Source organism: Coptis chinensis, chromosome 4, assembly GCF_015680905.1.
Source record: "Coptis chinensis isolate HL-2020 chromosome 4, ASM1568090v1, whole genome shotgun sequence".
NCBI lineage: Eukaryota > Viridiplantae > Streptophyta > Magnoliopsida > Ranunculales > Ranunculaceae > Coptis > Coptis chinensis.
In genome coordinates, this window is record NC_141459.1 from 45,442,079 (window position 1) to 45,503,026 (window position 60,948).

The 60,948-nt window shown below is 35.9% G+C and overlaps 1 protein-coding gene and 2 long non-coding RNA genes across 3 annotated transcripts; 2 read left to right on the plus strand and 1 right to left on the minus strand.

The window, feature by feature from the left end:
• Window positions 1–25,324: 25,324 nt before the first annotated feature.
• LOC147503675 (uncharacterized) lies at window positions 25,325–28,804 on the plus strand. The gene is made up of 4 exons (XR_015220233.1): window positions 25,325–25,541; window positions 26,135–26,208; window positions 26,686–26,787; window positions 27,264–28,804. It is a non-coding gene; the product is annotated as an uncharacterized LOC147503675 (long non-coding RNA).
• Window positions 28,805–41,046: 12,242 nt separating this feature from the next.
• Window positions 41,047–42,143, minus strand: LOC147503676 (uncharacterized). Its single transcript, XM_086604928.1, has 2 exons — window positions 41,781–42,143; window positions 41,047–41,679 (listed from the first exon to the last, which is right to left on the minus strand). Exons 1-2 carry the CDS (start codon window positions 42,141–42,143, stop codon window positions 41,047–41,049), a joined length of 996 nt encoding a protein of 331 aa, XP_086461054.1.
• Window positions 42,144–55,801: 13,658 nt separating this feature from the next.
• Window positions 55,802–57,305, plus strand: LOC147503677 (uncharacterized). Its single transcript, XR_015220234.1, has 2 exons — window positions 55,802–56,159; window positions 57,003–57,305. It is a non-coding gene; the product is annotated as an uncharacterized LOC147503677 (long non-coding RNA).
• The last annotated feature ends 3,643 nt before the right edge of the window (window positions 57,306–60,948 follow it).

Genomic DNA, 60,948 nt, shown 5'->3' on the forward strand with positions numbered 1-60,948 from the left:
CATGGTAAGATGAAATCTCGATAAAATAGGTATATTCTATCCTAAATTCAACCTAAAAGATACTAGGGTTGTTTTAGAATCAAGAATATGAGTTGTTTCCGTTTTTGGGTTTGGAAATTTTAGTATTTCCAGAAACTGCCGTAAAAACTTTTTGGCAACTTCCCGATCCATTTTAGCAACTTAAAACCTATATAAACTTCATTCATTCTACACTCACAACCCATAATACACCTAACTTCCATCACTCACCTTTCAATCCCACGTTTCGTCTCATTTTTCACGAATCAGCACCTCGGAGCGCACCTGCTCCCCAGAGGAGCGCATCCGTGCCCTACACATTTGTCAAAAATTTGTACAGAGCGCACCCGCACCCAAGGTGAGTGCGACTCGCGCTCAAACACTGGAACTCCAAAATCATCGAGGCGCACCCGCCCAAGTGGAAGCGCTTCAGCATACGACCTCCGTCCGTACACAAAATTTCCAGTTTTCTACGGGTTGTTCCCGGATCATTTGCAGCTGTTCCAGAGCATCGTTTTGAGATGACATCTCCTACAATAATACCGGAACAGTCTTTCGAAGATTTGTTCCAAAGCACAACTTATGGTGCTTGGTTTTGTGGCGATCACATCGTGAAATTTGAAACCGCTTATGGTAAGACCTGCTTGAACTTTATTCTCCAACACTAGCATCTTATTTTAACGATAACTGCATTTTCTTTGAGAGACCAGATGGAGAACAAGTGTTCTCCATCAACATTGATGATGAACCAATGGAAATTACCAGGTTCTTGCTAGCATTTGTTCTTGGACTTGCTATGCCCGCTGAAATACAAGACCCATGGTGCTATTGGGTAGATAATATGTATGTCTACACTTATGAGTTTTTGCATGAGTCGTATGGGGCAGGCATTTTCCGTATCGAGGACCAAGGGGACTATAACGTCGCTTTTGGTAGCCTGTCCATGAAAATAGGAACTGTTATGTTTTGGATCATGCTAAACATTTTAGGGGAATGGCGTTTTTCTTCTATGAATGATGCCACTTGCAGGGTCTTCCTTGCTTTAGCCACGGGACGTATGTGTCATGACCTTCCCAGAACCTTGATGTCTAGTTTAGCTCGAGCCCATAGCATGAGGTATAAGTACCTTCTTATGCCTGTTCTAATTTCCCGTATTATGCTATGTTTCTTTCCTGTTTTTTGTACACGCGTTTCACGGATTGGATTCGGCGGTAACCGCATGCGACCCACTAATAGTATTATTCGATCTTTCCGTGCAATGACTTGGCAAGGGTGGAGGATACAACCTCATCAGGTTGCACCCTACACCCCATCAGACCAAGTGGCGCTTAATAGGTTAGCAATAATAGATGATAAATGGCGGAAAGCCTGGCAAATTATCATCGCATGGCAGGACGCGAAGGAACCTCACTTCTTTATAGAAGAAGATGAGGAGGAGGATGATGAATAAAGCGGGAGATAAGGTAAGTTTTAATTTTACTTAGTGTCTGCTTATGTCCCAAACAATTTGATTCTTGTTAACCCCATAATGGGTGGAACTCTTATAGAGTTCAAGGTCGGTTTTTATTTCCTATATTAGTGCGTTCTAACCTTGTTTTGCAGATGTTCCCCGATTTTCACGCGTTTCAATGGTATTTTTCCTACCCTCTTTATTTAAATGCTTTGAGGACAAAGCATGCTTCTTGTTTGGGGGGGGGGGGCATAGAAACACGTGTAATTAAGGCATCGGTTAGGATATAGATAGGTATAATATACACTTGTTTTCTAGTTAAAATTTCAAAATTTCAAAAATATAAATAAATAAGTTCATGCTATACACGTAGGAATATTAGTATTGTTTTCCTTCTCTATGCTCTTAATAATCTAGAAGTCTCACGTAGCTTTTGCATTAGAATAATTTTAAAACTTAGGTTAATATGTAGGTAATAATCTTTGCATCTATCTATAAATATATTACATGAGTATCGATGATTGTTAGCAGTAAGTTTCTGAAATCTAGGCTAGAGTACTTATTTTACAAATCCTGTGAGAATATAGCCTAAAGCCTTATATGAGCGAAACATTTGAGAAATGACACAAGAGAGAAGTAAAATCCGGATAGAGAAATCACACGTCCACTTGCTTGATCACTAAACCATATCCTAAGCGAGAATTTAGGCCCTCTTTGGATCGATATAGCCAGAAATTCAAACCTATGAATTATTTTCCGCTAGTCGCCCCTCTGAGCCTTTCTTTAGCCTTTCATAAACCACAAATCCTTTACCCTGTTATAAAAACAAAACAAAATAAAAAAAAAAATCAACCTACCCAATCTAGAATAAGTTTGAGAATAGAATGAGGAAGAAAGAAGAAGAGAAAAACCTGTGTAAACAAAAGTTAGTTAATTGCTTCAAAAAATAAAGAAAAGAAGTTTCCATCCAAAGAAAAGAAAAATAAAAATAGAAATAAAATAAAAACTCCAAAAAAATAGAATAAAAGGAGTCAAAAGCCAAAGAAAAAGAAAAAAATATGGCTAAGGATGGAAACAAAGTGTAGAAGCAAAAGTAAATAACAAGGTTTTCTCTAGTTACATAGTATGAAAACTCTATTATCTCAGACTTGTCCTTTTGAATATCCATTTCTTTCCTCCTTAAACCATCTCCTAATCCCATGACACCTAATAAAGACCTCTAGCTCAATTAGGAATAGGTTAGTGTGATAGTAAAGTGGCAGATGTGTTTGATCGACTCCGGCTTCCTTGTTGTCATTGAGATTGTAAGTTAAAGTGTGCCCACTTAATCACCTGGAGTATGCTTAAACTTGAGTGGAAAAATCGAGTGTTGTATCTTGACTATTATTGTGAGAACCTACTTAAGGGCGCTATTCCGAAGTTTCAAAACTTGAACATGCTAGGCATTTCATAGTATTACTCATTGTATATATGTTTATTGTAGATGATTGATTATTATGCATATATTAGCTTAGGTTTTCGACTTGATTACTCTATATGCATTGCTAGTGAGAGGTATAGTTAATTTAGAGCATGAATAAGGAAACAATAGTTTTATTTCTTAGTGGATTTGTAGTATAGATGAAGTTTGTGAGTACCTTCACTAGAAAACTCTCATGAGGCTATAACTTCGTCCACTAGGGAATTCCTAGTGGTTTAAGGTCTTGTTGCATATATGGTCAATGCAATCACACTCAAATGAAAACGAGTAGATAGAACTCCATTTTTTGTCACTTATTCTAATTTCTCATCTTTGCTTGAGGACAAGCAAAATGCTGTTTGGGGGTGGTTTGATAAGAGCCCAAAACTGTAGTTTTAACCCTGTAACAGTCATACTTTTAGACTAATTATGTGAGTAATAATTAAGAGTTAACACTGATTACGTGTTTTTATGCATTTCAGGCTTTAAAGTCCATTATGTGCATAAATGTGTCACTTTAGTGAGATGAAGGAGCAAAGGTTGATTACTAAGGAGTTCCATGATTAAAGGCCAAGATTCAAGAAGACAAAGCCTTTCTAAAGCCCGGTCAAAAGCTGAAAAATCGACGCGGGCAGAAACAACACTCAAAGTCAGCAGAACTTTCGAAGGCCGTATCTTTGGACTCAGACCTCGGAATTGGGCCTACCTTATGTCAAAACGACCGGCTCGGAAAGAGATTTCCAATGGTCTAAGCGTTCACCCAATCAGAGGAGCAGAAGTGGACGAAAAGTCCGTTGAAGCCACCTGTAGCTGAAGATGCCAATTGGGTTTTGGGCCTAATTCTCTGGCCCAAAACATGGCTCCAAGCCCATTCACGATTTTTGGATCTAAAAGTATAAAAACAAGAGCTTGACTCTTTGTTAAATGTAGATAGTTAGACCTAGATTAGTTAGTCTCCATTAATTAGTTTGAGAATTCCAATTAGTTAATTAATTAGTTTTTCATATCTTGTTTTAGATCTAGTTTCATATTTAATTACTTTAGAACAAGTAGATTATTAATTTAGTATTTGAATAATTGTTTTATTATTCATTAGATTAATAAAATAGTGTTCTTGGTAATCTAGTTCATTTTCCATTTACTTATTTAGTTCAATTCTTAGATTCAATTGTTTGTCATTATTAGTTAAATTCAATTATTGCATGAGTAGTTTTGAATTGAGTTTAAACAAGCAAAGTTCAAATCTTTATATCATGTCTTATTTGAATTCCATTGGGAATGATAGCGTGATGATTCTCGGCTAACCCTCCATTTGAGGGGGTTGAGAAGCCTTGATGAAAGCTTGATTCCGATTATCGTAGAGTCGTCGTAATTTTCCTTCCACTCTAGAAATGATTAGTTCTCCATGAGAATGGGAGTAATCGTTCACATGCTAGTTATGAATTGGTAGAAATGCCATGTGTAATTAGGGATTAGGAGTAACCAGATTGTTCTGCGAAGCAGTTCAATTCGGATTACGATGATTCGTCGTTAGTAGGATTAAGTCGAGTTAAGGTGGAATCAATCCCCCTCTAACTCCTTATCATAGAATCGACGTAGCATTCCCATAGTTGTTCTAATAGTCGACTAGTTGCATCTTTTGCGTAGTTGCATCGTAGTCTAGTTGCCATTTCATAAATCTCTCATTAGACTTTAAAGTTAAGATTACTTATACGTAGAGAACACAGCATGCGGAAGGACTAGGAGTGGAACGAATCATCTACTCCACTATATCTCATAGGATTGAGAGTAGAAATCTTTGATAAATATAGGCACGTATTAAGTTTTAGTTTACTTACGTTTTGAGTTTTATCGTTCATTTCGTAGGTAAACTATCATTTTTATGTTTTATCACTACTCCAAATGGCTCGAGTTCTAAAAATTGTTTCGGAGCAAAATTTTGAACCCATCTTCAATTTCGATCTATTTGAAGTGCACTTCAAGGCTAAGATTAGAAGAAGAGGATGGGAGTCTTTGATTTTGTTGGAAGGTGTGAGTTATTCTCTCTCTCTCTCTCTCTCTCTCTCTCTCTCTCTCTCTCTCTCTCTCTCTCTCTCTCTCATTTTATAACCACATGTAGGGAGGGGATGATGACCACATCATGGTTGTCAAGGATGGTCGCACGCTCAAGCTCATTAAGGAGGTGGTGAGTGAGGTTTTGGAGATTCCTCTAAAAGTTTATGTTCAGACGGAACAGTCCCTAGATAACAAGACTATCGACATGATGATGGCATAAACGCTTCTCAAGGGGTAAAAAACCCCAAGTCACAAATCAAGCGTGTTTTCAGTTATTTCTTGAAGGAATCGGTTAAGCGATATCTTAGTGGACAGCCTAGAACTTGTTAGGCTCAACCAAGCCTTCTGACATCGGTAAGGTGATGCTCCACATCCTGTGGATTTTTCAGGAGCAGAAGAACATCTTCTGCATCATCACCTTCGTTTGGGAACAACTCTGTAAACCTAGGAGGTCCACCACCCATCTACCAGTGTTGGTCACCAGGATCATGTAACATTAAGCGTTCGATGCTACAAACATTTTAGTGGAGGTAAGAGATGCTACCACAGGTCCTATCTATGCCCACTGCGTCCAGAAATTTTGGCATCCACCTGCCGCCAGAGCCACAGAGCAAGCATAACCTACTGAGCAAGTGAACTACTTCGCTGAAGGTGCCACTTGATAGTTCACTCACCCATGGATGGAATTCACTCCCTCCATGGAAGCCAGAGGATTCTGCACCAGCACATCCACCAGCTCAGGCAAACACAGGGAGTCATTATAGAGGCACAACAGACCCGCAGAGAGGAGCAGCAGACTTTCCAGCAGGAGTAGCGATGGTTTCTGCATAGTGTCACTAGAACACTACAGAGCATTAGAGACGCACTCCTGCATAGTGATAGACACCCTAGGACCCGACGTCAAGGATAAGGATCTTCTCGACGTCATGATGAGTCACGCACGAATTCTAGCTAGGAAGTTCCCTAGTGTCCGTATATCACTACACCATAACAACATATTTGTGATGCATACTTTTTTTCATTTGTGACAGCAGGTGGGCATCAGGAACGTTGTGATAGCTATTTAGCATCACTAATTGATAAAAATCGTCAGAAAAAATCAATTAATTACTTGAATTTTTTCCCAATATATACTAAAAAGCTTTGTGACGGCATCTAGGCGTTTTAAAGGATGCACGTGCTAGGTTGTGCATCGAGTGTTATAAATCTCTCTCCTAAATCAGTTCCAAGTTTTATCGACCTCTTCTCTTCTGTCAAGCTTGCCTCTTTTCTCCATCACCATTTTCAACCTGAGAATACCAACACAGCTGCAGGCCCTAGCCTCCACCAGCAAGTAATTCTCTTTCTCTCTCAACAGTGTTACGAGCTATGCAATTTGTTTACAAATTCGCACAGATCTGAATTCTACAGAGAGTTTCAATTCGTCTATTCTATAAGTTTATGCTTTCCTTGTAATATCTTCATTTGTTGGTCAAGTTTATTCTATTTTCAAAATTAATTTAGTTTGCTTTTAATTTATGTATTTGGGTATTATGTATTTATGTATTTGAGAAAACGTTGTGATTTTTTCGTGATTTGGGTATTTCCTTTTTCTGGTATGCACGCTCATCTTTCTAAACTATCAAACTTAGATTTGTTAGAAGCTTTTTAGTCATTGGGATTTGAGTGGTAAGACTAGACCAAGTCTCCTCACCATTTTCTTCTCTCGAATCACATTATTGCTTTAATTTGTATGTGAGAAGTACAAGATAACGAGATATTGACAGTATTGAGAGTGATAAAAATATGTGGAACTTGTTTAGTTTTTGTTTTCATAATACAACTGTTCTAAATATATTAAATTATACATCTAAAATTGGGTGCCTTATGTGTAATACTAGTCTATTTTGCTAATAGGAATTAAACTGCAGGAGCCATTTTGGCAACATTTGTATGTTATTAAAATAAGACTAGCCAAATTGGCGCATTCTGGCCAAATAGGTATTTTTGTTATTCTTATGCCATTCTTGCTACAACGTGTTTTTTCTCGTGCGCGTTTTATAATTGTATATGCTCATTGTTTGATTTTTTTTTTCATACTAGATTTATATTAGGTATGGTGGTCTATTGTCCAATGTTACTTTTGGATCTCGACAGAGGTTGGGTTATGAATTTGATATTGCTGCTTTAAATGGGGGTGTGAAGACATGATTTTAATCAATATCTTGTATTACTTGACCTTACTATTTGGAAGCATCTTTATCCATGTATTGTTATTAGAAAAAGAAGCTCCTGTGCAATCGAGACTTTTGGGTGCTCATTATTGTCGTGGGCAAATATCGTCAGGCCAATATTTCAACCCATAATATCATAACTAACTCAAAATGTCTGTGGTTAGTGTTCATATGTTGCAGGTTCAAGCGGGAAAAAGAGGAGGAAAAATATAATGGACACGTGTCAAGAAGTGATTGGGCAAGATTACAACTGGAGCACTATATAAAGACTGGAAAGAGAAAGAAATAATTCATTCGGTTCATTCCATAAAAACTTGTAAAACCAGAGTGATAGAGAGAGAGTTTGAGCAGCTTTGTAACCACCATTACTGATGAATACAAAAGCTTAAGTTTTACTTCTTTTTTATTCTCAATTCAATCCAAACCATTTCAATTCATAACTGATCTTAGAAGAAGAACTTTATCACTACATTGGCGCCGTCTAAGATTCAAAGACAAGAAAAGATGTTTCTTTTCTTTTTCTTTGAAGATCGAATCCATTGGTAGACGTTTGAGATAAAGAAGAATTGGTTGTGTTCAAGGAAATTCTGTAAGATTAGTGAAATGTTCAATGAAGTGTTAATTTTCTTGTCAAGATGCCTCCAAAGCGTGCTACAGCAAGTAAAACAATGATGATTAATGAAGGAGGTACCTCTCAAGCAACATCCAAGAATGAGGAACGCAAAACAAGGCAATCGGTAAGTAGATTGGTGAAAGAAGTAGAAGAGATACATGAAGAAGAGGTGTCTTTAAAAGCCTTGTTGAGAAAGTTTGAAGAATTGGAAAAGCATAACAAAGTTTTAATGGCTAAAAACAAAGCTGTGAGAGAAGAGAATGAGAAGCGTGCAGTAGAAGATATGTAAGAGAAAGATGGCAAGGAGTTGAGTTCAGGCATTCTAGTGGTGAGGAAAAGCCATATCGAGGAAGTGAGAAAAAGCCACCTCGAAGAGGTGCAATCAGTAGCAAAATCGACACCAAAGGTGGTGCAAGTGGAAGAGGTAAAAGCACCAATCATGAAGGAAATGGTGCAGGAGATTATGCATATGCAATTTAGGGACCAGCTCCTGGAAAAGGTATCAGCTTCGATTCGTAAATTGGCAGATGATGTAAGTAGAAACCCGTTGAAAAAGGAAGTAGAGAGGGTGCCATTACCTCCAAAATTCAAGAATCCAAAGTTCACCCAGTATGATGGGACCACTGACCCAATGGACCATCTCTTCAGCTATCAACACCAGTTCTCGATATATCACGGCATGGAGTATTGGGATTCCATGCTATGTAGGTCATTCTCTTCAAGCCTTAAAGGAAAAGCACTGAAGTGGTTCTATACAATACCTGAGGGGACCATTTCACATTTTCATGAAATCGAAGAAAGATTCCTCACCAACTATGGTCATCAGAGGGTGAAGCCAAAACAGGTGTCGGTCCTATTCCAGTTGAAACAAGGAAAGAAGGAGTCTTTGAAAGATTTCTTGGCCAGATTCAAGGCCGAAACTCCATCGGTCGAGAGGCTTGACGAGTCTGAAATGACAGTCGTCATGGCTTTCCAAACAGGTGTGATACCTGGATCATATATGCACAAATATCTCTTACGAAAAGAAATTAAAAGTTTACAAGAGTTATATGACAAAGCTGACAGAAATATTAGAGTGGAAGAACGGATAAATGCAACCACGGTGCAAACCGTATTGCAAGTGTCAGAGACAGGAAATAGGGACAAAGATAATGGAGATCGACACGAGAGTCGAGACTCCTCGAGGTTAGATAACAAAAGAACTCAGGAGCATTATATAAATCGGGATAATCAACCACAACAAAGAAGGAAATATGAGAGGACACTGAAAGAAGAGCTAGATCCTAGTAATTTTATCACCATCAGTACCACACTGGAAGATATATTATGGAGGATTGCGAAAGAAGATTTCGTGACATGGCCAAAATACCCTCTCAAGGAGATGAAGGGCATGCCTTATTGTCAATTCCATAAGATTGAGAACCATGAGACAAACAGATGCTTGCAGTTATTAAAAGAAATTGATAGGCTGATGAAAAATGGGAAGTTACGAGAGTTCAGGGCTGATGTCAGACCCGCAGAAACTGCAACCACCATACACGAGAAACCCCTTAGAGTAATAAATATGATCTACAAAGGGGAAATACCACAGAAGAAAATCTTGAGAGATAAAATAAGAAAGATTTCAACGGTGAAAGAAGTGCTCGAGGTCAACGATGAGCCTATTCCAGGAGCATTATGTTCGTACCAGATGACCTGTCTAAGGTGATGTTGCCACATGATAACGCATTATTAATCACTTTGCGTATCTCTAGTTATGATGTGCAAAAGATACTCATAGATTGTGGTAGTTTTGTGAATTTTTTATTCTGGAAAGTGTTCACAGGCATCGGTCTCTATGAGACTCATCTAAAGCCACCACAATTTAGTTTGTTTAGGTTTAATGGAAGCTCTATCAAGCCTGTTTGAGAGATAAAATTACTAGTTCGAGCGGGACCTCAAACAGTGATGACGAAGTTCGTGGTCATAAAATATCACTCCGATCATAATGCAATACTTGGTAGAAAGTGGATACACGATATTCGTGCTGTCCCAAGTACATTCTACCAGGTAATCAGATTTCTCACAGTGTATGGCTTGCACGAAATGAGGGGGGATCAATCGGAGTAAGAAAAGTGTAATTTCGTCACTGTAAAGGGGATGATGAAAGTAAAAAACAATGACACTAGGGGCATCTTGGTAAGCTCCAAGTAGCAGTTACAACAAGCTTTACCTGCCGACACCGATATGCAGATACATGAGCAGATAAAGTTCACCCAAGAGTTAAAGCAAAATGAAGAACCAATCAAGGGAAAGAAAAACAATCAAGGCGGTGGAAAAAATTGATATTAGTACAGGAGAAAGGGAGCGTCATACGTTTATTGGCACAGAAATGTCTGGGACCATAAGAGATGAATTGATAATATTCTTGAAAGAGAATCAGGATGTTTTTGTGTGGTCAATGTCAAACCTTACCAATATCGACCCAGCTATTTGTTCACACAAGCTGAATATGGATGAAAATGCAACTCCGGTCCATCAAAAGCATCAAAAGGTTAGACCAATGTACGAAGAAGCGGTGCAAGCCGAAATATGAAAGATGCTAAATAATAAAATAGTTAGAGAAGTGGATCATTCTCAATGGGTGGCGAACATAGTCGTAGTGCCCAAGAAGGATGGTAGAGTTCGAATTTGCGTCGACTTTACAAATGTAAGTAAGAAATGTCCCAAAGATCATTATCCGATGCCAAGGATAGATGAGTTGGTTGATCGAACAGCTGGTTTCGAATTAATTAGTTTCTACGATGGATATTCAGGATATTTTCATATTCTAATGGCTATTATAGATCAACTCAAAATGGCATTCGTCGTTAATAGAGGTATATACTATTTCATTAGAATGCCATTTGGGTTGAAAAATGCTGGAGCCACTTATCAAAGGCTAGTGGAGAAAATGTTTAAAAAGCTCATCAAACGAATTGTCGAGGTGTATATCGACGATATGGTTCTAAAGCCCATGAAAGCTGAAGATCATATGAAGGGCCTCGATACTGTATTTCGAATATTGCAAGAATTTAACATGAAGCTTAACCCATAGAAGTGTACTTTCGGGGTCAGTTCTAGCAAATTCTTGTGGTACATTGTTACCAAGCGAGGCATCGACGCTAATCCAGATCAGATACGAGCACTTCAGCAGATGTCATCACCAACAACTAGAAAGCAAATACAAAGGTTGACTGGAAGAATAGCTACTCTCAACAGATTCATCTCCAGAACTTCTGATCGTTGTAAGCCTCTTTTCAAGTTACTTAAAAAAAATACTAAATTCTGTTGGAATGAAGAATGTGAAGAAGTATTTTCAGAGTTAAAGAAATATCTGTAAGAAATGCCAATGCTTACAAAACCAGATGAGGGAGAAAGTTTGCTTCTCTATTTAGTAGTATCTGAATTTGCTATAAGTTTGGTGTTGGTGAAAGTTGAAAATGGTGTTGAAAGACCGGTTTATTTTCAAAGCAAAACAATGCTCGAGGCAAAGACACGATATTCGACACTGGAGAAATACGCTCTAGCACTTTTATTCTCATCTCAGAGGCTGAAGTCGTATTTTCAATCACTCTATGATCATTTTGATGAATCTCCCATTAAAGCAGACTCTGGCGAAAACTACTAAGTCATGAAGGATGTCGAAATGGTCAGTACTAATAAACGAATTTAGAGTCGAATATTGAAACCGGGTATCAAAAAAGAGTCAGGTGCTGGCCGACTTCTTGGCTGATTTTCCATGTGAGGATGCTAGTTAGGGCATGGAAGAGGAGAAGTTCTTAACATTGCAAGAGCCCAAGGATATTATCGATACAAATGATCCATGGGCTGGAACAAATGGTTGGAAACTATTTGTCGATGGATCATTTGGGAGTAAGGGATGTGGCATTGGTGTTGTATTGGTTACACCAAAAAATCAAAGGCTCGAAACAGCAGTGACATTAAGATTCCATACATCGAACAACGAGGCTGAGTATGAAGCTTTAATTGCTAGACTCGAGATGGCCAAATCTCTCAAAGTGAAAGAATTATCAATTTTTAGCGACTCAATGTTGGTAGTCAGCTAGATTAATAGAGGATATTCAGCAAAATGTGATTACATGGTGGATTACTTGAGTTTTATAAAAACTAAGTTGAGAAACTTTAATAAAATAAGGTTGCAACACCTCAATAGAAATGAAAACATGCATGTAGACACCCTAGCTTATGTGGTAGGGATGTTAGAAAACACGGAGGGTCACACTTTGCACATCGATATCCAAGAGAGGCAAGCATCAATGTCGACGAACCAGAGGTTATGGAAATTGACACACTAGGGGCGTCATGGATGGAAGCATATATATCATACTTATTTGAGGGTAAAGTACCTGAGGATAAAAATGAGGCCAGAAAGATCAAATCTGAAGCACAAAGATATGTATTGATTGATAATGAGGTATATCAAAAGAATCCTAGATATCCGCATTTGAAATGTATATCACCTGAGGATGCGCATTTAATCATTGTATAACTCCAAGAAGGAGAATGTGGAAACCACTCAACTGGAATATCATTGGCAAATACAACAATGAGGCAAGGATATTTTTGGCCTCAGATGCAAAGAGATTGTCTTCATTATGCTAAACAATGTATACAATGCCACATACATGGAAAGGTTATACACGTTCCAGCTGAGGAGTTGCACTGTGTGTCGAATACATGGCCCTTAGCGCTATGGGGCATGGATATTGTCGGTCCTCTAGCACCTGGAATAGGTAAAAGATGATTCATGCTCGCGGTCACAGACTATTTCACCGAGTGGGTAGAGGTCATAGCCTTATAGCACATAAAAGAGCAAGATGTGATAAATTTTCTTTTCAAAAAAGTAATATGTCGATACGGATTGCCATATGCCATTATATCAGATAACGGGCCACAGTTCGAGGGAGGAAAAGTAAAAGCTTTCTTGGAATCATACAAGGTAAAGCATTTCACATCTGCGCCATGTTATTCTCAGGGTAACGGGCAAGCAGAAGAAACAAATAAAACCATTATGGATAATATCAAGAAAAAGCTGGAAGACAAGAAAGGTCTCTGGATGGATGAACTAAACAATGTTCTATGGGCTTATAGAATGACACCTCGAACTGCCATGGTGGTATCAACATCCAGAACCAAATTCTTAACGAATGGCCAAAATAATGAAGTAATGGCAGCAGAATTCATCATTCTCGAGGAAACAAGAGATCAAGCAGGATTAACACTCGACACATACCATAAGCAGCTCAGAAAAGCTTTCAACAAGAAAGTGGGAGAAAAAGACATTTTTAAGAAGGTGATTTGGTCTTGAAAATGGTTACTTAAGTAACTAAAGAGAAAGGTGCTAGTAAACTAGCAGCAAGCTGGGATGGGCCTTACATCATTCACAAAGTGGGAATAAATGGAGCTTACTACTTAAAAACGGCTGAAGGTGTAATATTAACAAAGCCTTAAAATGTAAGCAATTTGAAAGCATTTTATTAATAAAGAATATTCTAAGTATCATGATGTATTTTTCGAAGTTATGCATTCAATAAAGAGATTGATATTTCCAAAAGCAATATCTATACAAATATCGCAAATCCTCATATCTCTAGAATTATATGTTGATAACAGGTCAAACAAAAAATCCTGGTGATCTGTAGATCCTCATCTCGATACTAGGTCAAACAAAAATCCTGATGATCTGTAGATCCTCATCTCGATACCAGGTCAAACAAAAACCCTAGTGATCTGTAGATCATTATCTTGATACCAGGTCAAAAAAATCCAGTTCTTGGCAGCAATGTCGAGTTTAGGTCAAAAAATCCCGTTCTTGGAAGCAATGTTGAGTTCGGGTAAAAAAATCCAGTTCTTAGCAACAATGTCGAGTTTGGGTAAAAAAATCCAGTTCTTGGCAGCAATGTCGAGTTCGGGTAAAAAAATCCTGGTATTGGCAGAAATGTCGATATTAGGTCAAGATTGTGATGAAAATCCTGGTATTGGCAGAAATGTTGATATCAGGTCAAGATCGTGATGAAAATCCTGGTATATATGGTATCGTATGCTCGATACCATGTCAAAGAACAAGGAGGCAGATGCCTAAAGTATATAACAATAAGGGATATTTTCTTTTTTATTTTTCGGTTCCAAATATGTCAGGGGAATAGTATCAAATTTCTATTTTGTTCTTTTTAAATAATTACAAATGCTATTTGATAGAGTTGCACCGAATTTTTTTTTAAGCAAAAGTAGTGCGATAATAATTCATTAAAATATTAAGAAAACATTAATCTTCATCTTCACCATCATCTTCATCTTCATCTTCATCTTCATCCTCATCATCACCATCAACACCATCATCTTCATCATCACCATAAGTCGAAGACCCATCATTACCTTTTTCATAGCAATATGGGTCTCGAAGCCATTCATCTTCATATTCTTCTTCTTCGTCTTCTTCTATTTCTTTTTCTTTTTCTTCTTCTTCTCCTTGCTCTTCTTCATCATCTGAATACTCGGTGGTAGGACAGTCTGACCAATGAGGCCACTCTAGGAGCACCATGAAAACAGCAAGAACAGTAAGGAAGTATGAAACGAGAGACTTTTTTTTTAGGTTTGTTGTTTTCAGTAAAAAGGATTACAAAAGATGGTTTAGAATCATGCAGGTGAAGGTCTTTTTATAATAGTAAAAAAATTATAAAAACGATGAAACTTAATGGTGATTAGCAAGAAAATGAGGAAAGTTAATGGTGATTAGCAAGAAAACGAGGAAAATTAATGAAAAAGTAACTCTTGGTTATTTGTGCAAGGGACAGTTTAAGGTTTAAATGATAATTCACTAAAGTTTAATGGCGTGATTTAGTTCAATGCATGTTGGGGTTTGAGCCAGTTGGTTGAATTTATTTATTGTTGGTAATAATGAGTTTTTTATATTAAGTAAATGTTACAAGTTTCATTACCAAATTTGTCTTCAAGAGAGGTTACGAGTTTGAATCCTGGCATTCGTACCAGGTCAAAGGAAAAATATTAATGATCTGTAGATCCTCATCTCGATACCAGGTCAAAAATTATGGTTTAAAGACAACAGTATCTATAGAGCTATATCGATGTCGAAGATATGATAGCAATCGATACTACTTTTAATTTTAGTGGGATCGAAAATATAATTTTCTTTTCAAAATCTTACTAAGTATCAATTGATACTGCTTTTAATTGGAGTGGTATCGAAAATCTAATTTTCTTGTCAAAACCTTAATAAGTATCATGAAAACAGCAAGAACAGTAAGGAAGTATGAAATGAGAGACATTTTTTTTTTAAGGTTTGTTATTTTTAGTAAGAGATTTACAATAGATGGTTTAGAATCATGCAGGTGATGGTCGTTTTATAGTAGTAAAAAATTATAAAAATGGGGAAACTTAATGGTGATTAGCAAGAAAACGAGGAAAGTTAATAGTGATTAGCAAGAAAACGAGGAAAATTAATGAAAAAGTAATTCTTGGTTATTTGTGCGCGGGACGGTTTAAGGTTTAAATGATAATTCACTAAAGTTTAATGACCTAATTTAATTCAGTGCATGTTGGGGTTTGAGCCATCTGGTTGAATTTATTTATTATTGGTAATAATGAGTTTTTATATTGAATAAATGTTACAAGTTTCATTACCAAATTTGTCTTTAAGAGAGGTTACGAGTTCGAATCCTGGTATCGGTACCAAGTCAAAGAAAAACTCCTAGTGATCTATAGATCCTCATCTCAATACCAGGTAAAAAATTATCCTCATCTTGATCTTCATATGTAGATCCTCATCTCGATGTCAAAGATATGATAACAATCGATACTACTCTTAATTGGAGTGGTATCGAAAATATAATTTTCTTTTCAAAACCTTAATAAGTATCGATCGATACTGCTTTTAATTGGAGTGGTATCGACAATATAATTTTCTTTTCAAAATCTTATTAAGTATCAATCGATACTGCTTTTAATTGAAGTGGTATTGAAAATATATTTTTCTTTTCAAATTCTTACTAAGTATCAATTGATACTACTCTTAATTGGAGTGGTATCGAAAATATAATGATTTTCTTTTCAAAACCTTAATAAGTATCAATTGATACTGCTTTTATTTGGAGTGGTATCGAAAATATAATTTTCTTTTCAAAATCTTATTAAGTATCAATCGATAATGCTTTTAATTGGAGTGGTATCGAAAATATAATTTTCTTGTCAAAACCTTAATAAGTATCAATCGATACTGCTTTTAATTGGAATGGTATCAAAAATCTAATTTTCTTGTCAAGCCTTAATTAGTATCAATCGATACTGCTTTTAATTGGAGTGGTATCGAAAATATAATTTTCTTTTCAAAATCTTATTAAGTATCAAAATATACTACTTTTAATTGGAGTGGTATCGAAAATATAATTTTCTCTTCAAAGGCTTACTAAGTATCAATCGATACTGCTTTTAATTGGAGTGGTATCGAAATTAAATCTAATTTTCTCTTCAAAATCTTACTAAGTATCAATTGATACTGCTATTAATTGGAGTAGTATCGAAAATCTAATTTTCTTTTCACAATCTTTGTAAGTATCAATCGATACTGCTTTTTATTGGAGTCGTATCGAAAGTCTAATTTTATTTCCATATTTTTACTAAGTATCAAAAGCTATTAACAGATATATTACAAATATAAGCAAACGACAAGAAGCAAGAAGATCTATTTTTTTCATAATTCAAAGGGAGTCTAATAGAATGAGGCAAAGTAGATCGACTGATCATTGTATCAATATTACAAATTGGAACAAATCATAAAGAAACAATTAGCTCGGCATGGAGTCTGTGGTTTGATCTAGAACATTGCATCTGGCCTCGAGATCTAAGTCAACATCAGCAAGCATATCGATTCCCTTTAGAGTGGAGGGATCAAGGCACAATGAGTCAAGAATGAGAGGTAGGGTAGCCACAATCTCGATGGGATTAAGTGTGTCCACATCATCATCATTGGTGTTTTTCTCAGTCTTGGTAGCTTCAGTATCAGCCTCGACAACTTCCTTGTCATTATTGATGGCAGCTTCAGAAGGAATATCATTCTCATCATCAGAATTAAGGTTATATTGACCGATAACATCTGCAGGAATGTATTGTTTGAAACTCTTCATAGTAGAGACACAATAATTCATAGTTTCATCAGCGTTAACCAGGTCGAGATCAGCCTTGGTTATTTTGGCCACGAGGTCAGCTTTTTCTTTCTCAAAATTAGTTCCTTCTTCCTCGAGTTTCGCTTCCATCTCTGCATAAGAGCATTTCAATCCATCAATCAATGGGGTAGTCTCATCAACAAAAGTCTTCAGATTGGCATTAGCATTTAGCAGTTTGTCGAGCTATTTCAGAAGCACTTAGTTTTGTTATGGTGAGAGCATGTTTCCTTTTTTCTTCTTTAGAAGAGTGTTGAAGTTGTTCTTTGTCCATCTTCATTTTCTCACTGTTTTCCCTGAGAAGACGAAGGGAAGTCATGTCGTTCTCAAACTGACTGATAGCAGCAACTTTAGCCTGAAATCAAGAGTACAGCAGATGGAGGCATTATAAATAATGGTCAAACAATTATAAGAGTAAGGCCAAAGATATATACTTAATTTTTCGAGCGAAGAACACAAAATTTGAAAGCATTCAGTAATTGGAATTTCAGCCATCCCTGATCGATCTTGAGGAAGAATCGTGTTTAGAATGAGAGCTTCTCCAAGTCCAGGTGTCGGAGGCTCAAAAAATAGAGAAGAAGATTTTAGAACCCTTTTCTTATTGCGGAGGATAAAATCGGCCACAAAAACTTCATAGGATGAAGGAGCATGAACAATTGATGGAGCAGTGGTATGAATAGTGGCTGGAACAACTAATGATTTCAATGGCACAAAAGCAGGTGCAGTAGAAGTGGTAGTTTTCGTAGTTTTAGATACCTTCGTAGTTAGTAACACTTCAGTGGTACAAGGTTCTTTTCTTTTCTTTTGATGAGGGCCAGTATCGACATGTTTTTCTTTGGAAGGAGTGGGAGCCTGGGAGGAGCTACCTCCTGTTGATTTTTTCAAGTTCAGAAACTTGCTAGTTGATTTATCTGTGTACAATAAGCAATGGTGATCAAACACATCTTGCAAAAGTGGATAATTATAGAAGTCTAGAACTTCTTGTTTCATTTTGGGAAAAAGATCTTTAGTCATAATAAAACCATTAATTATATAATCAAAATAACATCGAGGAGTGATATCAGGAAATTCAGAAGAATCAAAAGTTTTTCTAAATCCTTTTTCATAAGAACAAGGCCATAATGAACATAGAGCAGCTTGGGAAGGTACAACAGTTTGGGGAGGTGAAGGATCTTGACCTCTAAGCACATTACTCTTTAAGGTATATAAAGGAGCAACATAATTGTCGACATCTATCTTGTAAGATGACATTCGTGACTGGATTTCCATATTTATCAGCACCAATTCTAGTAGTTATTTCTTCATCAGTGCCTTTCAAAAGCTCCATTACTCTAGTAGACTCTCCACGACCTCTCGAAGTGGCAGGCCTTAGTACTAAAACAATGGCACAAGTGTAGGCCAATCAGATAAAAGGTTCGAGATGGAGTGTCGAAAACGTTTTAGAGATGGGGTCATAGGTAACATACCTCTAAGATTAAAAACACGATGTACCAAGGAAGGAACAACGATAGATGCAGATGCCTCCTATTGCCTAGATATGATAAGAGAATAGAGTGGCCATCTAAAGCCATTTTCTCGATTCACTCTTATGATGCCCTGTCGGTTACTTCGTTTCTTGGGATAAAAATAGCCACTAGGCTCAGTTGAACCATTTTTGGATTTTTCAGTACGTTCGATAACGGTATAATGGGTCTGAATTTCGATAAGCCGTATTTTATGGGATCTCCGCATATCGGGTTCAAGGTGCGCATTATAATAGTTACAAATGTACATCAATCTCCAAAAATTTCTCGTGCCTTGGCCAGGAGAGATGGTCAAATGGTTCAATACCTCTCGATCGAGGTCAGTCAAAGGGAGTCGTAAACCAGTAGCTAGTTGCCTAATAGTGATGATGATTGACTAGACATCACCACTTTGGCATTTGGTACCTTTCCTACATCTAGCATAGTGTTGAAGAGTGACAGTATCGGGTATTTGATATGCAGCTCTAACTACTACTAAGTTGGGTCTTTTTGGGCAGTAAGGATTCAAACCACCACTCCATATGCTGTTATCCTCCATAATTTCACGCTCTGATTCCGAGGTCACAGTCTCGAAAGGATGGCATGCTAGGCCATCAACAAGATACGTTGGGCGCTATGCTGGTTCATCAGTTTCAGTCCTTTGTGATGTTGAGGCTGAGGAAGAAGAGTTGGTTCTATCTTCAGACTCGATACCTTCATTCGACATGTCGGTATCACTAGAAACAATAAATTTTTTATTAGAATTATATTCTTCACCGATAGTACTATCACTATACTTTGTACAATTGTATAGTATATTATTTATTATACACATACGTATCAGGGTTCGTGGTGACAGGGACGAGGTTCGAGGTGATGGTGTTTGTCTCAAAAGCATATGTTCTTGACATCAAAGCCAAGATCGTTTCGAGATAGTTCGCCTAATATTAACACAAGTTTTTTTCCTAGCCATACTGAAACAGATCAAAATATATAATTCAGAAATCTATTTAGTATAGTGGTGGTACAGATAAAACGTTCAAGTTCAAACCCTAACCCTAACCCTAGACTTCTTAATTTGAGAAGAGGAACAGACGCGAAGTTAGGTATGAAAAAATAGAAATAAAAGTAGTTTAATAATTTTGCATAACTAACCTATTCAATTTGCAAGAACTTTCAGGTTCTTTAAGAATCCGTCAGCGAATAAGAACAAACCAAAGCTTTTGGAAGATTTGCTTAATGGCGGTGGGGTTTTGGATGTTTAAGTTTTGCAAATAATTTAAGAGAGAGAAAGGGACAACGAGTTTTTATACTTGTGATATGGGCCCAATTTTTTCCTTCCCAAACAGTAACCGTTTGAGTTTTTGAATTTCAATTTTGAAAATCTGATTTTTTTTTGCGGTCGATTCTCGAAACATTCAAATTTTCGAGGTTTGAAATTTGAAAATTTTCTAGAGGGGGCGATGTCATGGGCAAATATCATCAGGCCGATATTTCAGCCTGTAATATTAGAACTAACTCGAAATGTCTGTGGTTAGTGTTCATATGTTGCAGGTTCAAGAGGGAAAAAGAGGAGGAAGAAGAGAATGGACACGTGTCAAGAATTGATTGGGCAAGATTACAACTGGAGCACTATATAAAGACTGGAAAGAGAAAGAAAGGATTCATTCGGTTCATCCCATAAAAACTTGTAAAACCATATCAATAGAGAGAGAGTTTGAGCGACTTTGTAACTGCCATTACTGATGAATATAAGGTTAAGTTTTACTTCTTTTTTTTTCTCAATTCAATCCAAACCACTTCAATCCGTAACTAATCTTAGAAGAAGAACTTGATCACTACAATTATTATGGACCACGTATGGGTATCTGGTTTGGTCTCACCCATAGTTTGGTTTATGGTATAGGCAAAATCCGTGAGAAAGAAGTTGAGGTTGATGATGTATGGACTCATGCACTCTATGTTGGAGCAGCTACTGGTTGCACTTTTATTGGGTTGCGTCCTCTTATGGCTGCTGTGAATGCAGCTAAGTATGGAGTTGTTAACTTGGGTATACGGTCACTTGTTGCCCGATTTGAAAAGGAACGAGAAACTACCTCTAAATCACACTGAAGGTATGTACTATAAATTGATAAGTAACATATACATTTAAGTGTTTATGGATTGTTGTGTATATTATTAGTAAGAGTCATGTATATCTGCTATATAGCTATAGATAATAGTGACCTAGTTCACAATTTAGTTGGATTGTACCAAATTGGTGTTGTCTTAAGATTAAGGGATTGTTTACTAATTAATTATGGAGCAAAAACTATGAAAAGCCAAAAGCCATAACTGGAAGTCTGGAACTGTCTTCACTTATAGTCATCTAAATAAGGTTCGGGTATTCAATGAACAACTTGGCTTTACCTACTATTGGTAAATTATGTGCTATAGATGTTTACTAAATAGATATATTTTCCTTTAACTCCTAAGTCTAAGCAATATGATCTACACAAATTTCCATTTTGGCCACAAAGAATAACTTAGTTGCTCCCAATCAAAAGGCATCAAAGAATACTAGCTTTTACTTCCAGGCTTAGTGGGAAGTGTCAAAGATGTTTTTCTGAATATTTCTAAAAATCTTATTGATATAAAATAGTAGGTATATATACAAGAATACATAAGATCTCCAAGATCCACATATCTAGGAGAAGATAATACTCTTACTAAGATTACAAGATGCTTGTTAATCCTAATTAAGGTAACAAATATTCCAACACCCTCCCTCAAGTTGGTGCGTGGATATCACACATGCCCAACTTGACAAGAGAGTCAATAAACGCCTTGCTAGCCACTGCTTTAGTAAGGACATCTGCTAGTTGGTCTTCAGACTTTACAAATGGAAAAGTAATAATTCCAGCTTCAAGTTTCTCTTTGATAAAATGTCTATCAATCTCCACATGCTTCATCTGATCATGTTGAACAAGATTATGAGCTATCTATATAGCTGACGTATTGTCACAATACAGATTCATTTCCACTTTTGGTATAACACCCAAGTCCGTCAACAAGTTTCTCAACCACAGCAACTCAAATACCCCATATGACATACTTCTATATTCAGCTTCTGCACTTGATCTTGATACTAATGGTTGTTTTTTACTCCTCCAAGTCACAAGGTTTCCACCTACAAAAGTGAAGTATCCTAAGGTAGACCTTCTGTTGTCGGTTGAACCTGCCCAATCTACATCAATGTAGCCTTCTACTTTTAGGTGATCATGTTTCGAGAACAATAAGCCTTTACCCAGAGCGGATTTCAAATATCTCGATATGTACTTTACAGCATCCATATGAGGTTTACGTGGGTCATGCATGAATTAACTCTCGACACTAACTACATACTAATATCTGGCCTGGTATACGATAAATAGATCAGTTTTCCTACAAGCTTCTGATATCTCCCCTTATCGGTTGGAGTTGCATTCAAACACAGAAACAGCTTGTGGTTCTGCTCAATGGGAGTATCAACTGTCTTACATCCGAGCATTCCCGTCTCAGATAATAAATCAAGAATGTGTTTCCGCTGGGATAAGAAAATATCATTCTTTGATCAGGCTACCTCAATCCCAAGGATTTATTTAAGGTCTCCGAGCTGTTTCATTTCAAATTCAAAAGCCAGATACTGTTGTAAGCTAGAAATCTCCTCATGATCATCACCTGTCACCACCATATCATCAACATAGATAATCAAAGCAGTGATTTTACCTCTTCTGTGTTTTAAAAACAAAGTGTGATCTGAGTTGCTTTGTTTGTAGCCGAACTTCTTCATAGACTTGGTGAACGAACCTGCCAAACCAAGCTCTTAGGGACTGTTTTAACCCATACAATGCCTTCTTTAGTTTACAGACCATTGTTGTATCTGAGTATTCTGGTATACTTGAGAGAGGATCCATATATACTTCTTCAGTAAGATATCCATGCAAGAAAGCATTTTTAACATCAAACTGAAGAAGAGGACAATCTTTATTAGCTGCTAATGACAAAAGTACTCTCATAGTATTGAGTGTAGCAACCGATGCAAAAGTTTCTTGATAATCAACACCATAAGATTATGTATACCCTTTTGCAACCAGTCGAGCTTTGTATCTCTCAATAGCCTCATCTGCTTTAAGCTTGACTATAAATACCCATTTGCACCCCACTGTCTTCTTTCCCTTTGGTAAGATTACAAGTTCCCAAGTGGCATTCTTTTACAATGCTGCCATTTCTTCTACCATAACTTTGGTCCATCTAGAATCTGCTAAGGCTTCCTGCATTTTACTAGGAATAGAGACAGATGATAACTGGAATACATAAGATGCATATGACTTAGACAACTTGTGAGATGACACATGGTTGCTTATAGGATATTTCACTTTATCTTTAGGATCAGGTTCATATTGAATTGGTGGTTGGCCACGGTTAGATCGAGGTGGAAGATGATATTGAACTAGTTCAGAATTAAGACTAGGTAGATTGGCATCATGAATATTAGAATCACCAACATTATGAGTATTGGAATCATCAATAATAGAGTCGGGTGATATCTCTAATGGGTCTTCTGGAGAAGATTGGATTAGTAGATCCGTTATAGGAGGTAATACTATCATGGAATTGATCTTCACATCCTTCACTTGAGTACTCAGTGGAGGTTCCATCGACTTCTTCTATTGAGTTTTTATCACTAGGTGATTGTGGTCTAGATAAATCAAAGACCATTATATCATCATGATTCTCTATTTCATTTCTATTCTCCCCCTGAAGTGAAGAATCAGTGATCTCCGTATAAAAAATGTCGTGTTCATGGAAAATGACATCCATTGAGACAAAAAAAAAATTTAGAAGATGGATGATAACACGTATAACCCTTCGGAGTTGATCCATACCCAGCAAAGACACACTTCAACGCACGTGGATCAAGTTTGGTGCGTTGTTGTGTATGTAAGTGACATACACCACACACCCGAAGATATAGGGTGCTAAATGAACAATGGGCGGAAGCGTACAGTGATCAGAAAGCACATCTAAGGGTCTCCGAAATCGGATAACACTAGAAGGTGTACGATTCATCAAGTAAACAGCAGAGGTCAAAGCTTCGCCCCATAAGTGAGATGGGACATGACCACCAATTAATAAAGACCAAGTGACCTCTAAAAGATGTCTGTTTTTTCGTTCTGCAACCCCATTTTGCTCAGGGGAATAAGAGCAAGAGGTTTGATGCAGAATACCAGCCGAATGCATAAAGCCAGTCAATTCCTTTTTGAAATACTCACCCCCATTATCAGAGTGAACAGCCTTTACAGAGATTCCAAATTGTGTGAGCACCATTTGATGGAAAAGGGGAAAAACTGTACAGACATCACTTTTATGTTTCAAAAAATATACATAGGTCATCCGAGTGCAGTCATCGACAAAAGTAATAAACCATTTCATCCTGTTATGTGTAGGACGTGGGGCAAGACCCCAAACATCTTAATGAACTAAAGAAAAAGGAGCATCAGCTCTATTATCACTTGAAAAGAAAACAGTACGATGGCTTTTCGCCATTACATAGGTTTCACAAGAAAAACCATAAAGACTACAACCATTAAATAAAGATGGAAATAATCTCCTAAGATAACCAAATGAAGGATGTCCTAGTCATCTATGCTAAAGCCAAATCTTGCCTTTATTTTTATTAACCTTATCATCACTCACAACATGAGCTTGGACTCCTTGATTAGACCGTTGAAAACCATCCTCCAGATAGTACAATCATCCACTTTGTTTACCACTGCCAATCCTCTCCTTGGTAAGGGTGTTCTGAAAAATACAGTGAGTAGGAAAGAACAAGGCAACACAATTATGATATTTGGTTAATTAGCTAATAGAGAGAAGGTTACATGCAGTTTATTGATGGAACAAATAAAACATCATGAATAGATAAAGAAGGGGACAGAGGTACAGTGCCAACACCAACAACTGGAGATGACACACCATTAGCATTAGTAATGACTGATTTGGAACAACTAGAGGAGAAATGGTTAAATTTATAGTGATAGCAAGTCATATGATCATTAGCACCCATGTCAATTATCCAATCACTATTTCCAGTAAAAGCAATAAGAGCAAAGTTAGATATACCTGACTGGGCAACAAATCCGGCAGCAGTAACTAAGTGACTCTTTGAGTTAGAAGACATGACAGCGGAATCGTTATTGGAATGCACAACAACAGGATCATTATTGGTAGGTAAGTCTATCATTATGATATAGAACATAAACAATAAACTAGATCAATAGACAAGAGCGATAAGGAAGAAGAGGGTAATAAATACAATCTGATATAGTGTAACAGATTGTATTATATGACCAGAAAAAAAAAAAAACACCAAAAAAAAAGCTCCGATTCGTATAGTAATGGGGTAATGAAAAGGAAATCGGAGTTAGCTCTTGATACCAGGTCAAAGATGTTTTTCTGAATATTTCTAAAAATCTTATTGATATAAAACAGTAGGTATATATACAAGAATACAGAAGATCTCCAAGATTCACATATCTAGGAGAAGATAATACTCTTATTAAGATTACAAGATACTTGCTAATACTAACTAAGGTAACAAATATTCCAACAGGAAGGACACACCTTTTGGATGTAAGGTGGACCGTTCAATTATATTATCTAATTAAAATATTGGAAATTTTTAGTGGAACTTGAGGTTAAGCATACTTAACTGAATACGTGTGGTAAGTTGGACATGTCCTTGGTAGGTGTATCAATCTTTGTTATCCACATTATTGGATTTCTAGTAACTTTAGTTCTCATTGCTGAAACTTTGTGAGTGTACCCTTCCTTTTTTTATATTTATTATGATCATATTCATTGTTTAAGTCAAGAATTTTAGCTTAGTAATGAAGCATTATACAAAGCTTTGTTGAAGATCGCTACAAGAGTCCCAAGGTCAGAGCAATGCTTCAAGCTATTCAAAGTGGGTTTGTCGAGAGGGTCTTCAAGTTAGTTTATATGCTACACCTTTGCATTTCTCATTTTAATTTTTGAATCATAGTTTAATGTATGTAAACATCTTAATTGTATACTAGATTCAGGGGATCGTTATTTGCTTAAACTTCAATAGTTCTGATAAAATTTATAAGTGTTTTAGTGTTTTTATATTGGAATTGGATGCATATATTATGCCTGATCTAGGGTAACATCATCTTTAGAAGCAAACTTAACTACGGTCATGCATCTAACACTACACCATGTGTGGTACACCACCCAACCCCCCGGCGCCTCGAGAACAATACTTAGGCCTTATACATCCTGTAAGATACACCATGTGTGTACCCACCCCACCACCCCTTCTCCTTGCGGGAAAAAATAAAAATAAAATGTCAAAAGTAATATAAATGTTGTCATCCTTTTTGTCTATTTAACTGTTAAAGTCTCAATCATACATCCACTTGCAACATTGTATAGTTCGTAGGAACAACTTGTATGTGGCTTTTGGTTTTGACAATTATTTTTAGAATAACTGTTGACACTTGCAATATATGCATTCCTAGGCTTGGTATCTTTTTGTTAAATATTATTTGTCCTTTTGTAGTTACAAGTGGAATTCTTATTGTTTGAGGTATGCCTTTCACTATGCAAAGTGGGTTTGTCGAGCGAGTCTTCAAGGTATTTTATATGATGCACCTTTACATTAATTCATCTTTTATTTTTTGAATGTCAATTTAAATTGTGTGAACATCTTAATTGTAACCTATATTTTTTTTTAATAAAAAATGTACTTTCTTTTGTCCTTTCTTTTTAAAATTGTGTGAACATCTTAATTGTATCCTAAAAATTGTTCCTGGCTTGTCATTTCCGGCATACACTTTAAGTGCTTGTACTTTTCCATAAATGCAAACCCTAGGGTTCAAGAAGTAGTTTTAGAATGATTGATAGATTTAGGGTTAAGAAAGTAATTTTAGAATGATTGATAGATCTAGGGAGTTGGATCTATTGTGTTTAACTTTTCATTTCCTTTTTCATTTATGCTCTTGTTTAAGTATCATTTGAATGATGCACTGCTTCTTTATTGTTGAATAAGATAATTTATGTTAAGTGCTAACTTTTTATTCACTAGACTTTTAATTAATATTTATTGGACAGGATAGTCTTTGCTTACTTTATATGGAAATATATGTTGTAAATGCAAGGCATACGAGATACGCATGGTCTGTGGTGCATACTTGCTCCTTTGAAATGCACGTGGTAAGTTATACCAACTAAGCACATGAGTTCTCTTTGTTGCTCTTTCTTTCTCGATTGTGCAAATGTTGGGATGTGTTCTTTTATTATTGGGTCAATAACATACTAGCTAGCCAAATATTTTAAAATGTTAGCATAACCAGATTGTGAATACCGTAGTGAGGTATTCTTTTTCTTTTTTGGTAAGGTACAAATGTACAATACATATTCACACATTCAATGTCTAAACTTACTTTTTATGTTAAGACATTCAATGTGTTGAGAAGCATAAGTAAGAACCTTATGTTTACCATGCTACCTTTGTAGTTGTTTACCATACTACCTTATTCTACTTGTTGGGAAGTGTTGTTGGACTATAATATTATTTTATTTTGGAATGTTCAACTCTCTAGCTATAATCCCCAGATAAGTAAAGCTAACTTGAACAACTGTTTTACCATTTTTAGTTGATTAATAAAGTTTTCTTCTTTCTTTGTTAGGAATAAATACAGCTAAAAATATGCAACGTACTTAGGCCCTATTAACACTTGTATTAACATAGAATTTATTTTCACAAACGTATCAATGTACTATGTTTGATTTCACAAAAATAGCAATCTATTAGCATCCGTTAGTTAAGTGATGATGTGTCCATTTATTTTCATTTTTGTTTTTTTTTGTATTTTCCACCCGGCATAATATTAGGATGTGATGTGGCGAAAATAATACACCTAATATAATGGGTGAGATTGATAACTCTTAAGGCCCAAAAAGAATAAGGACCCAGCCCTTAAAAATAATAGAACCCAACCCATGAAACAAAAGATTAACCAGGCCCAACAATCTAACCCAAATTCTTATATTAAGCAACCACCGAGTGTACATGATTACCCTCGCCCTCATCTTCTTCCCCAACTATCGAACCAGCAAACCCTAAAATGAAAAACTCTAATTTTAGGGCCGATTGGTGGTACCAACCCCGTCACAAGAACTCATCACAGAGATAATTTCAAGATTCCCCTCAAAATCACTTAATATAATCGCAATGTGTAGGTGTTGTAGTTCATCTGATATACACCGTTCTCAAACAGTTGAAGCTTCTATAGTAACGTGGCTGATGAGGGCAGACAAGCAAAAAGTCTTTATACTCTGAAGTAAGGTAGCAAAGAATCAGATGAAGAAACTTCATCTTGATATAAGCTGATGTGGACCCTTGCTAATTCTCTTACATATCAAAGATCCAAATTTTGCAGCCACATACAGTATAACAAAAATTTGGTGCAAAAGACTGTCCTGATCGTGATCATGACGACTAAAAGGTGAGCAATATATGAGACTATTCTAGAATAGGATTTGAAACATTCTTTCATTCCCAAGAATATAAGTTATGATCATTTACTTGTTTGTATTCTTTCCCAAATAATTCAATTCCATGTTGAGAAACGGTATAAGAATTTTTTTTGGTAAATGGGTCTATATGTAAATGGGTTCGAAAATGGGTGAAAGAAATGATGAAAACGGGTTATATGGGTCGGGTGAGGTGGTAGAATCTGAGGTGGTATGTCGAGTGGAAAATACAAATAAAACGAAATTGAAAAAAAGGAACACGTCATCACTTAACTGACGGATGCTAACAGATTGTTATTTTTGTGAAATTGGGCATAGTACATTGATACGTTTGTGAAAAAAAATTCCATGTTGATACAAGTGTTAATAGGACCTAAATACATTGCATATTTCTATATTTAAGCCTTCTTTGTGAAAGACAAATTTAGAGTTGGCAAGTTCTTTTCACTTGGTGGGAGCTTCGAAGGTGCTTCATTTCTGCTAGATCGTGGATACTTCCGAAGAAGATATACCTTGTAGTTGTATATTATTGCATTTTAAAATTGATAAGTGTGAAAGTTATTTGATAATAATTTTGAGAGATATAGAGTAAATCATGAGTGTTCATCATGTGTATTTTGTAGACTATTTTTGAAATGTGAAATGGATTATTTGACAATGCAATAGTAAAAATTTTGGTGTTGATACTTGTGTATTTTGTGGATTAATTGCATTGCTTTTTAAATAAGTTGTCTATTGGACAGTTCTTCAGGGTACAAGACTGTAAAATGATTGCTCATATAACAAAATAATTATTATTATTTTTTAAAACACGAAATTATTATTTTTTAAAACACTAAAACATGTTTACTGACGCCATAATGTCGTCACAAATCCTTGTGACGCCAAAACGCCGTAGCAAATTTGTGACGCCAAAATGCCGTCACAAATGTGAAAACGCCATCACAAAAATTTGTGACGCCACAATGACATCACAAAAAAAGTGATGCCACAATGTCGTCACAAATGTGAAAACGCCATCACAAATTTGTGAGCCAAAATGCCGTCACAAAAATAACTTACGCAAAGCGTCACAGAAAAGCTGTTATGGTGTAGTTGGACCTTTTTTCCTTTTATTATATTTTCTGTTGTTTTATTATTATTATTATTTTTATGATGTTAGTATAATATTCTATATATATATATATATATAATATTATATAGAAAAAGGAAAAAATTTGGCATGATATATTTGTATTACCTTATACTCATATGCCAAATTCCATAAGAAAAACAAATAAACAAGCATATATATATATGCTTGTTTATTTGTTTTTCTTATGGAATTTGGCATATGAGTATATATGCTTGTTTATTTGTTTTTCTTATGGAATTTGGCATATGAGTATAAGGTAATACAAATATATCATGCCAAAATTTTTTATTTTTCTTTCATGCATTTCATAAGTTTTTAAAAATACAAAAACCCAAAAAATTCATAGTAGAATAATTATCTCTAGTACAATAAACTATGTATTTCTCGTTCTATATCAAATAACCCACGCCCCAAACTTATTTGGGGGTGATATATTTTCATCATGAAGAACATAATACAGGTGTATTGCAATTTATGCTCATGTTTCTATGGTAATCTCTTTCCTTATCTCTTCATACTTGGATAACAAAGTATATTTCTATTTGGGGATGGTATAGTAACATTTTGCAAAAACTAGACATTTTCTATAGTAGATATAATAGTATATTTCTTTCTTCTTGAAAAGAATTTTCAAAAAAAGACCAAAACTATTTTTCTGTTTAGTATTAAAAAGTCTTGTTTCCTTTTTCCATGATGAATAAAAAGTTTAGAAGTCTCATTATAGCAATAGAGTAAGGATTCGTTCTTCGAACTTAGACTAATATACGTACAATAGTTTCTACATCTTTTCATGAATGGCATGCATAAGTATTTGATTGTATATAGCAATGAGTATCCAAGACCAAGGTTAGAACAATTAAGTTCCATATCATGTGAGAATCTAGCCAAAAGCCTCATCTGAATGATTATTGAGTGATCACACAAAGGATGTCTAGATAGAAAGACCACACGTCCACTTGCTTGATCACCATGCCATATCTTAGGAGAGAATTTAGGCCCTTTTTGACCGATATAGCCAAATAAACATTAAAAACCAAAAAAGATACTTTTTCCTCTATTCACCCCTTTTGAGCTTTCACCATTTTCTAAAAGCCTTTTTATTCTTCGCCATAAACTCTTGACCCATTACAACACACAATAAAAAGCTTACCCAGCTGACGAGTTGAGAATTGGATGGATATCAGAAAAAGAGAAGAGAAAACCTTGTACAAAAACAGATCATTTAGTTGCTTCAAAAAGAAAATAAAGGAAAGAAAAGAAAGACCCATCAAAAACCAAAACTCCAACAAATCAAAGGAGTCAAAAATTGAATCTCCCAAAAATTCAAAATAAAAAAGAAGACGATATCATAAACAAAAGCAAAAAAAAAAAAAAAAAAGCAAATTTAGAACTCCTGAAAAATTCAAAATCATATGGAGTCACAAAGCCAAAGGGCTAATGAATCACAATTCGGAAGCAAATAACAAAACGAGGTTCTTCTCTAGTTACAAGTATCTTGAATACCCAATTTCTCAACTTATCAGATTTTTGTTTTTCCCTTCCTTTTTCTTTCTAAATCATCACCCTAGCCCCGTAACTCCTAATAAAAGACATCTAGCTCAATTAGGAATACGATAGTATGATAGTAAGTGGCAAGTGTGATCAATCGACCTCGGTTTCCTTAAAACTTCATTCGTGTATGTGAGGAATATAAATGCCCGCTGCATTTGAGAGAACGAAACTTGAGTGAATCTATCGGAGAGTTTGTGTTTTAACACATCCCTGTGAGAACCTACCTTAAGGACGCTCTCCAAAAGTTTCGGAAACAACTCTGCTTTTACATTTCATTGCTCATGTTTTGCACATTTATCTTTAAATGATTAAATTACTATACATATGTTATTCTAAGTTCAAAGGAGCTTGTCCTTATTCCCCGCTAATGAGATGTATATAGACTTCTGAGAATAAATAAGAAAACAAGACCCTTGTACTAGATAGAAGAAGTTTGTAAGTACCTTCACTAGAAAACTCTCACGATGCTTAAAGCTTGTCCACTAGGAGATTCCTAGTGGTTTAAGCCCTTGTTGCATATGGTCAATGCAATCGCACTCCGCAAAATGTGATTAGTATAATTAATAATAAATCACTCATTTGTGAGCTTAGTTTTTCTCTCATCTTTGCTTGAGGACAAGCAAAATGCTATTTTGGGGTGGTGATCAGCTCTTAAATGTGTGTTTTATTACCCTTACATTACTGCATTACAGCCCTTCTTATGCATAATGAAAAGACAACTCGGAGCTTTTATTGCCTTTTTCAGGTTACAGAGCAATTCAAACCACTTATCATAAAAGTTGTGTCTTAACACTAAAAGGAGCCTTATTTGCGTTTATTATGAATACTCGAAGCTGCTATGAAAAAGTCAAAGTCAAAGGCAAAGGCAAAGGTCAAGGACTCCAAACTAGAGAGCTGAAAGTCAAGTCCTTAACTCAGAAAACCAGAGATAGATATCCTTGACACAAAAGAAGGCTTTCTCTATAACCTATCTTGATCAAGAAGAAAAGCAAAAAGCAAAAGCAAAAGCATAAAGTAAACTTGGTGAGGTGTCTCAAATGTAATGGGAGAGGGAAAATCAGACTTTTGTAAAAGTAGGGTATAAGAACCAAAAGTTAGGGAGAGAGAATGCACCTTGACTTATTCTAGTATCATGTAGGCAGTAGTGTAGGATTTATTTTTCAATTTATTTACATTCAAGTATTGTCTTTACTTTTTGTTCTTCAATTCAATCTTTCTTTCATTTCAAGTTTATGTTTGTGTTATTCAATATTTCTTTCATTTCAAGTTTATGTTTGTGTTATTCAATCAAGTTTTTCAAGCAACTAGTCTTTTCTAAATGTTCATACAGCTAGAGTTAGTCAACAAGTCCTAAACAAAGAAGTCTACCTTCCATCCTTCCAAAACTCCCTTTCATCCAAGTTCTAAACAAACTAGTTAAGGTGAACCTCACTCAACTTTTTGAACTCATCACAACTACCACAACATCACTAGTCAATCACCTAACTTTATTCACAAATGTGACTCCCGCTTACACATCATTACATTGAGGGCTACCTTTTCTATTTTTCAATTTCATTATCCATTGCATATCATACACATATGTTGGAATGGGCGCAAACATACACTCCATCTAGACGATCATCTATTCGCATGTATACTCTTACTACACCTAGTCACATCTATGCAACAACGACTATGATTCCTGTATCGACTCGTGACAAGTACTTGACATCATAGTACAAAATATCAGGATATAGCAAAATATCGACCTCTGATTTATGGATATGTATCGGGGATTTATCCCCCTATGTGGGGATATATTACATTGGGGCATCTACAAATATAGTGGATATATCGAGATATATCGACAAATAACGCAAAATATTGCCTGACTCTGTGTGGGTATTGCTAATTGCAAATATCGTAGATATATCATGATATATCAACAAATATTGCAAAAAATATCCACAAAATCATCTATATTTACTTTGAATGTGGTCATACTTTTAATATGAACAACTCTCTAATGCTCAAAAACACTAACTAACTTATTTGTACAATGGTTGTAACGCCTCGGGATTAAAGAAATATTACAAAGCGTTAATAGGACTACGTTCAATTTTAATTAATTAAAATCAATGATAAATCATCATTTTTTTTTTATAAAATCCGGCAGAGTCTCCTTTCTATTTTCGACATTTAAAACGGGTAAATCCTATTATAACCTGAAAATCAAAATAATACAATTCTCATTGATTCAACATTTCTAAGATATGTATATATATGCTCCACTACTCCACTTTAACAACAAAATACATATTTTATATATATATATATATATATATATAGGGTCAGGCTACATTAACATCTTATTTTGACATTCACAACTTACACAATGAACTAAGGGCTAATTTTTGTTAGAGAAGATCTTCCTACCATAGATAGAATCTCCACAAAATATCAAGACATTTGAATATGTCTAACCTTGTCAAAAGTTATGTTTAAGTTTGATATTTATCTAACGATCCACAATTTTAACAGTATTTTTAATAAAGCTAGACATATCCAATTGAGACGAATTTTTGTGGAGATTCTATCCATGATAGGAAGATCTTCTCTACCAAAAATCAACCCTTGGTTCATTGTGTAAATCGTGAATGTCAAAATAAGGTGTTAAAATAAGATGTCAACATAACCTAACCTTAAATAAGTACAAAATCTAAAACACCCACAACTTCACCAACAAAATGATTTAAACCCTAATATTTTGTGCATATGATCTACTAACCATAAAGAACATCTCTGCAAAATTCAACTCGTTTGACATTTTTAACATTGGCAAAAGATGATTGCAAAAACTAGACATTTCTGGACTATTAGATATATTTTCAAAAGTGGACAACAATTTTTATCTAAGTTAGAGGATATCAAACAAGTTGAATTTTTTGTAGAGATGTTCTTTATGGTAAATAGATCAAATGCACAAAAGATTAGGTTTTAAATCATTTTGTAGATGAAGTTGTGGGTGTTTTAGATTTGGTACTTATTTAAGGTCCTTTTAAGAAACCTATATATATATATATATATATATATATATATATATATATATATATATATATATATATATATATATATATATATATATAATATTAAAACTCCCACAAGGGGTATTTTTTGAGCTCTATTAAAATTCCACGCCATCTCCTATTAAAACGGAAATTTCTATCCTATTTGTAAAACGGGAATTCCTCTTCTATTATAACGAGAATTCTTATCCTATTAAAACAAATTCTAATACTTCTAATTAAAGCAGGAATCCTTCTCCTATTAAAACAAAATCTCTTTTCCAATTGAAAAAACGGGTTTTTAAAACTTAATTAAAACTTAATTTAAAACAATTTGTTTAAAAATTAAAATAGGTTAGCGACTAAAACGGTAGTCAACGGGTTAGAAAAAAATCTAAATGTTTTCAAAAGAGCCGGTGCATATGCACAGGCCTACAAGCTAGTATATATATCTCAATTAGTAGAGTACACCATAATTAACATGAGCTTTTAAATTGGACCATCCTTTTTTCTACCACTAAATACCCTTAATAAAATATTCAAACAAATTATTCAATGTCTTTAAAAAAAACTATTTGGTCATTTCAATTTTTACTACCGTTTATACCCTTAACTTAACATAAGAAAAAGAGGGTGTTTCTGTAAATTCAAGTCGAAAACCAAATGCACGCAATAAATGAATTATACGCCTATATTAATTATTCATAAATTAGGCTTTAATTACCATAAATACACTCTGCTCCTTTCCCCTTCTGTCTCCCCTCTTTTGGTAAACAATAACTTCTTTCCTTTCATCTTCTTTTTCTTTCTCCTCATCTTTTCTTCTCGACTCAAAAATCTCTAGACACTCTTCTCTTTCTTCTTTCACTGTTAGTGCAAGTGCAGAGAAGAAGAAAGTACTTATTATTAGTACTAACAGTGGTGGGCATGTTGTTATTGGGTTTTACTTTGCTAAATATCTTTTGAGTTCTGGTCATGAAGTTACTGTGTTGCAGGAGCGAGGATGACTCTCACACCTCGAATGTAGTGTAAGTAAGATTAGAAAATAAAAGTTTTGCATCCTCTCGCTTCCAAAGTTTCAAAACTCTTCAGTTCTCTAAAGTCCCAACCACCTCTCTGAGTCTTCCTAAAATTTCGTTTCTTCACCAAAGCATCAACCAAGAAGAAATCTGAGAAATTTAAGCTCTATCAAGTTAATTGAATGATTTAATCCATTGTTTTCTCTATCTTCCTCCGTTGGCAAGAGGTGACTACTCCGTTTCCTCTCGCTCAGGTTCTTTCCATTCATTCTCTCCTTATTATGTTCATCTTCCTTATTCGACTTCACAATACAAATTGTTAAAAATAGTTTATGTTAGGACTTGGGAAGGAAGCAACGATTAGTGTTTCAATTTTTATCAATTAATTTTACTGAAATTTATACATTCTTCTATTTCTCCTTTCCTAATTCTATTACACCTTTTAACCATTCATGTCTATAAGGCAATGTGTGATTTCTACTGTTCTAGATAATTATAGGAAAGTTAGTTAACTCCAAGGAAGCTATTTGTGTTGTAGTATAGTTTATTATTTTACAAGTTAAGCAAATTTGCTTATGATTTTGGTCAATTTATTCTTTCTAATTTGTTGAAATGAAATGCCTGAAATGTTGTAGAAAAGCCTGCGGAATTATTAGTTTCTTTCTGTTATGCCAAGTTATACTCTGTTAAAGTCTGGTAGAATGTCAAAGCTATCTCCACTGTTAGTTCATTTGTATCGAAATACCAAATATGTGAATAGAGATTGTACATGTTTTTGTCCTTTCAGAATTTGTTGTGGTGGTGTAGTGCATAGTGGAGCCTGTATCTTTATTCAATATTTTCTTTTGGGTGCATATATGATGTTCACTGTTGAAATATATTTCTTCTTCAAAGTAAATCTATATATAATTTTAGTTTTAATCCCTGATCTCTATGACTTGGGTTGATTCGTAATTTTGGGATATTTTCATCTTCAATGTGAACTTGATTTTTTTTCCATTAACATATAGGTTTTGTCTTCAAATATCACAATTTTGCAAGTAACTTGATGGAAGCTTGGCAAAGAGTTGTAAGGTTCTCATGGGATACAGGTTAGTCTTGACACTTCTCTTAGAGTTCTTTTCCTTGCCAATTTGTTTCCCAGTTGATTTTTCTTTTCATTGATGTACTCATATCCAAGTCGACTTTCTGATTTGGGGTATTCCATCATTGTTAAAAACTATTAGGTTTTTTTATATTGATGTATTCATATCCAAGCCAGCTTCTGATTAGGGGTGTTCCCTCATTGCTAAATCTAATTCCACTTTGCCAATGCAATCTAATCGCTAGAATGTTTAGTTTTACCCATTGTGATCAACAGGTGTTCTCCTGTCAAAAAATTGCCTTGCAGTCAACTTTACAAAAAGAGTTCAGACCCTTTGACTGTTTATACTTTTAATGGGACTTCTAATATGAGATGTTGAAAAAAAAATGATACAAAAGCTGGTATTTTAAGAAAGAAGAACAATCCATTTACGATGTTGATACGGTTCGGGTAAGATAAAGGATGCCATGGTTTTTTATTCAAATAATAATGGCTCCATGATGTACCTACCGTCTATCATATGTGGAGGGACAGTTTCCAAAGAAGAACCAAGAAGATAGAGACTATAACACATAAGTAGCTTCTTCAAGGTCAGCCACATCAGAAACACTCTATCCTATTCTTAATGTTGCTGAGCCGTCTGACAGATCCCGTGCTTCCAGAGAATGTGCTAGCGGCGTGAGCTTCACTGATTATGGTAATTCGTTGTCAAGATTGAGTACATAATGATATGATAGGTGGCACCCTGATGGTGATGGCAAAGTAGATGTGACGCAAACGTCAATTCAACGTTCAGATAAAAATAATCAGCAGCGAGTCGGGGAGATATTTCAAAATAATTTTGTAGATAAAACCAAAGAGTCCGCAATAACGCTATTGGTAATCATGATCGTAGAGATTTCAGTCATGACAGATTTACAGACAGCAGATTGATTGTGATGGATCCCAAAGATAAAAGCTCATCACTTGATTCTGGCCGGAGTAGGCCTGAGCTAATGCTTGATGATGTAGCTGAACTGGAAATACCATGGGAGCACCTTTATATTGGTGAAAGGATTGGTCTAGGTAATGGCTTCTACTGCACTATAGTTTGTTGTTTGTGTATACGTTGTGCATTCCTTTCCTCTGGCTATTCTTTGTCAATCTAATATAGTTCTCTACATTGATTATAGTGATCGAATTTCTCTATTTTCACTTTTAGAACTATTAAGTTCTCTCCATCTTAATTGTTGGGGTTCCTGGTGGGGTAGCTGGTGGAGACTGTGGAGTAGTTACTTATTGTTAAATGCATTTTTTTAATATTATCTTGCTTGACTATAGTTCTGCTTTTGGTGGAATGGGCTCATATGGAGAAGTGTACCATGCTGATTGGAATGGCATATATGGTGAGTCACTCTCACACACACATACACATACACATACACATACACATACACATACACATACACACACATGTCTCCTCAGACATAGTCTACGTACCACAGACATATGTATAACCATCATCTATTTTTTAGGTTTGATAAGAATGCAATAAGCACCCCTATGAACATTTATATTTCCCTATTTTATCGTTCAAATGAAAATTACATTAGTCAAATATCATTATAATATGGTGCATACTTGAGACTGGGTGCCCAAGAATCGATCTTGTGAAGACACCCAACTAGATCAGCACTTCATAGCCCTATCATAATTTTATCATCCCGCCTTGGACATTGTTATCCCTATATCCCCACCTGGGAAGAGCTTAATATTCAATTGCTTAATGTTGAAGTCTCAGTTTATAGTATTAAGGTTCTGTTTCCTAGCCCGATGAAAGTTAACACCCTAATAGAGTCGTGCTATCTCTTTACTTTTATGTGCTACAACGGTAGTTGTATCTGTCGTTTATTATGATAACCACAATACTTGTTGAGGGAGAATAACAGGAGATGATGTAGTATTTGGTTATTTAGGAGCTACATACAAAGACTACCTATTATCTATGGTTTTGTTGTGTAGGTCATTATATCCTGCTTTTGGCTCTGTTGACTCATATGCCCGTTTTATACTTACAAGTGTAAGGGAGATTAATCATCCCTCATCATTTAAGGCCACTCATTCTTTTCTAATTACTGTTGCACCATATTATCCTTGGGATGAAAGAAGATTATGTTGTTTATGTCATGGCCATAGAATTAAATTTCAGAGAACTCTTGAAAATTTCATGAAAATTTCATTTTTGGCAGGCAAAGAAAGTTTTAGTGCCCTGAAAATTTATATATTAATCATACAATTTAGAATGTTTTTCTTTTTCCGAAAACCTAGACAACTTTTTTTCAACATTCCTAGAAACTTTGATCGAAACCGAAATTAGTTCCTTGGTCACAACTTTTCCTCATCTTTTGCTGTTTAGTGTTATAAGTTATGACTAAGATGTCTTGGTGAGATGAGTCGAAAAGAACAAAGAAAAAGAAAAAAAAAATAATGGGCTTACAGTTTTTCTTGGATCTAGAATTCCTTTCTATGTATTAGTATTTTGTACAGTCTTGAATAGTATTGATTTGTTCATTTGTGTTTTTTTTTCTTTGTTGTTTGGTGTTGAACCTTAGGAAGTGGCTGTGAAAAAGTTCTTAGATCAGGACTTTTATGGGGATGCGCTGGACGAGTTCAAAAGTGAAGTAAGTGATAAGTTGACTCTCAATGTGTTCTTTAAAGCATAATTTCTATTCATGACCATATGTACTTGTCTTTCCAATTTACAACATTCTAAAGTAGTCCGGTGTTCACAATTGCCACAATCGCATAATACGCAGATTGCGCCATCCGAATGTTGTCTTTTTTGTAAGAGACCTTTTCTTTGACGAGATCCTTGTTGGGTGGAAGCACCATGGTCAGAGTCTTGAGTTGCATGATCAAACCTATCCTCTTTAGTAAAGTATACTCCTCTATTATCATGGCACTGTGAGGAACCACCAGTTTCTTGTTGAGACCCAACAACAGTGCATCCACCCCTACCACTTGGTGGGCGCTATGAGGACCCACCCCTTGATTAATGTGAGGATCCACCCCTTGACTGCTGCATTGAGGACCCACCCCTTAACTGTTGTGACCTTGGTGTTGTCACCCGCTGTGACCCAACACCACCACCAATGGAAACTCTAAGTTGTTGTGACTGAACCCCATCATTACCATCAAAACCTGGAGGACCACCACCACCTACTCGACTCGGACCACTGCCATCTCCATGACCACCACCACCTCCTCGACTTGGACCACTGGCACGAACCTGAGCATGATCATCATCAAAACCAGGAGGACTACCACCACCTTCTCGACTCGGACCACTACCATCTCCACAACCACCACCACCTCCTCGACTTGGACTACTGGCACGAACCTGAGCATGATCATCATGAAAACCAGGAGGACCACCACCACCTACTCGACTCGGACCACTACCATCTCCACGACCCCACCACCACCTCCTCGACTTGGACCACTATCACAAACTTGAGCATGATCATCATTATCGCTATCGTTATCGTCATCAACAACATTGTAAGCATTATCGTGCTCCCCATCACTAGGCATTCTCCATGTATCAGGATCATAATATGTTTCACCATCAAGTTGAGTGTCATTAGGAGATTGAGCTGCTTCAAAGTTATCCTTAGGATTGGGATCCAAAACAGGTTCCTAATTTCCATCTATTGGCACACCAGGTTGCTCTGCAATGTATGAATTAGGACGACCGTATTCATCTAATAATGCCTCGAGGGTTCTCTCTCTATCATTGATCCAATAAAAATAGGACAGTCTGAGTCATTATTAACTGGGTACAATGATGTGAGGTCCAAGATCTTCTTTTCTTCTTCGAATTGGTTTTTTAGTTAGACATGCTTGCTTTTCAGTAGAAAGTTGTAGTGAACAAAGACTTGATCCTCCAGTGACTCGATTCTCAAGTTACAATGTTTCACTGAGTGTACGAATCCAAAGGTGCTCCAATTCCTCTCACATCCAGATGATGAGGTAGTTTGTGAGAGGATCCGTATAGCTAACGTTTTCAAGTGGTCGACATAACCATCTTCAACATTCATCCACCAATCAGCTACGTCAATGACAAACAATGTAGACCATATTATATAATTTTGTATGGACTAAAACTAAAATAAGTCAGTTACAAGTTTGTAGTGAGTTAACAATGAAACTAACATGGCATGACTTTGGCTCTTCCATATACAAGAATTGGCGCAGAGAATACCCCATAAGCCTCTCAATAAACTTTACATTCATTTAAGCAAGCCAATTGATCTGATAGGTTTGGGACCAATTGGTTAATGACTGTCTGCATTGATGAGAGGAACTCCCCATTGTATGCAATATTTTCACTATCAAGGCCGTAAATTACGGTAGGATTAAGGTAGTGTGCTACAAGCAAATTTGATACATATTAGCTTACAACAGTTATGGTACAATTAAATAAACCTCAACATAACAAAAATATTACCAGCTTTGTGTAATGGGTGTCCCAATTGGTTGTTCCACCTCTTCTTAATGATTTCAACAATCCACTCAGGCGAGCGAATCTTCCTCCAAACTTGCTTAATTGTTATTTCTACCCATCTGTGTAAAAATGGCATAGTCAGTTTATCATCCTTATCCACCTTCTGCAATAAAACCACAATGGGTTCTAATACAACTACAATCCCCTTCACATTCTGCCAAAATTCTAGGTGGTTTATAATATCCTCGACCATCATCATCTGGACCGTAGGATTATCATTCTTGATTTCAAGATATCCTTTGAAAGTAAACATTGACTGGAGCTTGTTCTTTTTCTTCAGCAAACTTTTTAATGGCATGTAATTACTGGCAAATCTAGTTGGACCAGCTCGGACTAAGTCTCCACCACACACTTCCCGCATAAGGGAAACAACTCGAGAGTGGTTATAAATGAAAGATGTGATATCCTTCGCCTTATCAAGGATTGCTTTCTTCGACGGGGCTCAAGAAAATTCTTTCAAGATAAGGTCTATAGAATGAGCCGCGCATGGGGTCCAGAAAAAGATATACCCTATTGTACATGAAGTAGTTAAGTAGACAGTTCATACAAAAAACCTATTTGCAAAAGGAATCTAAAATGGGAGAATAAAACATATTTGTAAGCATACCATTTTCTCTTGCAAGCATCTCTCCAGCTTTCTTAAAATTCGCCCCGTTGTCCGTTACAATCTGAACAACATTCTCCTTGCCAACCTTGTCAACAACATGTCTCATGTGTTTCAGTAAGTGGTGGTGATCTTTCTTGTGTTTCGATAGATCAACGGACGAATCAAAAGTCATGAGCCCACCACAATACACCATGAAGTTCATCAAGCACTCTCGCGTTGGACCAGTCCAGGAATCACACATAACACTGACACCATATGTAGACCATTTTATTTTCATACGGTCAATATACAATTTGCACTCTGCCTTAAGCCTCTGCAACTCTGAATTTAGTAGTTGATAGGCTGAAGGAGGGATCACTCCAAGACCGGCGCGACATGCCTCATCAAACATTGGCTTGTAATATGGGTTGTTGGCCACTGCATTTGGAGACAAGTTTCCCCAAAGTACAAATCTAGCCACAGCTGTTTTAAACATCCCAACTTTTGACTTACCGGCTGGCGTCATATGGTGGACAGATGGTTGATTAACATCAGGCCTTCTCGTCGAATCAACATCAATAAGCTCGGGATGCCTAGTGCTCTTTGAACAAGAGAAGAAAGACATAACACCTTTGCCTTTGTGAGAGCTTGTGCTTGGAACATTGGTCTTCTCTCTAGTTGGAGCCCTCCTATCCTACGAGCCCGTCTCGCAGAACCTCTGGTACTCATCTCTAGATTGTTGCTGAGCCATCTCAAACTATTAGTCATCCTCGTCTGAGTCTTCTCCAGGAGGGTGTGCATGCATGGCAGCTCTATAATGTTCTTGAGCTTTGTTTTTTCCATTTCTTTTCTCCCGGACTCAATTATTTGTTGGAATATGTCTCGAATTTTCTTTCCACACTTCAAGCATTTCCCAACATTTTTGTTCCCTCCGCGAAGATGTAATTTAAGCCCTCTAATGCCACCTCCAGCTAAAATATTATCACAGTATTTGCACTGTGTCCCATTTTTATTTCCAGGAATACGGATAGCGTGGTCCCACCCGATATCAAATCCCTTTGGCATTTCTATCCTCATTTATCACAAACGAGAATAATTTAATATATACATCAAACCAAAACATAATTAAATTTGATGATTCCTATTTAAAAATACATGGATCAAGTGCGTGGTCCTATAACTCAAATTCCAATGTTGCCTTAACTGTGTCTGGCGCTTTTTCTACATTTAATTCTAATAGTCAAGCATCCAAATATTAACAATATCAAACAATTACAGTCAAGTTTGAAACTGGCATCTGGGCTTATGATCGGAATTAACCAATCTTTAAACAAGTAGGAACTCTCAGATCACCCGTAGGTGCACCGTGTTCTGGAACCAAACTGTACTTTGAGTGATATCAAGAATATTCTAATGCTAACTGTGTACTTTTGTTGATATTCCAATGTTGCCTTAACTATATCGGGCGCTTTTCCTACATCTAATACTAATATTCATGCCTCAATCAATGCTAATTATATCTTCCATGTACTTAGAAATAACAGTGTAAATCATTTAGACAATTTTACCATTGCATTATATTTTTAACACTTGCTTGTTTATAAAACAAAAGAGCTAAAAATATTTTGACAGAGTTTCCTTTGTTTATTCAACTTTTTGACCACCTGTATTATGCCTAAAATACTCATATATATATATAACAACAACAACAACAACAACAACAAAAAGACAAACATAAATTCTATAACTATCAGTTCATCCATAGAATCTGAATACCAAGTTAAATTACATTAGCCATTCAAATTAATTTAAAGTCATGCACAAATAAAATATAAAAAACATATAACCTGCACACTTGATAATTATACCAAGAATAAATCCTAACACTACCTAATATACAAACCAAATGACTTTACCATGGCACACAACCAAAATATATCCCTTATATATATGCATGTTACCTTATAAAAACATTTATTCATTACCTATGTTATTGCTTCTGAATACCAAACAACAAATAAAACTAGTATACGAAATGGGTAGAAGTTTTACCTCAAGAGAATCAGAAGCCAACTCCACCACTACAAATCAAACTCCACTACTGCACCAACAATGAACAGGTTATTTCAATTATTCTTACTAATAAATGCTCGACTTTCTTACTCAAAATACTAGAAAAAATGATATTTGATGGAATAAAAACAACACGTACCTAGTGCGCAACAACCAAAAGTGGGAGAAGAACAAACCACTGAGACAACACAACATACCTAGAGCGCAACAACTAAGTTTTCAGCTGTGCTTATGCTGCAAAATAGAAAAACAAGCAACCACTGAGAACATACTTGTATTGCTAAAGTTTTGTAAATTGTTGTCTGACAATTGCTTTAAGGCTTCAGTAAAATTTTCATCTCAATTACTATAATATGTTCACATCTACCCCTTTGGATGTAGCTTGGTACATATCACTTCATGGAAGAGTTTGCTCTACCCTCAAAGACAAGGACCAAAGATGTGTACAATCCTCTTGTAGATGACTTCAAGAATACAAAATATCTTATGATATATACATAACTCAAATATAAAACCACCACTTAACATCACATTCTAAAAAAAATTCGGCAGAGTTTCCTTTGTATTTTCAACATTTCATAAATTTAAAAACTGTCATAACCTGAAAATCAAATAATATACTTCCATAATATATATTAAAACCTCATACCTCATAAACCCAAGTACCCAACTACTCAAATATATATGATTCGTAGAACCAGCTACTTAACCATCTCGACCAATGCCAGTTAAGTCAAGTAACCAATCCTTGAATCAAAAGAATACTATAAATTATATACAAGAATTAAAATGAAAACAACATATTCATCATTTCCACTTATATCATTGTTATACATAGGGGTGCAGACGGTTATCCAAAAATCCGACTCCGATTCGCATTCATATTCGAAAAATTGGATATTAATTTTAAGACTCAAGACTTTTGGACTCAAGAATCAAGATTGACCCCAATTCCATAGGCATCCTTCCAATAAGATTGTTGAGGCCTAAATAGAGGCCTATGAGGTTGGAGCATCGGGAAACACTAATTGGAATCTTTCCATCTAATGAGTTGTTACTCAAAGTGAGATGTTCCAGTCTATGCAAATGACCAACCTCTTGAGGAATTGCACCTCCAAAGTTGTTGTCTTGAAGGTTTATGATCCTCAAGAAAGAGAGGTTTCCTATGTGGGGAGATATATAACCCATTAGACCTTTGGACTCAAGACTCAAGATTGACACTCTTTCATGTGTATGACTGCATGCAACTCCTTCCCACTTACAGAAATGGGGAGAATCATTCCATGAGCTCATAACATTGGAAGGGTCTCCAGTTATTTGAGATTTGAATGCTAGCAAGGCAAGTCAGTCTATTTCATTTCCTAAGAAGCTGGTTGTAGACAATCTAAGTACAAGCGGAAATATAGAACAGAGAAGTATGGCAGGGAAGATAGATAAACTGGATCCACTCCTCATTGAAACTTTAAAGAGTATAGAATACAAATAAGTCTATATTAATTTGGTGATATCGGACAACTATGTACTGGAGTTGCATTTATAAAGAAAATAATGTTTAGAAGTTAGAGCTACTTTTCTTCCTAAACCACGAGTCTTTAGTCGACAAAATTAATTATAAACTATGCTTGGAATGGAACTAGCTAAAAGACAACTTCACGACTTATAGCCTTCTTGTACATTCAGAATTTCACAATGGAATAAGTTAGGTTTCTCCAGTGAAATGCTTCACCCATTATCAACGAAAACAGGGAAAAAGATAAATTCTTAGCGTCCAAGGCCTCTCAAGATGTGTCTTGTTTGAATTGATTGAGATTTTCTTTTTTTCTCATAGACTTGCACATTGAGCGTTAGGCTCAAGGATTAAAATCGGGAGCAAATATTGGAACTTGTTTTTTTAATTGAAAGACAGTGATAATATGATTGGAACTCGTTTTATATAGATTAAAAGACCTACTAACTTCTTGCGTTAGGATTGCTATTGGATTTCCATTTTGTTTTTTCGCTTGACGAAGGGTTCTTGTTTTTTTTTTTTTTTTAAATCTTAGTGATGTACACACTAACACACTAGATTGTCTTGACCCTGATGCATGGCGCTACCTACTCCGCTTCTCAAATTAGAAGAATGATTGACAGACAAGCAGACTGATACTTAGAACTACTTTTCTTCCTAAACCACGAGTCTTTAGTCGACAAAATTAATTATAAACTATGCTTGGAATCAATACAACAAAAGAATCAAAGAGTTGCAGAGAAAGAAGAAATGCAACTAATTAAATTGGTATCAATCAGAATTACCAAGATTAAAACTGAACCAACTACGATGATGTATCAATACCAAAGAGGATGATTGCGCATTGGTGCCCAAACTTCTACTGATAAAGTAACTTCTCTTTATAGTTTATATACTAGAAATATGCTTGCCAAAACCTTTCATTTTCACAAACATGGTTAACAAGCTGATCAAGGCTATAATCTTAAACACAAACACCAGATATTGCTCACATAATTATGAAAAGCGCCGGAAAAGACAATTTAGTCCAACTGAGATCAATTCAGCTTTACAGTTTCACCTGCAATACAAATTTCGAACATGAAATGAGATAGTTATAATTAATAACTCAAAGGTAGGTAAGGGATTAAAATTGTAACAAAATTGATGTAGAGAATTACCGAAGTATTTATTTACCAAGCAAAGCCATCATTGTCCTTGATTCGTGCTCACTTTTGACAGAGTTTTAGTTTGAGTTTGAGCGTGAGATGATTGCGAGAGTGGAGAAGAAGGTGCTTTTCTAGCCATCAAAATTCGTGGGTTGGCAAGCTCGCGTGGGAGAGGGTAGGAGTAGCCTTTTTTTATTTTGTTCGTCGGTTTGCAATAATTCTCCACTTTCTTTCCAATCAAATCGCCACCAGCACCAATTATCTCCGACAATATCGTAATTAAAACATATCATCGAAATATCAACAAATATCGTCGATACTTACAGTGGTATTTATCCAAATTAATATCGCGATATTTATATACCCATCTCTGAAATCTCGATATTTTTCGCAATATATCACGATATATCGCAATATTTTGTACTATGCTTGACATTCACACAAGTCAAACAATAATATACAACATACAAGCAATAGCATACGAGGAGAAGACAAAATTCTTATTATATTTTCTAGAAATGATACATTCTCATGTTACAAATTTACAATCATACAATCTTTTATCTCTCATCTCTCAATCAGTGGCTCCATTCTCAAACTCAATAGAAAAACATCTAAGAGTTCAACTCACATAGACAATTTATGAGAACGGTTGCATGCATCATCAAGTTTACCAAGGCATCTCTGAGGTTACTATACTCTCTTTCCAGCAATCTGCACAACACCATCGCTTATGTAAGAAGAATCAAATATCTCAAAATGAATATGCCTCAAAAAGAGAGAACGAGCAACGCACGAGACCACCTTTTCTTCATCCCAAAGATGACTACATGCAACACCAAACAACTCCCAAAGCAGTCACGTGATTGGGAAAGCAGCGTAGCTCGAGTTTCACCACCCCTAGCTAATAAGCCCCTACCAACCGGTCCGCTCGATCTCCCTCGAAAGCAAATACCGGAGACGATGGGGCAACCACACATCCCGGCCACACCCAACTCAGTAAGCTAGTGCAGTGTGACATCATCCCCACCAAAGTCGATTTTACACCCCACGTACGGACACGAGATCTTCCACGACAAAAGATCTATTTACTACTAGTGCAAAACCAATTCTCGTGCAAGGAACAGCACCCGACAGTAAACACTCAGACATCTAAGGCACTTAATCAAGTATGTTTTGCTGAAATACATCTCGTTGCCATCAATTCCGAAACGATATCTCTTCCTTGTCAAATCCACGCCTCCTGAAACGCCATGGCACCCACACCCGCTCTGCATAAGCATACAACAAGATATTTGCATGGCCTTACACGAACATAGCTTCCTTGGGCGATGCAACCACATCATTCACATCTGTGGCGCATCATTTCCCCACACCATACATTCCATAAGACGAAGTCGAGTGAAACAACGACTTCCACCACCAGTCCACACTCCATATAGACTAGTAACTCTGCCTTTCCACCAAGAAAATGCCTCATAACAGACATTTTCCTCAGCCATCTTCTCCAACAACACACTGCCACTTCCAGAGCATTTAAACACCCACCCACCACCTGAAAAATCTTTCCACCACCATAACCACGACGCGACTTCTTCCTTCTTCTCATTTTTCCCCCTCTCATTACAAAGAACTCCTCCTCAACCCTTGAAAACTACCACAACACAAATACAAAACAACCTACAAATAACAAGGAGACAGAAAGAAAGGGAAACCATAAGCCAAAGCGGTAGCAAGAAATGGCAAAAATCACAAAGTACGAAAATGACAATGACTCAAGAGCCAGTTTAAATAGGCCAACTCATCACCGCTGAACCCTTCGAGCAACACATGACTCAATGGTCATGATTGTCACAAAATCCATGAAAGATCCAAGTCTCATATGTCAAGTCTAGCTATCTTGATCTTTGTACCTCCACATCCATTAACGACTATCCAACTCATAATACAACTCACCACCGCATGGTCACCATCTGTCACCCCTCTGTGATAAGTCAAATCACGCGTGATTTCCCTCATAAAAGCCAAGAGGAAGCTACTCTTTCCAAGAAGTCCAGATTCATTCAACACAAAACAAAAAAAATCACCGGTCCCCATACAGAAGAATATTCCCTATGCAAAACACACTACAGTGATATGCATATCATATGAAGACAAGACAAGTACTTTCAAATAAATAAACAACAGATTCAAGAAACAATTCCTACAACGAGTCCCCACCTGGGACTCCCCATGTGGAGAATGACTCGCTATTTCCACATACATATACTTTAGTAAAATAAAAGAAGAGCTGCACAAAGACACACTCTATTGTATCAATCCATCAATGGCCACAACATTAAAAGGAATCCTCACCAACACTCAGAAAAATCAAACCATGAGAACATTAGCAGCAACATTCGAAGTGGGTACATTTTCCACAACATTCAATCTGCCCACTCCAGCTGCATCTGCAACTTGTTCATATGTAACATCTCTAGCTGCTCCACTCTAACTCACTCCAACAGTATCATCTCCAACATTTTCAACCACCACTTTTCCTTTCCCAGTGTACGACACTTCAACAGCCACCTGAGATGACACCTCCTCCTTAGCGTGGTCATCATCCGTCTGGCTCGGGTACACGAAAAACGCAGATGACTTACCATCTTCACTTGGAAAATTTTCCTCAATCATAGCACCAGGAGCAAGAATTGGATGACCATCCGCAAGATACCCAGCCAACCGAATCTACCTATCTACACGCTTGTTGGCCAGTTCAACATATTTATCCATCCACTCCTCTATCCACTCAAATCGTCCCTTCTCATCTTTCAAAATGACCTCTTGCTCATCATACATCTTCTGAAGTTGCGCCCGCAAGTCCTGCTCATCATCAGTCGCATGCATCAGCATACACTCATTTGCCTCTTTCTTGGCCTTTGCCACTAACTCTTGGGTCGATTGCAAATCCGAACCCAAAGTCTTGTTCATGACCTCCAGCTCCCACACAAGATTCTTCAACTCATTTATCTCAGTTTTCTTTCTCCAAGTTACACAACACCAACCGAAGAAAGTGTCACCAGCTGTTCTACAAAGAGCATTTTCTGAAAAACAAACAACATCACATACTTCAGCAAAAGGACAAATGAAAAACCATCAGCAACAATAGAAAACCAAGACACTTACACGATAGCCCCCAACACTAATCTGCTCCAGCCGCCACCAGCAACTCTATCACACCCATTGGTTCCACCCTCTTACGATTCACTCCCAACAATATCAACTCCATCAGACCTTTTGCCATTAAAGAATGGTTAAACGCCTCGTGAAGTTCATCCTAAATCTTAAGATGGGAGGAATGATGATGAATGAAATAAAAACTTGTCAACTTTTCTTATTCATTTTTTTTTTTCCTACATCTAAAAGAGTATTGAAAGACTAGTTGTTAAGAGAGGAAAAAATTGAAAATAATGAAGTTGAATGGGATTAAAACATGAAAGACATGAGAGGAAAAGAGATAACTTTATCACCAAGTTACACTCATTGATGTTTTCAATGAGTGTAACTAGTGTTCTTGAGCTTAAATGACAAAGAAATGTAGAGACAAGTTGATTGGAATGAAAAGATTGAAAACAACAAGTATTGAAAACAAATATTTGAAACCAAGTATTGAATGCAATGAACACAAGAAAGCAAATAGATTAAAATAAATTAATAACAAAACAAGAAAATAAATTGCAATAATGTAAATCTGCCTAAGAAAGTATGATAAAATTTATCTTAATTTTTGGGTTGTCAAACCAAAAATTGTATAATGCTTTCTCTCCCTACTTTTTGTTTTTATACTCCCACTTTTACAATGATTGATTTGCCCTCTCCCTCTACAATTGAGACACCTCACACATTTGCTTTTTACTTTTCTTTTTTCTATTATGCTTTTGCTTTTCCTCTTTCTTCTTGAGCAAACTAGGTTTTTTAGCAAGGCTACTTTAGATTCAAGGCCATCCATCTCCAGTCTTTTCGGTTTGAGTCCTTGACCTTTGACTTTGACTTTTTCCACCACTTTTTCATACATGCTCGAGTCTTCATAAGAAGTATTAATAGAGCTCATTTTAGTGCTAAAATACATCTTTTATGATAAGTGGTCTAAAATGGCATGTAACCTGCAAAAGGCAGCAAAAGCTATGAGTTGTCTGTTTAATATGTGTAAGAAAGGTTGTAATGTAGTAATATAAAGATAATAAAATGCACATTTGGGAGCTGATCAACAACCCCCAAACAATATTTTGTTTGTCCTCAAGCAAAGATGAGAGAGAAAACTAAACTAACAAATGTGTGATTTATTATCCAAATCTCGTTTTGCGGAGTGTGATTGCATTGACCATATGTAATAAGGCCTTAAACCACTAGAAATTCCCTAGTGGACGAGCTTAAGCCTCGTGAGAGTTTTCCAGATAAGGTACTCACAAACTTCCTCTATCTAGTACAAAGAGTTTTGTCTCCTTATTTATTCTCATAAGTCTACACATCTCATTAGCGGGGAATAAGGACAAGCTCCTTTGAACTTAGAATAACATATGTATTGTAATTAAATCATCTAAAGATAAATGCGCAAACATGAGTAATGAAATGCAAAAGCAGAGTCGTTTCTAAAACTTTTGGAGAGCGTCCTTAAGGTGGGTTCTCACAGGGATGTGTTAAAACTCAAACTCTCTTATAGATTCACTTAAGTTTCGTTCTCTCAAATGCAACGGGCCTTTATATTTCTTATATACACAAATGACTTCCAAAGAAAATCGAGGTCGATTGATCATAATTGTCACTTACTATCACACCATATTATTACTAATCGAGCGAAAGGTATTTTATTAGGAGTTACGGGGCTAAGGTGATGGTTTAAAAAGAAAAAGGAAGGGAAAACAAAATCTAATAAGTTGAGAAATTGGGTCTTCAAGATACTTGTAACTAGAGAAGAACCTTGTTTTGTTCTTTGCTTCCGAATTATGATTCATTATTTAGCCATTTGGCTTTGTGACTCCATATGATTTTGATTTTTGGCAGTTCTAACTTTGTTTTTGTTTCTTTTTGCTTCTCTTTTTGATATCGACTCCATTTGATTTTGAATTTTTGGGAGATTCAATTTTTTACTCCTTCAATTTTTTTTGGAGTTTTGGGGGTTTTTTTATGGGTCTTTCTTTTTTTTCTTTCTTATCGAAACAACTAACTGTTATGTTTTTGTATAAGGTCTTCTCTTCTCTTTTTCTGATACTCATCCAATTCTCAACTCGTCAACTGGGTAAGCTTTTTATTGTGTGTTATAATGGGTTAAGAATTGATGGCGAAGAATAAAATGGCTTTTAGAAATTTTTGAAGGTTCAAAAGGGGTAACTAGAGGAAAAACTATCTTTTTGGGTTTTTAACGTCTATTTGGCTATATCGATCCAAAAATGGCCTAAATTCTCTCCTAAGATATGGCATGGTGATTAAGCAAGTGGACGTGTGGTCTTTCTATCTAGACATCCTTTGCGTCATCACTCAATAATCATTCAGATGAGGCTTTTGGCTAGATTCCCACAGGATATGAAACTTAATTGTTCTAACCTTGATCTCAAAAACTCACTGCTATATACAATCAAATGCTTATGCATGTCATTCATGAAAAGATGTAGAAACTATTGTACGTATATTAGTCTAAGTTCGAATAACGAATCTTTACTCTATTGCTATAATGAGACTTCTAGACTATTTATTCATTATAGAAAAAGGAAACAAGACTTTTACTACTAAACAAAAAAAAAATGGTCTTTTTCGAAAAAAAAATTAAGAAAAAAGGAAACATACTAATATATCTAATATAAGAAATCCTAGTTTTTGCAAAATGTTACTATACCACCCCAAAACATAAATATGTTTTGTCCTCAAAGTATAAAGAGATAAGGAAAGAGATTACCATAGAAACATGAGCAAAAACAGCAGTACACCTGTATTATGTTCTTCTTGATGAAAATATACTACCCCCAAACAAGTTTGGAGCGTGGGTTGTTGGATATAGAACGAGAAATACAAGGGTTATTGTAATAGTAAGATACATAATTATTCTACTATAAAATATTTGGATTTTTTTTTTTTTTTTTTTTTTTTTTTTGAAAACATACATAATGCAGAAAATCTAACATGCATGCATGATTATTATTACACTAAAGAGTGCGAGATGTAAAGTACATAAACAACTATCTAAACAAACACATATAAAATGTGTGTGTATTGTGTGTGTGTTTAGAGTAATTTGTTTTTCTCAATCTAAAGGTATCTCTAACCATATAGAGGGTTTGACAAGAAGATAAAATTATACGTTGATCCAGTATCATTTTGGTTACTCCGGGGAGTATAATTTTCATTTTTAAATCCTTAGGTTTTGAAAACTATGTAGAGATGTTATAAAGATACTCGTACCCAAAAACAATGATTCTTTAACTCTAAATTTTTAAAACCAACCATAACAGGTGATCTTGGGCAACTTTCGTGTCGGCTCTTTATTGAACCCAATCCAATCAAACTGTGGCTTCAGTTATGTGTGTGTTGGGGGGAATTACTGTGCAAGACATTAAATGTCCTGACCCGTGCGAATAGCATGGTGATAGAGGTGACCCTTAGTAAGCAAAACTGATCTCAAACCGCCCCTAGATTGTGTTTTTCTAGGGGTTAGTTTGTGTAGAATCCATTACCCATTTTGTTTTGGAAAAATCACATAACTATTGATGTATCGAGAATCTTGCATTAAGAGAATGGGGAAAACAACAATTATGTTGAAAAAAAAACATAAAATAAAGAAAAAGAAAATTGTATACTCGCTCCACAGGGTCTCATTTACTCAAATGACGAGTAAAAAGTATTTTACAAAGAATATAAGAGATATACGTGGACTAAGGCTCTAACACTTACAACCACACACTCCAAGAGGAGGGCCTGGTTACCTTAATGATGCACTCCCATGGAATGTATCGAGAAAACATAATATGAATCTTTTATAGTCAGATATTCAAGACTATATGTGGGGATGTTTTAAGTCAGATTCTCCAAGACTATGCATATGAGATGGATGATATGTTGTTAACTATATACTAATAGTCTAAACAGTTGGGAATCTTTATAGAAAAACATATGAAAGAATACACCCCCAAATGGAATGAAATGATGTATTTGGAATGTAAGATGCAGAATGATAAGAGGATGTTTGTGTAACCCATCATGGAACTTATTCAATAACTCATCATGTTTAAATTGTCCAAAAGAGTGGGAGGTTGGTAGTATATGTCCTTCATGAGGCTCAATTTATAGGGAATAGGACATATCATGTTTCTCTACTACTAAAATGATGAACTCTTACGTCTGTATATGGGCAAAGTCTATTTACTGTGAAGGTTTAGAAAATTATGAATAATCTCAAAATTATGAATGATCTCAAAATTATGAAAATCATGAAATTTATGCAATAACCCATCATGTTTGAATTGTCTAAGAGAGTATGAGTGTGGTAGTAGTTGTCCTTCACGAGGCTCAAATTATGGGGTACAGGACATACTAGGTTTCTTAACTACTGAAATGATGAACTCTTGTGTTTGTATATTGGGCAAAGTCTCTTTACTGGGAAGATTGATAAAATTTTGAAGTATTTCGGAGGCGATTGGTTCAAGTTTGAAATGGAGGTTTTTTTGAAATAAAGGAGAGACATATAGCTTGGTGATGTTAGATGGGTGAATGGTAAGAGGTGTTAATTTGGGAGAATGGTGGTTGGGTGGTGGCTCATCGCATACTCTCGAGAACTCAGAAGACTATTTATCTGGCTGGGGCGTATTCACATAATTGTGGTTCATTTCAGAAATTATAAGGATGTCACAAATTTGTTCCATTGTTTAGTCTTGAACAGCCAAAGTAAATTGAAATCCTCGTTCCACCATAGATTTTATATCCTCTTTTTTGGGCACTTGATTTTCTTTTTCCTCTCTTCCTATATCTTCATAAATTTTCTCAATGTCATTGTTCAAGTTTGTCGAGTTAATCTCCAACACAGGTTCTTGAGTTTCTTTTGCCAGAGTTTTCTCAGGCATGTGAGAGAAACTGTGACTTCAGGCATATAGTCATCGTCATAATAGTTGGAATTCTCACGAAAGTCAGGTGGAGGTTGATGGAGATTTGATTGGTCATGAATATCAGGGTCAGAGAAGGTATCATTTGAATTGGATTGGAGAAAACACAAGGTTTGTGTCATTTCTTGAATTGTTTTTTATTGTTCGGCCATTATTTGGTAGAGTTGGTCTGTGATAGATGGTGGAGTGGAATATAAATTTGGTATGGACTGAGATATGTATGGTGATGGACCGTTAATGAAACTGTAATCTGACTGACCAGGTGGAGATATGAATGGTGGTTGACTATTTGTGGTGGAATTCCATGAATTGTCGGCATTACTAGAAAACTCTTGGGTGTATACTCAGGAAATTTGAAAATTGAGGTTCATAATTATAAGAGTTTCCCATAGTATGCTCGAACTCGATATATGGTGGACAATGAGATAACCAGTGATAAGGACTACCGCAAAAAGAACAGGGTTCTGAGTTTGCATTGTAATTCCATGACGGTTGCGATGCATATTTTTTTTGTAGGCAAAATGTGAATATATTAATATAAATATAAAGTTACATAAAAAAAAGTTTCCACCATGAGGAACAAATGGGATCTTAATTACTACACTCTAGGGAAATCTAAAGTATAACTGATCCAGATTTTCCAATTTTGTAACAAATGTTGGTCTTTCATCACTCCACACAAAATTCATATTGATAAGCCATGGATGCTCAAACAAGGATGATGCACAAGCACCAAAAATTCATTTTTTTGGATTTTTGAAAATATTTATTTGGTCTATAAATTACTATGCCCTGTTCAAACAAACAATTGGGCACGAAACTATGTGGGATCTACTACACGACTCAGAATAGTAAGTAATCACTTCACCAAGTGGTGTGCTACCAAGAAACTCACTCACTGTGAATCTGGGGAAGGGGAGTGAGGAAGGTAGTTGGTCCACTGGAATATGGTAATTAATTACTCTAAATCCTCGTGGCTATAGTTTTGTCCTTTTCTAGAGGAGCGTGACTACTTTGGGCTTTAGTTGACTGATTTTTTTTTTTTTTTTTGAGCCTCAAGTAACAAGCATTGTCCGGTTTATCTACATTAGGTAATGACTTCCCAATGGTTGTTATTTGGCTCGGGTTTAGCCTTATGCGCATTAAAGTAAATACAGGATAATGCGGAAGTGAAACACGAAGTCACACAAGCATGCTTTTGTAAACACCAAGTATCCTCTGATTGGGAGTTGCGAGGAGGTTAAAAGTTTACCTCTCAAGCCGTGCTTACACGCTGCTTAAGGTTTAGTCGGCATTGGTTGGCACGTGATCTAAGAATCAAACCCAACCGTTCGAGCTCTTTGTTCGGTTACAAATTTTGACTAACTAAACCCACAAGTCAGGTTGAAAATGTGGCACAACCAATAATTTACAACTTTGCCTTCGTGGGCTTAACTTCTCCAATGTAAATAAAATACTAACTACTTAACTATATAACTACTTAACTACATTAATGAAAAGAACAATGTCAAATATTATAAATTTAATCTTCAAGTTGATTTGAAATGCGTGAGCGTATTGTTGCACTACTCGCCTCATGCATCCAAACGGTCCAAGTTGATCAAACTTCTAACACTTAGTAAGTTAGTAAACTTCAACCTAAAGACAAGTGACTTTTCACTTTAGAGAAAAGGTTGGTAATATCCTAAACCTTATCCTAGTTATCCTAAACCTTATCTAAGTTGATATTATCCTAAATTTTTTATATTTTTGAAAAATAATAATGGTAAAGTAAAAACAAACTATTATTTATACCAAAAATTGAGTTCAAATTAGAAATTTATCTGACGATCCAGAATTTTAACACTCTTTTGACACTCTTTTGACAAGACTAGACATATCCGATTGAGGTGATTTTTTGTGGAGATACTATCCATAATAGGTAAGTCATCTCTACCAAAAATCAGCCCTTAGTTCAATGTGCAAATTTGCTTTTGGAATGCGTATGTCAATTTAGTATGTCAATTTTGTATATCGAAATCTAAACAGAGTAGGGGGTATCGAAATCAAACTTACGAAGGGTTTCCTCTCTCCAGCACCGAAATCATTCCAGCTTCCTCAACACCAAAATCATTCCTCTCTCCAGCACCGAAACGTATCCCTTTAAATGTTTCTTCTGCTAGATATGGCCTCCTCATGGTTTCGGATCTTTGAGACAAGGAGTATGAGAGTGATTATGTAAAAGGTACATCTTCGCTTACCGTTGGTCCCCCACTGCCCCCGCCTCTCCCAACACACACACACCCCCCAATTTTGGTACCTTTGTAGATTTAACTTGGTATTATGCCAGTCATATATATCATACTACTGCAGTTTTTATATCAAGGCATGATAGCATGGTTTACTTTGAAGATGTGTGTGTGTTTGTGCAAGCTTTGTGAAGGGACTTTTGCACTTAATTCTCGTTTATAATATAGTCGTTACATATTTGCGACATCGTTTATGATGTCTGTTTGTGTGCTTCTAGCTACAGTGATGTGCTTGCTATTCATAGTAAAAGAACCTTAGAATGTAAATCACTGGAGGAAGTGTACAGTAGCAATATACATGAATTCGCACAGCTAAATCCTCTGTCACTAGAATGTGACTTTTGAGATTATAATTGGTAATGTTCTCGTGCAATTTAATTAGGGAAGTGCCGGACTTTGGTTTAGCATAAATCAGACCCTGTTCTGGTTTGCTCCTTGTCAGTATATATGCTCTCACCGCCAGAAAAACTCATGGAACCATTATGTTAGCTTAATGAGGGATTGGAACAAGTGTTTCGGCTACTATTTTCCCCTTACTTGAGGCTTATCACATCTAAGTATACTGATTGCATATTTGTCAGTCTACTCGGTTTCCATTACTTGACATTGTTTCCTGCAGGCTATGCAGGTAGTCGAATACAACCAACATTGCTCATGTTCTTATGCTATCCCTAGAATTTTGCTAATATATATTTTTTCAGTAAGTTGTATGTATATTATTATCATTTTGTGAATTTCTGACTCTTTTTTCCTTGTTTTCCCTTCTTTTTGTTACACAGATCTGATATTGGTTGCTGCAACAGAATGCACAACTGCTAGAATATTCATTTAAATGGCTGACATTCAAGTCCGGAGGGGAGAAGAACTAATAAGAAGTGAAAATGTCAACTTGTAATAGTACTAGCTAAAATTTAGTCATAGGGGTTGGTTGCAGATTTTCAATGTGTGCAACCTGTAGTACGACTGATAACCATTGTTTTTTTAGATAAGTTAGACGATGAGGCATTCGACTTTCTCGGCTCTTCTGTGCATTGTATAAGATGAAACAGAAATGAATGTAAAAGGAATTTCTTTTCAGATAATATTGCTCGTGTTCAGTAAATCCTTTTTTCTTTGAATGAAAACTTTAATTATTTTGTGAGAAAGACACGTTAGAGATGAAAATGTCTGCAGCTAAAACTTGTAGTAAACCTTGAGGAATGTAACTTATGTCTGCTCAAACTTGTAGTAAACCTTGAGGAATGTAACTTGAATGTTTTTACATGGTTAGAAAAACTTCATGTTTCAACTGAAATTTTCTTATCTTTGAGTGGTGTGATAAATACATATTACTACTGATTATATAGTCTATACGATGGTCAAAGGGTTAGGAAAGAGTGCATGCAATGGATTCAATCTGGGTCAAACTATTTGATACAAATTTAAGCTTCTAATGTGAGCGCAAACCTGTAAAGTTCAACGAAGAAAGTTGGTGTCACTAAATTAGAATGCAAGTCAGAGCCAATTTTCAGGCAAGTAACACCTCTATGTAGCGAAAGAACTATGAGAATACTTATAACTTCATAAGACCTGGTAAACAGTCGGGACTTAGCTAAATTAATAGAAAATATTCAGCTACAAAATTAAGTCATATACATATGCTTAGTAACAAGAGTTGCACAAACACATCGGTTTTTTTGGGGACTATCAAAGCTTTAGTAATGCTAATTACCTGTAACTGATGATGTTAAAAAGTGGATAACAAAATATATCACAAATTTAGTACAACCACATGCAAGATCTGCATACAAGTTTGATGACTGATATCACCTACATTGTTTTTCTTTATGTCAAAGATGTTTCTTTTACCAAAAATTCATGCCACATGGATCTGCTGCTTGAAAGGTTCCCAATTTTTTTAGCCCAAAATCTGATCCCTGCATGTCATACCGACTTTCTACAAAAAATGATGGCGATGACCCTTGGAATTCTTTACAGGTTCTAGGTAGAACGGAGGACGTCAAGTTGGCCTCTTTACTCCAGACCACAGTTTACTACAAGAGATTTTTATTTTAAATCTTAACAAGGCGACTAAGCTAGAGAACCGACAATTTGACTAGCCGAGATAATCAAGATCAAGCACTTCCGAAACAGCCTATATTTTGGATGCAAGGTTCCTCACTAGATTGAAACTTACACAAATGATTTACAATGACGTGAAGCAGATAACTCCAAAACAACTCTAGTATTTTTTTTCTTTCCAACTGCCAGAAATTTGTGGCTATTTACACGAACAAAATGCCAAGAAGCATGGTGCAAGGCAACGATTAAAACCCTGCAGCAGCAGTAGGCGGCAGCAGCAGCAGGCAGACAACAAGACAGATAGAAATAAAATCAGGGAGCCCTGCATACATTCTTAACCTTGCCGCACGCGTCTTCCCACCACTCTACATCTGCATATACATTTGATAAAACTACGTAGTAATCGTCGTTAAGTGGATCTAAAACCAGAAGGTGCTTGATAGCTTCTTCAACCAACTCCACATTTTTGTGAACTTTACATCCACCAAGGAGGGCACTCCACACAACCCCATTGGCCTTGATAAGCATGTTCTTAATGAACTCATGGGCTTCTTGAAGGAGCCCTGACCTGCTAAGGAGATCAACCATGCAACCGTAATGCTCAATTTGAAGAATAATCTCATAATCTCTAGTCATGCTACTGAAAAATCCACGGCCCTCATCTACTAATCTCATATGGCTACAAGCATGCAAGAGTCCAACAAAGATCACCCCATTTGGTCGAATACCAATACGAGACATCTTAAAGAAAAGCTTCAGGTGCACAACCTCCAATCATAGTCGACCATGACACAACCGTTCATTCTTTCATCTCATAAAAAACATCCGGAGCAATTTCTAAACAACCACATTTGATATACATGTCAATCAAAGTATTACAAACTGATTCAAATACTCATGAACTCTCCTACCAAGACCTCACACTTCTCTCAGGCGTTTCATCAAACAATTTTCTAGCCAACTCCATATCATCATCCTGCTTACTCAAATGGGTAATCATAATATTCCAAGTCACAACATCTTTTTCACCCATTTTATCAAAAAACCTTTTCGCAACATCAGTAACTCCACAACAAGTATACATATGAAGTATAGTATTCCGCAAAAACAATGGTAAGCGAAGATGTACCTTTTACATAATCACTCCCATACTCCTTGTCTCAAAGATCCGAAACCATGAGGAGGCCATATCTAGCAGAAGAAACATTTAAAGGGATAAGTTTCGGTGCTGGAGAGAGGAATGATTTCGGCCTTAAGGAAGCTAGAATGATTTTGGTGCTGGAGAGAGGAATAGGAGAGGAGGAGAGAGGAAACCCTTCGTAAGTTTGATTTCGATACCCCCTACTCTGTTTAGATTTCGAAATTTAATGTTTGGATGATCTAACGGTTCGAAATAGGTTGTTCTATGGTTGTTTCGGTTTTGGCTGTCTACCTAGCCAAACCGATATATATATATACTAGAATGGTGTACGTGCTATGCACGTTTTTTTTTCCTCTCTTCATCCAACCATATCTTTCTCTCTTTTATGCCTAACAACTGTTCTCTCTCTCTTTTAAATAGGATAAATTAGGTAAATATCAAAAAATAGATGGGCAAATAACAAATGACCAAGTAACCAAGAGATACATTAAAAAAATAATAAAATACTATTGCCCCACTGTAGATAAGAGGCGTAATCTTTAAAGTATTTTAGATATATACAAGAAATTGGGCTCTCTAGCCTGGTTTTAAAAAAAACAACTTAAAATCCGGACCAATAATTTTTTTGGGTTTTAATACCCCTAATTTCTTTTCATCGGCATAAGTATTGTTTTATAGAAAATCATTAGAATTTGGGCTTTTGACTCGAGACTGCCCACCACCTATGATTTTTTTGAGATAATTTCTTTACTTTTTCGCCCTTGCAAAATAACTACTTATCAGATAAATAATAACCGCTCTTAATTTATTTTTTGTTCTTCTTCTTTACATAACTTTTTTTAGTTTATGCAATTATCATTATTTTTATCTCCTCTCAATTTAATCTCTTCTTAAAAGCGCATGATGCTAATCCATGAGCCAAAACAATTCCTAATCATCTAATGAGCAAGGCACTGTTTGGAGAGCAATGAACAAATCTCCTGCAGTAGAGGCAGCAGTGAAACCCACAATGATATCTCATATCCTAATTTTTCTTTGGGTTCACATCAACAAGTTCGGGCCCGCTGATAAAGATTTAATAGTTTGTAGGAGCGATCGAGAATCATGAATGGGAAAGCATTGTTTGAAAAACTACATTTGTGTGTGTGAGTTTATTAAATTCCTTTGCATTACCCTTTGTTTGGGCATAGAATTATACAGAGTTAGAAAATGTGAATTTACTTTGACAAAGTTGTGGGAGTGTGTAATTTTTTAGGGAAGGTGTAGGAGAACACCTTACTTTTACCTGGTTGATGTTCAACAGTTTCGGTTTGTGATTATCAATGGTATTAATGGTGTATTCTTTTCTTTTACTTGACTGTACTTCTTCCTCAACACCTCGTATCTCTGATGTTTGTCATGTTAGTTTTGATGCACATGACTCTCCCCTTATTTTATAGGTTTGTAAATCCCCCATCTTAAATCTTAAAATCAGTGATTTTGAATTGTATGGATACACTTGCAGATTCTATGAAAAACGTTTT

Coding starts and splice junctions, on each gene's coding strand:
- LOC147503676 (XM_086604928.1), bottom strand. CDS start 42,143: ATGCCAAAGGGATTTGATATCGGGTGGGACCACGCTATCCGTATTCCT. Junction 41,680..41,780: donor CCAGAGGTTCTGCGAGACGG/GCTCGTAGGATA, acceptor TCTTGTTCAAAG/AGCACTAGGCATCCCGAGCT.